We start from the raw sequence: 72,089 nt of genomic DNA, 5'->3' as shown, positions 1-72,089 counted from the left end.
GGGTGGGCGGAGGGGAGAGGGCGTCTGGAGAGGTATGTAGTCTGTTTTCTGCCCACTCTCTACATATACTCTATCAATACTCCACAACTGAAAAGGTAATAAGAAGTGGTGGGCTTTATTCCCAACCCTATTAAGGCCTGCTTTATAAACCAGTAGTATGAAATTGCTGGGACTTACTCATTAGACTTGGACATTATGAATTATGTTTAGAGATAACGAATATGCATACAGTGAGCATTTTGTTTGCTTTTGCTGTTTTGAGACAGGGACTCGGTTTCTAGCCCAGGCTGGTCTGAAATAATAATATTTTTAAATTAATCATTTGCCTGGAGGCCACCCGTGTATTGGCGTTTGGTAGCAGCTCAGTAGAGGCAGAGCGAAGGTGATATAAACCTTTTACACGGTGGTTGCTACAGAGTGCCAGGACACCGAGAACTTCGCATTCTCCTCGCCCGGCCCTTCCTGTTGCTGCGTGGGTTTGTGGGTTCGTGTAGGAAGCACATCTCTGGTGCTCTGTGTAGGTACTGGAGCAGGAGGAGGCGAACTGCAAGCTTTGTTTCCCTCCCGCTGCCTGTCATACAATTCTCCGTTTTTCTCTGACTTTCCTGAGTGATGAGGTCATCCCAGCGCGAGAAAATCAAACTCTTCTGTTATTCAGATTCAATGAAGGCCAGCATTGTTTAGTCTGCATAAACAGAGGCTAGACCGGTGGAGCCAGGAAGACAAGCAGCCCGCCCTCTAGCGGTCGCACTGGGTAGTGCCCGTCACTCCCCGGAGCACGGACAGGAAGGCGGGAGCGTGAGGGCTAAAATGTAAGTTAAAATTAGATCAATAGTCAGCTTGGCTGTCTCAATCAATGCTTCGCAGAGAGAGCATGCAACCATCTATTTATAAGCTAAACCCGGCATTATCTTCCTCTTTTAGGACGCAGAGATCCATTACTGTGCGCGGCGGGGGAGAGGATTCTGCACGGAGCTGGATCCTGGCACTTCACAGCTCGTTGGCTCGCCCGACCTCACCAGCCTGGGATGGGACGCGGCCGAGCAGGGGGAGTACCCGCCCAGCCCGAGGCTCTCCTCTCCGTGCAGGACTGTGCCCCTGCCGTGCCCCCTAACTAATCACTCCCGCCAATCCGGTACCGCGATCGACTGCATCCTAGTCTTTAAATTGACAGGGCCAAAAAGGGAACCCGGCTGGGGAAGAGGCGCAAATACATTAAAAAATAACAGAACTCGAGGGCCCTCCTACTGAGACAGGGCGCACATCAGCTGGATTCTAACCACAGGCTTGACTCCCCTTTGACAAAGCTTTCCAAACTAGCTTCCCCACTGTCCTGAATTATTCAGTCCTTGCTCAGGCAATTATTGCTGTCAATAGCTGTGGTTTTCCCTCCTCCTCCACCTCTTCCATCATCGTCATCAAAACACAAATAGGAATCGATTGTGTAGTTCTTAAGGTCTGGCTGAGGTGAATCTGTGCTCTATTAGCTCTGGCTGGCCCCTGGGAAGGCACCTCTGAAATACGGAACAGATCTACAGGCAGCTATTGTGTTAGTGTGCTTAAATCGCAGTCTTTGAAATATGCTATAGAAAGAGAGATAAAATTTGATCTGGCACCCCCACAATGCAAGATCAAAATCGTATTTTTTAAGAAAAAAAATTTTTCTTAGAGATGTATATATAGCACAGTCTACAGAATTACTTCTTTATTTTTGTTTTTCTGTCTCTGATACTTTTCTTTCATAAGCATGTACTGTTTTTATGATAGAAAAACTTTAAGGGCCCACAGAATTTTAATATTAGCGTAAGTGCACGTTAGGTATATTTTTAGAATCGATCTATTAGCTGCTTTATCATTTGACATAAAAGGGGTTTGAACTAAAGATAGGAACTGTCACATTCTTTATTTGGAAATAGTCTCTTTCCTCCTCTTCCACGTCTTGCTGGCTTACCTCCAAAACATTCTGCATCTGTCCCTTTCTCTCTGTCCACACCGCTCCTCTCTTAGGGGCAGTCACCGTTCATTATCTTTCACCTGCCTGCCCAAAATATCCTGCCTGCAATTTCTGCTTCCATCTTTCCGCGGTGAGGGTCCTTAGTCCTCGCCACGGTAGCAACCAGGTTGCTCTTTTAAAATGTGAATCAGATACTTCCACTTCTCCTTTTTAAAGCTTGTCTTGGCTTCTTTGGTGAGACCCAGTTCTTTCCCATAGCCAGAATGTAGCCTTGCCTGCCCTGATGGCTCGTCTTCACGGTCAACTTGCCCGGGTTTGGAATGACCTGGAAGGTGTATGAGCCCTGGATGTGTCTGTTTCCGGAGGTTTACCTGAGGCTCTGATGGATCATAATCAGGTGGCATCACTCCGTGGGTTGGGGTCTCTGACTGAATAAAAAGGGGGAAACAGGGAGGCGGGAGAAATGACTCAGCAGTTCAGAGGGCTTCCTGTTCTTGCAGAGGATCCAGGTCAGTTCCCAAACCCATGTTGGGAGTGACTCACAACCTCCTGTGACTCCAGCTCCATGAGGATTTGATGCGCTGGCCCTTGAATTTAATACACCGCCCTCCCCCCGACACACACACACAGACACACTCATACACATAAATAATGAAACCTTTTAAAAACTGACTAATGATGGTTGTAAATAAAAGCCTAAAGTTGGGGTGTACGGGGGAGTGGGGAGGCAGGGAAAAAGGAGCTGAGCACAGTGTTCTCTCTCTGCTTCCTGACTGAGGAGACAATGTGAATACCCACCGCACACCCCCTACGTCATATGTTCCCAGCCATGTGGGTTATACGCTTCCAACGGTGATAAGTTGGGGTGAATACTTCCTTAAGTTGCCTTGGTATCTGGTCACAGACACAAGAAAAGTAACGCATGCCCGCGTCGTTCAGCTCCTGCCTGCCCTGCCGCCTCTCCGAGAATGTTGCCCTCAGGTACCGTCATAGCATATTTTCATTATTTCTTTGTGGGGCACAAACCTACCAGCTTTTTCTTCCGCCACTTCCAGCCCTCAGTTTCACGCTCTGTAAATGATCTTGGTAATCTCAGGTGTGCCTCCTATCATTCTAATCTCAGCTCGTATATCAGAGCCCTTCTGGCCCCTAGGACTTGTTAACAGTGTGACCTTGTTTTATTTTACAATACTTGATTTTGTATTTATTTATTTAAGGTGTGTGTGTGTGTGTGTGTGTGTGTGTGTGTGTGTGTGTGTATACCATAGGTCCAAGGAGAACTTGTGGGAGTTTATTTTCTCATTTTCTCTATGGATCTTAAGGGTCAAATTCAGGTCTCCACAGACAGGTGCCTTTACGGGGTGAGCCATTTTTTCAGCCAGCTTTATTTTATTCCAATACAGCAATGATCTACGAATGGATTTCCAGTTTGCTCTCATACATTAGAGTATAAGCCCCAATGTATTCCCTGTTCACTACTCTCTATCCGGGTTCTAGGATAACGCCTGGCTCATACTTGGTGTTTAACAGGTGTTTGTTAAATGAATTATTGAATATGATTTCCTAGTAACTGGCTTATAATATTCTGAGTATTCTGTCTTGAATTTAATTTTATTTTTTTGTGCCCATATGCTTCCTCCTCTCAAGTGTGAACTCCATGAGGCGGGATCATATTTAGTTCATTTCATTTTCTACAGCCTTATGGAGTCTGGCACATTACAGGTGTTTAGTGTATTTGTTGGATTAAAAATTGCAGGAAGTGAGTGGATAATAAGTTGACTCAGTGTGACCTTAGCCCAGGTCTAACCTTTCACCAGGGAAAATGAAATGAATATCGATGCCCAAAGGGACAGATCGTTACTGTGGTCTCTCTCTCTCCCCTTCTCATTCCTGCCCTCCACCTCCACACACACTTGTACACTTGTTCGCAGTATTTCCAAAGGACAGTATCATGCTTGTTATTTCATTTGATCTTCATACTGGCTGGTACGTAGGAACAGAAGCTGGGGGCGTTGACTGACCTGCTCAAGCTTACACAGCTAAAATGAAGCCGACAAGGCTGCAGCTTGCTAATTTCAAATACTTGCACACCAGCATTTGCCAATCCCCCCCCCCCCAACCACACTTCTGGTCCAAATAGAATTATAAATTCAGAGTATCTTCAGCGGGGTCTGACACATGCCAGACTCCCAATAAGTGGCCCTTCTTTCCTCTTAGTCACACAACGGCTCTACCATCACCCCATTCCCACGAAGAATGCTTGTGTATTCCCTTCATTCTGATCCTTGCTAGACTAATCTCTCAGATCCTCCTTATGGTATGATTTTAGTGTATCATATTAATTAGATATCTTCACAGACCTGAGCCATATTAAGTGGATTTTTATTCACTGACAATTGATTGCTCTTTTAATCTTTACTCCGAACACACACCCATGGGTATGTTCAACACACCCTGGTGAAAACCCACTGACTCATAGCTCAGAATGTTATCCAGTGCAGTGTCAGTGAGGAGATGGTACACACAGTGCCAGATCCTGTCCGTTTTAACAAAGCAGCAATCACAGAACAGCCAGAGAGGACAAGTGATGCACAAGATTAGTTTTGCTATAGACAAAACCAATTAGAAGCCTATTGGAATCATTCATTCACTTGCGCATTTACTTGTTAAGTGTGTTTTACATTCCAAGCGTTGTACTAAGTTTAGGAATACAGAGGCAAGCAGAAATAGACTGGATATCTACTGATTTGTCTCTAGTAGAAAAACATAGATTTGAAACAAAGGTTCACTCAATGGACTTCAGTTGAAGAGGGTTATTGACAGGGTGAAAGAAGAGATTGGCAGAGTTCAGCAACTTCACGGGTGAATTTCTTGAGGAAGAGATGACTGAGATATGATACATATTGAGTTCCAACACGTATCCACACTCCAATGATTAGTAAAAATGGAGAAGGGAAAGGGAATGATGAAAAACTGAATACCCATAGCGGCCAACTTTCAAATAAAGTTTTGAGTATTTAATATGCATTTGGGTAGTTGTCTAGATGATGAGGATTATAACAGTGTTCAAAAAAATATTATGAGCTTACATGGGAGTGGGAGAAGGTATACAGTAAAAGCACAAAAAATTAAAAAAGCAAGAATGTTAAGGAAGTGAGACAAGGGATGAATTTGGGCGGGTAGTGAGACACTAGAGGGGACTGAATGTGCTCAGGAATAACAGAGCAGGCCCCACGTGGTAGAGGAGCAAGGGGGGTGGGAGCGGGTGATAACAGAGCCACAAGCTCTCTGAAAGGTGGCATCTTGACTCTGGGACTGCCATGCCCCCAACTGGTGGTGCGCTTGAGGAAGTGTGAAGCCTGTGTGCCTAGTGTAAGAGTATGCAGGACAGTCACAAGCAGTTGTGAGATCAAGGACGTAATGAATCTGGAGCATACTACACCTGACACGAAACAACTTGGGTTTTCCTTTAGGGAGAATGGGAAGTGTCACCAGAGGCCTTAGAATGAATGGCTAGCATCTTCTTACTTACATAGTCTCTGGAAATCTGTGGGAGTGTACTCGTCATCTTCCGGGCATCAACCTAAGTGTTTTCACCTGTGGCTTCCTTACACCTTCACGGTTCTGCGCTGTGCTCATCTTAAAGAGGGGAGAGGCAAGGCTACAGGGAATTTAAAGATCTTACTCAAAGTTGCAGATTCACCCTGACAGAACTGGAGTTAAAAGCCAATGTCACTCTACCACCTAAGTTGCTGCCACAGTGGTAGTGTGGCTTCTAAGAGGCTGGGGTGGAGAGTGACGCTAGAGAGTGTTAATAATAACCACCGTGTATTTTGGGCTCACCAGCCATTGCCCTATATTTTTCTTTCTGTCTATTTGTTCTCACACTACCTCTATCAGAGAAGTATAACTGCTTTTCTATTAGAGACGAGGAAACCAAGAGACGGGGAATATGCCACCATCCTAAATTCAAATGCTCAGAAATGAAAATTTCACATCCAAGGTGCTTCTTCACCAAAGGGCATGACTTACTGCTTTCTAGATAATTATATCAAATCTCAAAATAGATGCCTCATACATAATCGAGAAATGACTAAAAATGGATCGTGTTAAATCTATTCTCTTCTTCGTTGTCCTCCTCTTCCTCCTCCTTCTTCTCCACAACTCCCCCCTCTCTCTCTCAATGATGTCTTGTGTAGCTCAGGTTGACCTCACTATTTAGCTCAGGATATCTCTGAAGTCTTGATCCTCTTGCCTCTTTCTCTTAAGCACTGACATTGAAAGATTGTGCATTAGAGACCAGCTTGAGCCTTACATAGTGACATCCTGTCTCAAAACACGATGAAACCTGTTCTTGTCTTTTCTGAGTTAATGAGTTCTTGATGTTAGAATTTGTGCATTTCAAGCCCATTTTTGATTTTTACATCCTTGCATTCTTGTTTGAAGTTCTTAATCTTTGAACCCATATTTAGTTCTTCTTTTTCTTTAAAATGATAATCTTAATTATTTTAAAGTAGTTTTCTTCTAATTCATGCATTTGAAGTATAAATATGTCTGTTTCTATTGTTAAGTGGTATGTGTGTGCGTGCACACAAGCGTGTATGTGGTTTATTAGTGATCTTCCTCTATCATTCTCCACCTTACTTGTTGTCTCCTGTTGAACCAAATGCTCGCCATTTTGTCTAGGCTGGCTTGCCAGTGAGCACCTGGGCTCCACCTGCCTCTCGTGCACAACACTGAGGTTATAGGAATGCAGCCATGACTGTTGGGGGCTGCATGACTGTTGGCTTAACCTCTACTGTTTGATTTTTGTTTATTACTTTAAAAACGTATGTAGTTAGTATTAATGTGTATGAGTGTTTTGCCTGCATATATGTCTGTGAACCAAGTGAGTGCCTGGTGCCCATCAGAAGAGGCCATTGGACCCCCTGGAACTGGAGTCGCCTCCATATGGGTGCTGCGAATTGAGCTGGGATCCTCCTGGAAAACCAGCGAGTGCTCTATTGTCTACTTTTAAACCCTTGACTATGGATCACATCTTCAGTTCTCACTTCATGTTAATCAATCTGAGTTGGGTTACAGGTATGGGTATGAAAACCAAACCAAATGGATCAATCAACCAAAGAACCCCCAGAGTGTTCCAATGAAATCTCATGTTAGTAACATGGCTCTTTCTTCTTCTCTGGAGTCCAGACAGGCAGAGGTCACGCTAGGTCTGGGATTGGTGTAAAGTTTAGGGTCAGTCTGAGTGCATCCCTGGGCTAACTGTTTTTCCCAAAACCATGTTGGGGCCTTCAATGGGAATTCTAGCAGGACCCTGTCTCTTTGGCTTTCACAGTTCCACTCTTTGGGTGGTTCAAGCTTCTGTACCACGAGGCTCTGCTCTACTGTGGCCCACAGACTGGTACATGGTTCTGGAAGAATTGTCTTGCACTTATATTTCAAACTCATTTTTCTGTTGGGACTTCATTTCTAAGCGCTACAGATTACAGGAGAATCCATTCCGTCGCTCCGGCTCAGCCTAGTTAAGCCTTCTCCACACCAAATGCAGGGGAGAGAACTGTGTGTTCTACACTCTCCCATTTTCTAGTCCATCATGCCACTCCTGTGCTTTGATCAAATCCTTTTCTGATCTTGTGTCCCTTCATTTGAGTGCTTCTGCTTGGCCTGAATCTAATCTTTCGTCTCTACCCCAAACAAGCAACTGCTCTCTAGAAAGCAACTAGTTGATGCTTCTGGCCTTCTGATTTGAGCTCAGGTCTTTTGTGTCTCTCGTGATGTTTGCTATTTACCCCGTTTTCCTTCTCTTTATGTTAGGAGGCTGTGTCCACCTACACTCCAGCCAGAATTGAAAGTCCTTTTCGGCTGTGTTACAAGGATCAGACATTTTTACAGCTCAAATACATGTTAGTGTTTCCAGAAAGCATGTCTATTTCTTGGGCAGACAGACAAACTTTGAAATAGTGAAATAGTCAAAGCTCAAAATGAATAAGCCTAGAAACTGAGATCAACCATGAGGTAGGTCTCCTGATCCAAGTCCCCCTTTTTGAGAGGAGAAAAAGGAGTGAGGGTCGGAAAAAGAGAGAATGCAGGACAGGAAGAACAAGTCTATGCAGGAGGCAGGGAGAAATTCTGGGTCCTTGCTGTAGCAATCCAAGTGGCCTGCCTTCTGAGATTCCTCTGGAAAAAGAAGACTGAGATCTGTCTGAGTCAGCCATGAAATGGAACACAAGCCTGCCCCCACCTTGTTTGAAACCAGGATTTAAAATTCCTTGCCAATGGTAAGACCCAATGTGGAGACAGCTGTGGATGAGGTGCACAGGGTAGTGATGTGGGGGTTGGAAGGCTGTAGATGTAGAAGACTGTGACCCCGGGCAGGGAATGTTTGCAGCTGATGGAGTTTCAGGACTAGGAGAACTGGAGGCTTATGAATTACAGAGTAACCGACACCAGAGCTGGGCCCTTGTTCTTTAAAACTCAGAAGTGCATGTTTTTATTCCTTTCTATATGGAGTTTATCACTGTCAAGTCTTCCTGCCGGTGAGTATTAACTAGTCCAGAGGGCAAAAGAGAGGGAGGAGAAAGGATGAGATTCTGGATGAACAGAGAGGAAAGTCCCATTCCTTCCCATGAAGCCTCTGGCCTTCCTGTTACTTGGGAAGTAGGGGAAAAACTGGAATTTGTAGAAAAGGAAAAACACGAGAAGAAACTTTACACAGAAAGTGTTTTTTATATTTAATCTTCAACGTGATAGATTTCTTTAAAAATTGTGTTCTTGATTGAAATTTTACGTCTCTTTTCAAGCCCAGAGCAGGGGTTGCTAAGGAATTAAACATCATGAACATGTGAGATCAGTGTTTAGAACCAATGGGAAGCAGTCTGTCCTTATACACTTAGGAGAACAAACCTTATTTAAGGATATTATTGCACTATTGTATACATGTAAAAGTACTGCTATTTGTAAATAAATCATGTCTCTCTCCCCCTCTTTCTTACATAATTCTTTACTGACTCTTTGGAAATTTCACACCATGTACCCCAATCCCACTGACTTCTCAATCCCCCCATATCTGCCACACACCCCTGCAGCAAAGTTAATTAAAAACAAAACAACAAAAACTCACCTTGCTTCTCCATCTTTCCAATACCTCTTCATTCATCATAATGGCATTGGTGGCTGCAGTGTATCACTCAGTTTACCTGCTTTGTCTTGTCAGCCCCGCCCACAAAGTGTTCTTTGCAATGAGTTGTGGTCTGGTTCAATACCTCTGACATGCTATCATCACTGGGACCTCACTGAATCCCCTTGGATATCCTGCCCTGAGTCACAGAGATCACACTGCTATGGTTCTGCAGGCCCAGTCCCTTCAGCACACTCCAGCAGGTCATAAATGGGCCACAGATGTTAGGGTGGGCCAACCCAAGGTCTAGGATATGGATTTGGGTGGAAGCTGAGCCAGGCGGTCCAGGCCACTAGGGCTGCCCCCTCAGGCTAGAGGCAGGGCCAGTTCTCCTAGGCCCAGGCCACCAAAGCCAGATTTCCCAGGCCTGTGGTATGGGATGAAGCCATCTCTTCTGAGTGTGGGGAGAGGGTGTCAGCTCTCCTGTGGGGGGATGGGTCCAGCTTTCCTGCTGCAGTGTCTAGCAAGGGGCAGGACCAGCTATCCTAGGGTCAATGAGGGGCAGGGCTAGCTCAGCATGGCCCTGGGATTTCAACACGCATGGTTCCTATGGCCCCCTGTGGTAACAGGAGCCATGGAAATCAGCCAGACCCTGACTTTTATTGGGCCATGGACCCAGACATGGGTCACAGCAAAAGCTCAGACCCAGAAGACACCATGGCCCCATGCAGCTGAGCAGGTCCTCAGACACACCAGTATGGCCATAGGTTTTGTCCTAGACCCTGGGTAGTTGCTTTTGGTAGTACCATTGACCACCATGCCCCATGGACATCAACACAGCCCCTGGCTGTGGTAGAACCATGGACCCAGACATGGTCCCCATCAGCAGCTCAGGCTTAGACATCACCTTGGCCCCAGGTGGCCGCATAAGCCACTTAGATCAGCATGGACCCCAGAGCAACAAGGCCCGTGGACACCAACCTGACCCCAGGTGATGGCCCAGAACCCTGGCATTGGTGGCATTGGCTCCAATGGTATCAGGCACCACCACTGTGAACACAGACCCTGGCTGCAGTAGGACCATCGACCCAGACATGACCCTCAGCAGCAATCATGGCCCAGATGACATCATGGCCTTAGGTGGCAGCAGGGGCCTCAGATGCCAACCTGGCCACCTTGGGTGTAAGCCCTGGTCCAGATGACACCATGGTCCCAATGGCAGCATGCCTCTTGAACACGAACATGGCCACAGCATACAGATACCCAGGCCTTTGGTAGGAATTGTCCCTTTTTTGAGAAAGGCTGTCTACTGGCCATCTTCACAGCAATTCTGGTGATTAAAAAAGTCCCCATTTCCTTACAATTATCCACTATTGGTGATAGGTCACATAGTACAACGAGCCAGACACACTCCTAAGCAATGGGCACTTTACATAAGCTATTGCATTTAATCTTTATAACAAATGGTATTTGCTCTTTCAGCAAGTGAGGAAATGGACACGCACCAAGTTTGAGTAACTTGTCAAGGACCTGCAAGGATAGGGACCAGTTTGATCTGATCCATTTGACTCAAGCATGCTAGAATGACCGTTTGGTGGCTTCAAAGTGCTGCAAATGTTTCTGTTTCGGGGATGGTCAACCCAGTGGCTTTGTCTGGAACCAAGACTTCCCTTTTGTTCTTCCTCAGCTAGACACCTTGGCGATCAGTTTTTCTTTCAGTCAGCCTCGGTTAAATTGCATTTTGTGAAGTTTGGAAAATGGCAATGTGGGGAAGCAAGACTGACCTAGTATACTGCCAATGGCAGCTCCTTTCTTGGTTTTCAGTACATCGCCTTTCTAATTGCACAGCCAGACTCAATTAACTTTGGCAATTTTCATCTATAAAACTGGAATAATATTAGCAACCTTGCAATGTTGCTGGGGGCAACGAGAGATGCTGTATGAAAAGTGCCTCATTCAATGCCAACACCTGATAGTATTTGTCAAATATGAATTCCCTTCTGCTTCCTTTCCTATCAATGCATGGGATGCTGCATCTGCCTTCAAAGTTGACAATGTGTCTAAGAGAATTCTGTGTGCCGCTGTTTGACATTCAGACTTCATATAACCTCGGAAGGATTGTGAGTTGACCAACATTAGCACACTAACAGTCTTCCTCTGTGATGTAAGGATGTTCAGATCTCGATATTATCTCCCACTCCTAACAAAGAAATGTCACGATGACACACCACAGAAATAAGAGACTCAAGAGTTCGGGTTCTGTCCCTTCATTTGGAGTCATCTGGAATTAAAGTGCTGTGCTGGAATGAATTTGTCTTCTCTGGCAAACTCAAGCCACTGGCCTCCAGGTGGAGCTGCGTGAGAGAAAGAGAGAATGGAGAGTGAGGGGGGAATCAGCTTGGTGTCCCCAGAGAAACAGCCAGGGGAAGACACAATGGAACACAAACATGGTGCATGATCCTGGAGGATTTGCCTGTAAGTGGCAGAACTCATTCAGCCAGTCTGATTCCACAGGAATCTGAAGAGATTACCAACGTGCTTGGCCAGCCCAGGCCAGGACGCTGAAGAAATGAGACATGTTCCCTGAGGAGCTGACAGTCTGGGAGTGGAGGAACAGAGAAGACTCGTGTCACTCAGAGATGAAACTGAGATGCAGGCGAAGACATGGTTTCAAAGGTCAGAGAGAAGCTATTAGCTTTGTGTGTGCTGCTACATCCCAGGCACTGAATTAGACAAGTCAAAGAAATGATCTCATTCAATTTAAGCCTAAAAACAGACCTTTGGCACGAGCCTATTTTGATGGCAAGGAAATTGAAGCACACAGATTAAATACTCTGCCAGTGATCCCACAGCTAGTGAGTTGAAGGTGACCAATTGCAACTCCAAACTCGCTGAAGGCACAAAGCCTCTTGCTAGCTGCATGACTCAGCCCTTCTAACCCTATCTCAGTCTCCCTATGTGCAAATGGATGTTATAACAGTATACATGGGTGTGCCACATTGTAGGGGATTGACCCTTTGCTTGTATCTTCCATCAAGCAATCTGTCCCTCACTTTAGTCCTGGTACCTAATCACATCACTCTATATTTAAATGGAGGATGCTCAGAGCAGGGTGAGCATGTGACCCAAAAGAGGGAGGAGTGGTTGCAGAGAGTGAGAGATCCTATTGCAATATCAGTTTCGTCTGCCCCGGGCATAACTCCAGTGAGCCTGTATTATAACCTTATAGTAACCCCTCACCCCGTTCTGCCTTGTTTTCTTGGGCTAAATTGAGTTTCTGTTACCTGCGACCAACAAATCCCTAAATAGAACAAATGTGTTTCCTACTTTGAGGAATCCATGAGATAAGGTAAATTACAAAGGGCAAGGTTGATGAGACCACAGCTATTTTATCTCAGTGAGTAAAATAGTAATTTGGTTTTTATAATTGGGTTCCCAGGTTTTCAGTTCATGGAATGTCTCATTACATCCAAAGGAGGACATGCATAAATTTCCCTTCTCTATGTCCTGCCAGGAATAATCAACATGGTTGATAGTCGTGTCAAAATCAAGTCCTAGAGCCAACAGGTTCTCTCTGCATTTGGGACAGGTCGGGTGGCTCCAAGTCTGGTCATCTGGTAACTACTTTCAATTGGGTTTTCACTGAGCCAGATAGTACCTTTCAAAATCTTCTCTAGGGACTCTGATAGTCTGGCTGAGTGACAGACACTCTGGCAGAGTGAGCGGCTGGCTGGCCATAATGCTATCTCTACCTGTGTGATAACAGTTCTGAGCGAGGTCTGACTGAGGATACTTCCTATTTGATTTGGTTCAGTTGTGTCGCTGCTCTGTGTCACTCAAGACCACCAAAGCAACGGCCCAAGCATCCAAACATGGCGGGAGTGACATCGCTGCTTCTTCAGAATGGAAATGCAAGCAGACCTGACGCTGGGTTATTTGGTATCATGGATGCTCTTTAAAATGCTCTTTGGAAGTTATATTTATGTGCTTCGGGGTTGGGCTGTGGCACTGTATGTGTGTAGAGGTCAGACAACAACTTGCTCTTATATGTCCTAGGGATTGAACTCAGGACCTCAGCAATGATTTTACCCACTGAGCCATCTCACTAGCCCTTTTCATGGATACTTTGCCTCTGGGTTGATGATTCCATCCTGAGTTTATGGAGAAAGGCTGAGAACAACACATTTTCTGCTGTTTTTGTTTTGTTTTGTTTTGTTTTTTAATCTGTCACCCAACAGGGTGCATATTGTTTTATTTATCATGGACTTCAGGGTGCCAACTCTCTCTTTGTCTCTTAATCACTTCAGTATCTCCAGGGTAAAGACAGAGGCGTTTTCACCTGGCTCTGTTCCTGGACCGTGCCCACATTTTCCTGGGATGGCATGGCACCTTGCATTCTCTGCTTTACTGAGGCAGTAGCTGCAGAGTATTTCTGTAAGTGAGGGTTTCTTTGCCTGTGGCTGCTTTATTACTTAATGTAGACCATGTAAATTACCCGTCAGATGGTTGCCTGTGGGAACCTCACTCTGAATCCTAACTGATGACGTAGATGGGTGGCCTGTCTCCTCATTCTCTCCTCTGCTTTTACTTTCTTTGACTTAACCTTTTAGGATCAGTTATGAGTATTTTTAAAAATGCTTTTGTTGGGGGGTGGTTATTCATAGAAATCTGTCTTCTAAGACACTGCACACCAGTGCTTAGCTCCGTAGGGAGAATTTCAGAAGGTCTGGGGACAAGGATCGCGTGCCATAGAGACAGCATGGTGGCCTTTAAGCCAAGAGATTTCTCAGATAAAAATGCTGACCCTGGCTTTGTGCTTTGTGTCCTGCAATTACTGGAGGCATCGGGAAAACGCTCTCATATCATCTCGTACTGTGGATTCTACTGGAGACATCAGATGAAAGTCTTTAGAAGAGCTTTCCTCATGGTGTGTGTGTGGGGGGGGGGGGGGGGGTAGAAACACTTTTCTGCTTGCCTGTTCTGTGTGCTAGATTAGGTTGTGGGACTCTGGTTAAGAGCACTGGCTGCTGTTGCAGAGGAACTGGGTTTAATTCCCAGTACCTACAGGGCAGCTCACAACCATCTGTAACTTCAGTTCCAGGGGACCCAACCAACAGCCTTTCATGTCCTTCCACAAGTACCAGGCCCACATTCGATGTAGAGATACACATGCAGAAAAACACCGGTATAATAAAACGTAATTAGAAAATTCATCAGGTTGGGTTTACCTGGTCAGTTACCGACATATGATACCTGGATGGGTTAACCTAGGACTAGATAAATAAATGTCCACCACAACAGTGAATAGAAAATACTTCAAGTATGAAACAATGCCGGGCATTAGGCCTACCTCTTACCACCCTATGAGGTCACAATAAAACTCAGATTTATCAGGCTCTCACTATATACAAATGCTATTTCCAGCTCCTCCAATCCTGTTATGGTTTGGTTGTGAAAAGCCCTTTCAAACGTTCATATGTGCAAACACTCGGCCTAGCTGGTGGCCCTGATGGAGGGGTCGTAGAGGCCTTAGGCTGTGGACTCACTGCAAGAACTAGGTTGCTGGGGACAGGGATGTGAAGGGGATATCTGCTGGTTCCAGCTGGGCTCTCTGCTTTCTGATTCTTTGAGATGCTAGCAAGCCACACCACAAGATGCATGGCCACAGAAGTGCAGAAGGTGCGGCCTCAGCCACCCTGGTCATAGTGGCCTGGAGCCTCCAAACTATGATTCAAAATAAAACCTCTAAGTTAGTTCTGCTGGGTTTTTAACCACAGAGATGAGAACACTATTAATACAGGCACGGACCTAGTGAACTCACCCGAGGGACAATGTGCCTGTAAGTTTTTGACAGATTTACACATAGGAAACAGAAGCCCTCAGAAAGATTAGGGAACTCTCCCAAGGTCACGCTGAAGGCAACTGGTGAAGGTGACATTCAAACTCACTGGTCTCATCTCCAATCCATGCAGTAAACCTCAACCTCAGCATGGACGGGTGTGGACCGCAAGGAACACACGATGGATGCGGGGGGGTGTGAGACCCGAGTCCCCTCTGTGATTAAAGAAATAATTGCAGCTTCCATGGGGCTGGAACTGCTCTGCATCAGATCTGTTGCCCCTCACTGTGGATGTCATACTGTTTTTGCCAGGGGCAGCCTACCCCCAAACGATGGATGCTTGTGCACCCTGCTTGCTATGTGGGGATTATTCTGTACCACAGTTCATGAAATTTCTCATGTTTCTCTTTAAATCCAGCTATTTTCCATTGATTTCTATGGTGACTGGCTCCCCCAACACATTCTGCAAAATACCTGCTTCTAATTGCCAAGAAATGCCTCTCTCTGGGTTTGTTTACATGACACTTGGACTCTGTCTGCTTAGAACTCTGCCCTGTGTGCCCTGCATGCATTTCTCTCCTCTATTAGTATTCTCAGCTACGTTAGGGCTGTGAAAAGAGCCATATTTCCCTGCCTTTGCTAGAAAGAAACATTTTAATATTGGGATCTCAGCTGGAATGTGAAAGTCCTGTGGGTACCTCTATGATATAATTAAATCTCCCCTGTAATGGTAGCTCTGGAGTGTTCTGATTTGTTCTAAGACCCCTATACCCAATATGAAGTGTGTAACCCAGGAAATAAGAATCTGACCTCTCACATGGAGAAAGAGAGGAATGAACATGGATCAAACAGATCTCAATGTACATCCCAATTCCAACATGTGCTGTGTGGCATTATGTGTGTGTGTGAAAAGGACATATATATGACATATATATTGGGCACACACACATATATGCATTATAAAATCTTTCTGAGCTTTTCTTATCCATAAAACATATATAAACATAAAACATAATAATATAATACCTCATAGAATTCTTTGTGTGTGGTATATGCTTACTTGTTCTTGCGGATGTGTGGATGCATACATACAAGTGTGCACGCATATGTGAGCATGTGGAGGTCAGGGGCCAATCAGGTGTGTATCAGGTTTTTTCTTTTGGGCTACCAACCAGCTCCCAAATCATGACACAGAGATTTAATATTAGCGACGAATGCTTGGATTTATCCTCGTTTTAATTGTTTTGCTAGCTCTTTAAACTTCACCTGTTTATCTTTATCTTTCTTTTGCCTCAGGGCTCTTTTACCTTTCTTCCTCTGTGTATCTTATTTTCACTGCTTCTCATGTCTGTCTGGCAGTTACCTGGCTGGCCCTGGGTCTGTCCCTCTCTTCCTCCTTGTTCTCGTCTCTCTTTTGTTCTTTTTCCTTCTTTAGATTCCTCCTTCTATTTATTCTCTCTGCCTGCCAGCCCTGCCTATCCCTCTCCTGCCTAGCTATTGGCCCTTCAGACTTTTTTAGACCAATCAGGTGCCTTAGGCAGGCAAGGTGAAACAAATGCAACACATCTTTACATAGTTAAACAAATGCAGCATAAGCAAAAGTAACACACCTTTACACAGGTAAAGTAATATTTTACAGCATAAACAAATGTACATAGCTAAATATTCCAAATCATTTCCCTTTTTGTCTAAATGAAACTTAGTATGTTTAACTTTAACATAGTAGCACTAATACAATAAGAACTGTTAACAAGTAAGGGTTGCATTCACAATGACCAGTCCATTTGTATTTGGCAAATTAAGGGAAAATACTCCATTTTAATCCTATCTTGGTGAGTCTAAAGTTTTGTACCTAATTTACTTTCCATCACAACTAAGGGAAACTATAACTATAATTATTTAGTCTTCAACTTCATCAAAGACCCCAGGATATAATATTACCTGAATAAACAGATACTGTAATGCAAGCCACTTTCAAAACTGTCAAAATGACAAAGACATCTGGCTACCTGGACAACTCTGCAATCTTAGCCTATAGGCCTAGAAGATCTGGTAGACTTTTCTGTGAAGGAGGAATTTTGAAGGACTGTCCTATCTTGTCTTGGCCACGTTCGATAGTTCTTTTTCCTTTGTGTCCTGCCTGTCCAGTTTGTACAGCATTCTGTCAGCAGTCAAGACTTTCTTGCCCTAATTTCTAGTTTTGCCACAATGCAAGAAAACTCCATATGGAGGTTCTTTGATGCCCATCATCTTCTCTAAAGTAAATTGGTACTGCCAGGTACATGACAGTGCCTCACTGTCATGAAAAGTCCCACGTTAACAAAACATGTTAAATGTCATATTCTGTAGGTCTTTGAAGCATTTGAAGAACATCTATCTATCTAATGTTTAACCTTGAAAACACACCCAATATGACTACAAGTTTGATTATTATAGGTGACTAACTACTAACTCACATTTCTTAGTTATACATTACATTTTTAAATGAGCTGCATAAGCACAATACCCCAACCAAGAGTAGAAACATACATTCAATATAATAAAATAACTTTAAACTTGTATCAATATACCAAAATCCATACCAATATAAAATATTTGAGGTTAATAGTTGTTTTTTATCCTATATTCCCCCCTAAATAATGACAAACATCCATAACCCACCAAATGACAAAACCACCCACCCCACCTCTTGAGAATGTAGGCGTTGTGTTCTCTAGACTGCTCCTTGTTGTCTGTGAGTGCAGGCATCTCTAGGGAACCTGAGAAAATGGAGATAATGGTCAAGTTCTGGGAAAACTAGCTATCCTGTTGGAAATGTGCTATATCATTAGGTCAGTTTTACTCCTTTTCTTGGGATATCTTTCTCTGGATGATTCATCCTTCTTCAGATGTCTCATTTGTCCAGTGGTCTTCAGAGTCCTTAGTTAAATGCTTTTATTCTCCTGGGAAGACAAAAACAAAACTCTCCCCAAACTTTAACTTTGGGGAGTTCATTTTTTTTTTTAAATAACATTTGCTGTCTAGTCTCTGTGTAATGGGAAAGTGCAAGGCTTATCTGAAGTCCTGGCTGGAATAGTCTGTGAGGTTGGGCCATCTCAGACAGCAGCCTTGAAACTGTCCTGGATGCAGAACTCTGAGGAAACTACAACAGAGGCACTCTGAGGGGCTGGATCACCTGGACCACCAGTTTTCATTCACTCATTAATTAATGCTCTGAAAACACACAAACGTAAAATACATTTCTGCATTAACACAAGTATGGACTATGCATTGTACACAAGCCAACCAAAGATGATTTTTTGTTTTTATGTTCGAGCAGGTAAAATATGTGTTACCTGTCTTGTCATTTTTCTAGATTTGTTTCTTTATGTCTGCAGCCAAGATTTTCAAGGGGTCTTCCCTGATCAAACCTGTTATCTACCAACCTTGAATCAATCCGTAGCCTTTAGTTTACTGTGGAAACAAACGTATAATTTTTCTTTTGTTTATATAAAACAAAAGTTTTTGTTTATAAAAATAAAAGCAATACATTTTCTGGCTTCCATTTTAAAGTTAAGGCATTCCTACAGTATCTAGGCTGGTTTAACTCAGCAGCCCTTCTTACAATCCTGTGTCTCTCAGCAGCTGCTGTTTGCTCATCAGCAATCAAAGAATTCAAAATCAATACAACATACAGAATCAGACTCCCTGTGTACTTCTCATCTCTATGTGGCTTATTCTTTTTGTTTTTTTATTATGTATAAACTATTTACTTTTTTCTATGACCATCTATACCCATTTTCTTTTCTTTCCTGAGCCTACACACATTTAAACACACTAACACACTATAACTTGTTAGGAAGGTATTTTTTTTTTTTCTTTCCCCAATCTGGACCTGTCATTACTGCATATCTCTAGCCTTTTCTGTCTGCATGAGCAAAATCTTAAACTGCTAAGCTACTGTTGGCTTTGGTGGCTGGCTCCACCCCCTTCTTGGATGTTTGAGAGCCGAGCCATAAGCTCGTCCGGCCTGGTCTGGAGGTGAGTTTGACCCACATTCAACCACACCAGCTCTGAGATGCTGGTGCCTGTACTGTGGCAACGCTTGTTGCCTAGCTTGCTGTTTCTACATATTGTACAGGCCTTTCCACCCCACTGCCCACCCCGCTTAGCTATCGCAGGCCCTATGTGGAAATTTGGGCTCTATTTGAGCCCAAATGTACCAGGTTTTTCTTTTGGGCCATCAACCATCTCCCAAATCACGACACAGAGACTTAATATTAGTTATGAATGCTTGGCCTTACCTTAGCTTTTATTTCTTGCTAGCTCTTTTAACTTAAATTAACCTGTTTCTCTTTATCTACCTTTTACCTCGGGGCTTTTTACCTTTCTTCCTTCTGTGTATCTTACCTTCACTGCTTCTTGTGTCTGTCTGTCTGTCCATCTGGCAGCTGCCTGGCTGGCTCTGGGTCTGTCTCTCTCTTTCTCCTCATTCTCTCTTCTCTCTCTTTTGTTACTTTCTCTTCTTCCGACTCCTCCTTCTATTTATTCTCTCTGCCTGCCAGCTCTGCCTATCCCTCTCCTGACCAGCTCTTGGCCCTTCAGCTTTTTATTAGACCAATCAGGTGAAACAAATGCAACACATATTTACATAATTCAATAAATGCGGCACAAACAAATGTAACACATTTTATGTTGTTAAACAATGCAGCATAAACAAATGCAACACACCTTTATACAGTTAAAGTAATATTCCATAGCATAACCAAATGTAACACATTTTTACATAGTTAAATATTCCACAACACAGGTGTGTTCCTCAGTTAATTTTCAATTTGATTTTTAAAACAAAGTATCTGACTAGAGTTCACTGTTTGGCCAGACAGGCCAGGGAGCTCCTTGGATACAGTTGCTTCTACTTCCCCTCCCAGCTCTGGGTCACGGACAACATGCTGCCACACCTGACTTTTTATTTGGGTTCTAAGAACCAGGTCTCTCTCTCTCTCTCTCTCTCTCTCTCTCTTTTTTTTTTTCTTTTTGGTTTTTCGAGACAGGGTTTCTCTGTGTAGCTTTGTACTTTTCCTGGATCTCGCTCTGTAGACCAGGCTGGCCTCGAACTCACAAACATCCGCCTGGCTCTGCCTCCCGAGTGCTGGGATTAAAGGTGTGCACAACCACCGCCCAGCTAGAACCAGGTCTCTTTATTCTTTTGTAACAGGCACTTTACCAACTGAGTCATCTTCCCAGCACCCATAGAACTTAAAAGAAACATAATTATTAATTTATTTGGGCAAGGGAGCATGTGCTACAGTGTGTGTGTGTGTGTGTGTGTGTGTGTGTGTGTGTGTGTGTGCAAGTGCGCGCGCAGGTCAGAAAACCGCTTGCAGAAGTTGCTCTCTCCTTCTACTATGTGGGGAGTGGGGGTCAAACTTAGGTGTTGAGTCCTCACCTCAGATACTCCCGTCACAGTCATCTTGCCGGCCCTAGAACCTTCTGAGGGTAAGAAACAATGGCGGGCGTGATGCGCTCCATATGGACTCGGCACAGCCGTGCTTGTCTTTTCTTTCACCGAACTCCCTATCCTGCTGAGATTCAGCTTTTATACTTAATCCCTCAAGTGCTTACTTTCCTAATTTTAAAAGTGAGAGATGTGAGTCAGGAGGATAGCTGTTAGTTCAAGGCCAGCCTGGGCTGTACAGCAAGACCTGGTTTCAAAAATAAATGAAAGAAGAGGAGGAGGAAGAGGAATAAGAGGAGGAGGACAATGTGACAGCCAGGTCTTCCAACTGTGCTTACTTATGCATGTGGTAAGTGCTTTCCTTGTGCGGTCTCGAGCTGTTCTCTTAACCATCCTTTGAGTTACTCACAGTTTACAGATGATAAAGCTGAGGCTTGGGAGCAATGAGGAAGTGGCTCAAGGTTATTTAACTGGCAGGAGGCTGGAAAGAGAAGATTTAAGCTCAGAGACTGTACACCCTATCAGTGTTCTGAACCGCGGGATTGAGAGCCCTGGATAACCGATCCTCGGAAAAGCTCAACAATTCCCACCAATGCTCTTGAATACCCACACCACATACCAATTGGCAGCAAGGTGGTGAATGTGTCCTTGCCTGGTAGATTTCATAACAGGACACAGATCCATTACAGTTATTTAAACAGAATGCAGATGGATGACAAATTTTGATTTTCTTACTAATGGATTAGATGGCTCACCATGGGCAGGCATTATCCATATCTGTATCCTTCTTGTGGGTATCAGGGCATCTGTTTACCCCATCCCATTATCCTAGTCCCTTAACTCTAACAATCTCTAGGTCTCGAGACCCGCTCACCAAGGCTGTCGGGACTGTGCCTTCAAGAGTAAGCATGCTTTGAGGAAGTACTTCCAGGATCTCTCAGAGAGGCTTTAAGCCTTGAAATTATGACACTTTGGTGTCATCAGAAGGAAGGAAAAGCCCTTCAAAATACTTTGACGTCTACAGTGATACCCTGCCCAGCTGGGTACCCGGATCTGACTGAGGGCAGTGAGGGCCTGAGGAAGTGCTGGAGTCAGGAGGGCTGTGTGCATTCTGACAGCATGGCACCAACTGCTGCAGGAACCCAGCACACCTCAGCGTGTTTATCGTGAACAGCACAGGGAGAGGAATTAGCGAGTCTGGGTGGGAGGTGTCTTGGGCAGTTTCCAGCCGTACACATCCAGGAAGAGGAAGCTGCAGGTGCTAGCTTTTGCACACAGTTGTCAAACCTTTGAATCACCTATGCTTGGACCTGAGGAAGGCATTGCCCTTCTGAGTCTGACCTGAAGAAGGTTTTGCTAGTTCCCTGTAGGCCGGAGGCATTGATTTTTGATATTCACTCAGGACGCCATCCACTCCTTTTAGGTTTCCTCAGGGCTTCCTCAGCTCCCACAGCCTATCAAATGTTTATACTAATTTGCATACGTGAGTATATGGGTGTTAACATGTGCTACACCCACATTTGACTCCACTTAGATGTTCTGTTCCTTAGAGCTGTTGATCTCCAATGCAATTTCCCGTAGCAGCTGTACTCAGCTTTCCCACATACATTACCTGAAACACAGGGTACTGATTCTATGGGATTTTATTGGAGTATCTCCCCAGAATCCACAATTGCCTTCATAATTATTTGTTGGTGGGATCTGATATCCACTTCTCTGGGATTTATAGTCTTTTTTTTCTCCTTCTTCAGGTATTTTGGATGATTGTTTAACAATATTACAGATATACTTGAGTACTTTAGTGATGGTAATGTGCTATTTTCTTTAACACATTAAGTGAAAATTTAGCAATCAACTGTGCTTCAGATCAATTGAATTTTAATCTCACTTTTTAACCTCAACAAACACTAGGAAAGCTGAAAGATTCTGAGCGGCAGCCAACACCTTTCACCAGAGAAACTCAAACTTCTTCCTAAACATTAACCAACCCCCACTGCATTGTAGCCCAGTTGTAAGCTGAATTTTTCTTTGAAAGAAAGAGAAAAAAAATCCAACAATATAAGCAAGATGTACAAGGCAGAGGAAAATGAAAACGTAAAGACACAGACTTGGGTTCGTAAGTACCAAGGGCATCAACTCCTTTTCAATGAAATGGTTTTCTCAGCTCCTGACCCCACTCCTTTCTTGTTCTCCCACATAGAGCTGTTGATCAAATCTCCTTTTCTACAAGCTTGACTCCTTGGCACCAACAGAGACATTTGCTTCTTACTTTTATCATTAGTCATGAGGAGGCTATGGTCTACAGGAAAGCCTTCCAAGACCACAGAGTAGTTGGGAGTGTTTCTAGGGTGCTGCCTCTACATCTGGTCCCTGGGAACGAAAAGTCGGCAAACCAGGTGGAGTCTCTTTGAAGTCGTAGGATCTAGGGGATGAGTGTGTGAATGAAAGTCCCCAGATGGGCGCTTCCCCTTCAAATTGAGACTTCTAGAAGGCTCCGTAACTGGTGAGAACTTCAGTGATGATCCATAATTTAGAATGTTGCAAATCCAGAGCCAAGTTATCTCGGGCTGTCTTTTGCTCTCTTGATAGTCATGTGTCTACTCTGTCCTTTGTACCTGACCTGACCGTTTTGTGACCCTTAGGTACATCATTTGGAATGTTCAGAGGATTAGTTTTCCAGCCAACCAAAAAGCTAAGAATACTATCCAATAGCATCTGAGACCTGCAGTAAAGATTTTTCCAGTTTGTTGCAACCTGCCTATATAACGTTCCTGCCAACATAGATACAAAGTGTCTTGGTTTATGAATAATTTGCTTTGTTACTATAAACATGTCCTTACACTGCTTCTGTGTTGGAGCCTGGGATTTGGAATGATTTTTGTTCCCAGGCCAAGGTTATTCTCATTTGGCCTCAGAATAAACTGTCTCTTAGTCCCCTTATGATGAGAGTTTCTTTTCACATTACAAGTATTACAGAGATCAGGCATGGTTTTCAAAAAGCTTGGAGCTCTGCCTTACAGTCACGTGAGGAACCAAAGGAAGTTTGATGCAGATAGGGCTGGGATGCAGGAACACGTGTTCTGTCCCTGTCCCTGTCATTATTCCTTGGCTTTCTGAGTCATTTCCCCTCAAAAAAGAGCTCAATTGCTGTATGTGGCTTATGCTTAGTTATCTCCATGTCAGCACAGTGAAGGTGGACATACAAGCTGGGGCTTGTTTGCCAGCCATGGAATCTACTTGGCAAGCTCTAGGCCGATGAGAGACACTGTCTCAGAAAATAAGGTAGGTCCTAAGGAAGAGCACCTGAGTTTGTCCTCCGGCCTCCATGCACGTGAGCAGCTCTGTGCATTCACTCATGCATGCACACATACACATGGACACACAGATATGTAGTTAGAGTTTTCCTGTCTGGTCCAGTCAGGACAAATCTCTCTTACCTGCCAGTCCCACAGTCGCTCAGACCCAACCAAGTAAACACATAGAAACTTATATTGCTTATAAACTGTATGGCTATGGCAGGCTTCTTGTTATCTACTTTGTCTATCTTAAATTAACCCATTTCGGTTAGTCTATACTTTGCCACATGGCTTGTGGCTTACCAGTGTCTTTACATGTTGCTTCTCATGGCTGCGGCTGGCAGTGTCTGTCCTTCCCAGCCTTCTACCTCCCACAATTCTCTTCTCTGCTTGTCCTGCCTATATTTCCTGCCTGGCTACTGGCCAATCAGCATTTTATTTATACAGAGTGATATCCACAGCACAGATACACACACACAGACACAGACACACAGATACACACACATAGACACACAGACATACAGAGATACACACAGACACAGACACACACAGACACACACAGACACACACACACACACAGTGGGGAGTGAAGACAAAAAGAGAGACTCAATTGCTAAGCTTAAAACTTGCAACACCCAATCTCCTGAAGCCCTCTGACTCACCCAGACAACAGAGCCCCAGAAAACAGATGTCACTTGGCAGTTCCTGGAAATTTGGAGTGATCTCAGGCTGGTTTATTGCTGCAACCCCCTAGACTGATCAAACTCGGCTTCCTGCTGTATGTCATGAGTTCCACAACTCCTGGAGTCAATATTTGGAGTATGATTTCTTCATGAGTAGTGTATTTTGCATCTAGTTTTAAGACTGTCACCACAGGCGTCTTAGCTGTTGGTATTGCTATCAGTGTCCTTGAAACAAGAGCAACGAGGCTCAGAAGTAGACTTAGCCTGCACAAGGGTAATAAAAACACCTTTCATTTAAAGATATTTTCATAACCATCATCTCAAGTTTGGATTCCCTCCTTTATTTGCTCATTTATTCACTCACTCAGCCAAGAGACTTCTAAGGTCTCTTTGGGGATAGAATGATAATTAAAATGAGATGCCTGATTTCCAGGCGCTGACAGTGTGGCAGCAGCGGCTGGGCAAAGGAGACAGGCAAACAGATGTGGAGAACATGAGTGCCGGGCTTGGCTGCTCCCTCACATCTCACATTTACCTGTGAGAAAAGTGGGCAGCCAGGAAGACTTTCTCAAGGTCACACAGAATAGAAGGGAAATTTCCAGACCTCTGGTTATTAAGCCACCGAGGTTTTAGCCATTCTGCTTCTTCTATTCTTTAATTGCGAAGTTCTCCAAAGGGCAGCCCCAAACCAGGCAACATTGGCATCGTTTCTGAACTTGTTAGACATGCAAATTTTCAGGCTCCACCTCAGTAATGCAGAACTGAAAATTTAAGGGTGGAACCTAGGGTTGGTTTTTTTTTTGTTTTTCCAAAAGGCTTCCAACAGTGAAATTTGGATGCTCACTAAAGTTTGAAACTATTGTTATCGGGGCTTTCAAAACTTCCATGTGCAGAGGAGAAGCACTTGGGACCTTATTAAAATGCAGATTTAGAGTCAGTAGTTCCGAGGAAAGTTTTCTGATTTGCATTTCTAACAAGCTCCCTGGCTATGCCTGTGCTTCTGGTCTCTGAGACCTTACTTAAAGGGTAAAAATATACAGGGAGTTGATGTTAGTGGAGAGTACTGTTGAAGCTCAGCTGATGAGTAATGCCGGGATGTCAAGTGAACTCAGTAAAATTGCTGCCTGTCATCTGAGAGCTTAAAAACCAGTGCAGATAACACTCAGGTAGATAAAAGTTTAAAGCTGTGAAAGCCATCAACTACTGAATGAGTGTGTGTGTGTGTGTGTGTGTGTGTGTGTGTGTGTGTGTGTGTGTGTGTGTGAAGGCATGCACACATACACATGCACAGAGTAGACAACATGACAGAGTTGCAGCTTTCTTATTCAGATACCTAATATGCAGGGATTGCATATTTAAGACCCCAGTGAAGGTCAATAATATTTCTCTATGGTCTCTCATATATATATGAATCTGTGTCTATCATTTTCACTGATAGATTCATAGATTACTCCATCAAATCACTACTTACAGTTATTTGGGTTTATCTTAGACAAAGTTCTAGCACAAGTGCTTTAAAGACAGACCAGAACAACTACATAGATAGACGAGGGTCAGATGCCATAGGCAAGCACTCAGGCAGAAAGCAGTCCAGGATGGTTAGAGGGACCCTAGAAGCACATCAGGGGGAAACTCCTGATGGTCAAGAGAATCGAATCTCTGGCCTGGGTCAATCACCAAACTTGTCTATCACCTAGCATGTCAACTACCTAGCCAGTGGGTCATCCATGGGAAGGCAGGTTCACCTTCAGCCATTCTAAAGAGATAGGAAGAATAATTAGTACATTTCCTTTGCAGAATTCCCACCCCCTAGTTCAATGTCTTCCAGAGCACGGGTATAAAACTCCATCAACACTTAAGGAAAAATGTGACTTTTTCTTTTCTTCTGTTACATTTCTAAGCATGCTTTCAATAACGCTTTGGATTTCCCTGACGCTGTGTCCATCAAACATGGACATAAGAGAAGTTATAGGTGGTGCTAAAGGTTAATTTTATGTCAACTTGGGCCATGTTGAGACTGACATTTGATCAAATATTTTTCTGGGTATACACGGTAATCAGTTTAATATCACTGTGACAAAATAACCAGGAGAAACCACCTAGGGAAGGGAGTTCATTTTGGCTGATGTTTCAGAAGTTTCGGTCCATGGTTGCTTGTCCCCACTGCTGTTGAGAAGAATATCATGACAGAGAGAGAAGCTGCTTAGCCCATGGTGGAGAGAGCAGAGGACAAGCAAGGCAAGGGCCAGGAACGACATCTACCCTTGAAAACCTCACCTTCAGTGACTTGCTTCATCCAGTTAGGCCCCACTGTTTGAAGTTCCACCACCTCCTAACAGCCCATTAAAATACAAACCCATCACTGGATTATTTCTGGTGCATAGAAGACCAAACCTTCAACCTGACTCTTTGGGAGACATTTCAGATTCACACCAAAACCACATGTCTGTGAGGATTTTTGTTTGTTTGTTTGTTTGATAATCTTAACATTTCAACTACTAGACTCTGTCCTTTGTGTATTGGTGGGGTGGGGTTGCCATCCAATCCTTTGAGGACCCAAATAGTACAAAAAAGCTAAGAGAGAATTCCCTCTGCCCGATTGCTTGATCTGAGACACCAGTCTTTAATTGTTTTCAGACTACAGCATGCACCATCCGCTCTCCAGATTCTCATACCTTCTGACTTGGACTGGAATACACCGTTGGCAATGTTTGATTGCAGATTGTGGGACTTCTCAGCCTTTATAATTGAATAAAACGATCCATTTAAAAATTGCCTGTGTGACTTGGAGGAATGGAGCTAGAACCGACCTGGATGTCTCCTCCCCGAGTGTAGCTTTCCCTGTATCTGAAGATGCTATGCAAGCTGCCAAGGGAGAGAAGCACTAAACAGTCCTCACCAGCTGAAAAGCCTGTGAGCCACAACAGTAGTATGGCAAGATAGTTCCAACGGTGCAATAGTGGCACTTACATCTTGAGAGTAACCAACAGCTGTCTATGACTTATGGAATGCACAATGGTAGGGAACTCATGCCTGGTATTATAACCCTAGCCAGCTACTCATTGTTGGTGAGTTCATGGACCCTAGAGGAAACCTACTGCTGTTACTTTCCTAAAGTATTATTTTAACTCAATAAATACTTATCTTTATGCTCATAGGAAAACATAGCTCTTACCCTTCATCAAAGAAATTCCTTTTAATGGCAGACAGACACCATTACAGAAAGCCATAGCTGGTCAAACTCCAGAAAACAATTAACCACGAGGTGCCCAACCCCAAATGATAAATCTATAATGCAACCTCTACATCTAAGGCTCAAGGAACATCATAGAAGAGGAGGAGCCAGAGGAAGAGCCCATCTGCTGTGAGATGGCATCTCCTATATATGACAGGGAATCTGCATCCAGGAAATCTCAAAATATGGCCTCCTTAAAAAAAAAAAAAAAGACCTGCATAATGACAACACAAATTGACATGCCAATATGAACTGGGAAAATCTCATCACCCCCTGACCTTGGATTAAGAGCTATAGGCAATTATGGGCTTCTAAGAGAAAAGTCTTCTCCAGGGATAAGCTCCTGATAAGTTATTGAGTCCCAAGTCTCAGCCTTAAATACATGCACACATGAGCAAAACCAAGTAGACACAGGAGATTATTTTCTTTATAAATGTGTGTATACACAGATGTGCATAACAATTAAAGAATTAATGAGTTTGAGAGGGAGTCAGGGAGGAACAGGAAAAGAATTGGCTGGACAGAGGAGAGGAAGGGATGGAAATCATATAAATACAGTAATTTATATATGAAATTATCAGAAAAAAATTAAAGTGTGTGTGCAGTTCTTGTTCTGTCTCTCTGGGATGGCCCTGGCTAGGTAGGTGGGAGGTGAAATAGTTGTCAGAGCAGTGCATTTGGACGGGAAATATTCCAGACAAGTCTACTGTCTCCGAGTCTCTGCATTGGTTAAAAGGATGTACGGTTCATAATCTAGTTATAGCTGTGAGCAATACAACACAACAAGCCATGCCTCAAGTAATGGAATGAGTCCACTAGTCTTACACCACAGAGGACCAAAGTTAGGTAGGCCCTTCATTGAGTAAGCCAGCCATGTTGCTGAGGCCCAGTGCCTTTTCATCTCACTCACTCATCATCCCGCACTTAAGAGTTCCTTAACACTGTGGAAGTTCTGCAATACTTCCAAATGCTGAGTCCAAGATGAGACAAAACAGAAAGGTAAAGAACAAGGTTAAGAAGTTAAAGCATTTGGTAGACAAGTTCCCTCTAAAATAAGAAAAATTTCCCAGACATTATATTCTATAATTCTATTTTTAAACATGGTTTATATAGCCATTCTTGGTTGTATGGAAAACCATTTTTTAAAAATATTTTTGTTTTACGGTATGTTTTGAAATGGGGTTTCATGTATCCCACACTGACCTTGAGCTTAATACATGGCAGAGGATGACCTTGACCTCATGATTCTCCTGCCTCCACCACATAACTGCTAGGATCACAGGTGTGTACCACTATGCCTGGCATATGTTTCTGGGGATCAACTCCAGGGCTCCATGCATGCTCGGCAGGTATTCTATCAGCTTAGCTACATCCCTAACTCTGAATGTGATGGTATTGTGTTCCCCAAAATATTGTGTACCCTAATAAACTTATCTGGGATAAAAGAACAGAACAGCCATTTGATACAGAGGCTAGAAAATGGTGGCACACTGGTTGGATTTACTGAAGAAGGCAGAGGCAGGAGGATCCCGAGCTTGAGGTCAACCTAGGAATAGGTTCAGCCGGGGCTGAGCCACAAACAGTGGTGGGACCATGGAGGCAGTGTGGCTGCTGCTCCAAGTTGCTGGCTTCTTCTCATTGTGTTGGTGACTGCGGTGATGCTGCTACCTGGGACAAAGGGTTCACTGCTGCTTGTTCAGAGAATTGCCGGGACCATCATGTTATAAGAAAGCATTGGCAAAGGTCAGTTTGGAAAAGTTTGGCAAGAGAAATGCTGGGGAGAAATTGCTGGGAAGATTTTCTCTTCTAGGGAAGAATGTTCATGGTTCCGAGAGACAGACATTCATCAGACTGTGATTGCTCCAAACCACAGAGGAGGCACACACACACACACACACACACACACACAATCCTCAGGGAACCATGACCACCCCTAACAGCAACTCTGAAATCTTCAAAAGGATGATGGGACCCCACAAAGACCATTCCCCATGGACTATGATAAAACCATTAAGCTGATTAACACCATAGAAAGATCAACTTTGGACTACAAACTGGTCAGGACAATTTTGAGATGGCTAGCTGAGATGATCCAGCCTGAGAAACTACTCCAGCAAAGACTTGTGACAAGCCCTGCACTTTCCCAATATGCAGAACTTAACAAATGATACAGGACTTGACAATTAACCCAACAATTTTCTTTTCAAGAATCCCCTAAAGATATATTCACCCCCAAAAAGCTGGAAGCAATTTTAAGAAAATGATGCCCACATTCCCAAGAGGTGGGGTGGGTGGTCTTTGGTCGTTTGAGTTTTGGATATTGCCATTGTTTACAATGGTTGGTTACAAGTTGTTAGTTGTTAATGGTCAGGAAAAAAACTGAACATGGAGATTAGATTCAGAGGTTTTGTTTAAAAAAAAAAACGGAGAAAGAAAAAAGAGAATATAGATATGAGGTAGATAGTTGACTCTACTCTGAGAAAAAAGATCAAGAAATAATAGAATAAATGGGTGGATCACTGAATCTACTCTAAAAAGAAAAAAGGGGAAGATATAAAAATGACAAAAGGTAGATTACTGAATCTATTATGAAAAGAAAAACTACTTTAAAAAAGGAACTACTTGTTTTAAATAGGATAAGTAATAAAATTTTTTGTCTGAGTTTATCAAATATTACTGGACTGGACATTGTTAATATATATATATATATATATATATATATATATATATATATATATATATAATGGAGTTTTTATCTGAATCTGTCAAATGTTAATGGACTAGACATCGTTAATGTAATTCTTGACTGTATATATTGTATATACTTATCGGATGTTTTTTCTTGTATTAGTTATAAGCTTTTTTAAATTTTAGACAAAAAAGGGGAAATGTGATGGTATTATGTTCCCCAAAATATTGTGCACCCTAATAAACTTATCTGAGGACAAAGAACAGAACAGCCACCATATATAGAGGCTAGAAAATGGTGGCACTCACACCTTTAATCCTAGCATTCCAGAGGCAGAAATCCCTCTGGATCTCTGTGAGTTCAAGGCCACATTGGAAACAGCCAAACATGGTGACACATGCCTTTAATTCCAAGAAGTGATGGCAGGAAGCAGAAAGATATATAAGGTGTGAAGACCAGAAACTAGAAGCTTTTGGTGGGTTAAGCTTTTAGGCTTTTGAGTAGCAGTTCAGCTGAGATCCATTTGGATGAGGACTCAGAGGCTTCCAGTCGAAGGAAACAGGATCAGCTGAGGAATTGGCAAGGTGAGGTAGCTGTGGCTTGTTCTGCTTCTCTGATCTTCCAGCATTCACCCAAATACCTGGCTTCAGGTTTGTTCTTATTAATAAGACTCTGTAAGATTCATGCTACACCTGAAAGCTCTTTTAAATTGGACAGCTGGACCTTGAATAAATTGGTAAGAAAGAATGGGGGAGAATGGGAAAATATTGGGTTGACAAACTATTGAATGGGCAATTCACAATGTGCATCATTTTTCCTGTGTTTTCCATGTTTTTAATTTAAAAATTGCTTATATTTAAGGTTATAATTTAATTACAATGTTTCTCCCTTTCCTTTCTTCCCTCCAAACCCTCTTCAAGTTCGTGACCTCTTTTTTCATCAATTGTTATTGCATGCATATATGTATTTGCATATACATATATATTCCTAAAAATAACCATATAATTGTTACTCATATGTGTTTTGGGGGGGTTGTTTGGCACTGTGCTCTTCTCCAGGAAGGACAAGTTCCCCTGCTCACAGTTTTATTAAGTTGTCTGTGGTTCTTTGTGTAGCTTTGAGATCTCATGATCCATTTGGGCATGTTATCGGTAGCATCCTTGTTCAACTCATGTCTAGGTGGTCATGTTGGTAAGACTTTATGAGTGGGAATAGCTCCTGATGTCATTAGGGGACACAATCTCATAGAAAAAAATAGCTTTATAGATAACAGAAGATGCCATGGGAGCTTCCAAAGGAGGGAGGCAACCAACAGTCCTACCCAGCTATGACACCTATGAACCACACCAATGACCAGCATGGCACAACAAACCTATGTTTTCAGTAGTGGCACACATACCTTGATGGTTAAAAACAAAAACAAAAACAAAACAACAACAACAACAAAAACACCAGCTCTCTACTTGGACTTAAAATTTACTCAACCAGGGGGATACCATGTCTGGTACTGAAAACCTAGCTAACTACTCAGTGAAGTTGTAGTTATTGAAGGGAATCTACAACTAATTATAACAACTAATTATAAACACAATATGTACCTTCAAGGTAGTCATTGAGGGGATGCCTTTGAATGGTGTGATGAAGAGAGAGGCTGAGGATGAGATCATTGAGGAACTCCTAAGAAGTTTGGAAGCAGAAGTAGAGTTTTTTGTTTTTTGTTTTTGTTTTTTATTAGATTAGATGGTAACCATTATATGTCTTTAAAGAAGGGTAGAATAGCCTGATTCAGATTAATGCTCTATCTTTGAGTTCTGAAACATGCCACTCTGCCTGACCCTCAGTACCCCCAGACTCTTGGAAGGAACAAGAGCAGTGCTGAGTGACAAATGTTACAAATTTATTTGACCTTTCCTTATTAGTAGACCAAGTTGCCTCTCAATTCAGTTTAATTTGAGAGAGATGGTCGGCAAGGTCTCTGGGCAATTGAAAAATCTATTATGGAGGTGACCCTTTTGATACAGCATTACTTTAACCACCCTTCAAGGGAAATGGGAGCATCTTCCCGGTTTTTGCAGCAGCCTCGGCTTGTAGCAGTGAAATCTATAATACTCCATAAAACGAATGGCCGTGTTAGCTCAGAAGCTAGTGTGACTCTAAGAAAAGCTTCATAAAAAATCATTTGCACCAGCCAGAAGGGTAAGATTTCAGCAGATGCAGACACTGAACTACTTCAAGACCCTGTACCATTAGAGGATGCTTAAATTATCTTGAAAAGACATATCTTATAATGTCATAAAGACTGGCTTCCTTGTGTTGTAGAGGAAAATGCTCCAGAAAATGGAGGTAAAGCAAGTTTTTTTGTATACCCTGTTGGTGTTGTGCTTTATTCTGATCCAATATCTAGAAGTCCTTTGGAGTCATGGACCTTTTATCCGAATCCTAAGACACCTCTCCTGTCGCTGTGTGTTTTGTGAACACTGCTTTCTTTACCCGTCGGTATTATGAACAGCCCAATTTTGTTCTATCCTTGCCGGGTATAAAGGGGGGCAGGCCTCTTTCACCGCCATCTAGGCAACAGTGCCAGGATTTGTTCCTCTCCGACTTGATATTTGTATGTTTGGAGCCAGAGGGAAAAAATGACGAACAAAACCTGGAAAGGAGGTGGAAAACATGTTGCTGGAACGTGGACCTGGGAGCTGTCGAATCAAGCCGCCAGCTTTGAGAAGTTTCTAATTAGGAAATCAGAACAGGGTCGTTTCTGGCTGCGTGACTCTGGTTCTAAATAGCATTTGCAAAGAGATTGTGATTGAGCTTGGAAACCCAAACACGTCAGCTTTGCAGAATAAAGGCCGAACTACATTTTGGTTAGAGAATTAAAATGACTTTATGGGAGGTGCTCTGGGAGAGTTGGAGGGCTATTTGAATAACAGCATATGCATGAAACAAGTTGGCTGGGCTGAGCAGGGGCTGAGAAATTCAAGACTAAGTTTTTTCATGGGGTCCCTAAAAGGACACAGGATTAAGGCATGGGGCTGGGGGGGGCACATATCTGAAATTCCCTGTCTAGATACTGGAAGAAGGCATTGGGGGGATGCTTCAGTGGATAAAGTACTTTCTAGAAAGCATGGGAACTGAAATGGAGTTGAGACCCCCAGCTCCCATATAAAAAGCGTAGTGGTTGACTACCCAGCACTTGGGAGACAGAGAAAAAGGGATCCCTGGGTTAAGCATGGTACCTACACTAGCCAGAAATGACCAGCTCTGGGGTCAACAAGAGCCCCTGCCTCATAAATAAAGCAGAAAGTGATTGCAGCAGCCACTTATGGTCTCCACACATACACACACATACACACATGCATGTATATGTACATGTACATATATGCATGCACAACACATATATGCCAAAGAAAGGTACTAGCAAGAGGGGTGCCATTACAATAAAGGTTATGCCATTTTGCAAGAAAATGGATGGAGCTTGAAACAATGCTATTGAGCAAATTAAGCCAGTCTTAGGGAGACAAATATTGTCATTTATGGAACCCTAGATTTTTTTGTTTGTTTTTTGAGACCGGGTTTCTCTATGTAGCTTTATGCCTTTCCTAGAACTCACTTGGTAGCCCAGGCTAGCTTCGAACTCACAGTGATCCACCTGGCTCTGCCTCCCGAGTGCTGGGATTAAAGGTGTGTGCCACCACCACCTGGCTGGAACCCTAGATTTTAGATACAATCTTAAAATTATGTATGTATATATGACACGAGAGTAGAAGTAATATTGTCTAGGGGACGACTGACTAAGGAGAGGGAAGGGGGAAAAAGAGGAGTGAGGTGGTATGGGGAGAGACATACACTATATACTTGTATAAAGTGAAGAAAATTAAATTAAAAAAGCAATAGATCCATAAATATCAGAAGCTTAAAACATAGTTATGTCACTAATGTCCCTCGAATATGTCTTTTGTCTGTAGACAGCCGGGGACAGAAGTTCTTCAAGCTCTTCCAGTTCATTCTCGCTGATAAATATTCATGTCGCGTTCTCCCTGCCTCCCCCGTGGACTCCTTACAGATTCCTCAACCTCAGAGGAGAGTACCAGTCGAGCTGCGGAATTTCTCACAAGGTTCAGGTTCAGCCTCAGACATCCCAAAGCCATTTGAAAACACCAAAGACTTTTCAGTCAAGATAAAAGGTTGTAAGTGTCTGTGTGTTCAAGATTATATTTCACGTGAGAAGATTAGCTTTCACCCTGCCAGCTCTCCGGGCTGCTACAAGCTGTCTTTGTTTTGTGTGTTTTGTGCTGCACACAGTGAGGAAATGGATCTGTTGGTTCCACAGATGTTTCCCCGCCCCTTTTCTAAGCCTAGCAGTTACTGGCTAAGGCATGATCCTTTATTCAGTCCAAGTCAGCAACGTCCCTCTGGCCATAGTCAGCTTGTATGCTTTAAAATATATATTATGAGACCTGGTCAGCACCACAGTGGACATTGGCTTGCAGTTTGGGAATTTAGAGCCAAGTCACAAACAGTGCCTTTTGCTGTCTCAAGACATTCACATGACAGACACATGATTTAACCATCCATCCTTTGTGCTGAGGTCTCATACCCTGAATATTTATTCATAAAAATCTAGAGTCATATATAGTCATTTTTCTTCCTTTTTTATTTGGATGTGAGCATGATGGCTCATTTTCCATGTCTATTTGATTGGGCTATTGGGTGCACAGATACCTCATAAAACACTACTTTTGGATGTGTCTGAGAGTAACCTTTGAATCAGTAGGCTGAGTAAAGAGGCTACTGCATCCTGCAACCTATGGGGGGCCAGAAGGGATCTAAATAGTAGAGGGAGCACCAACTGCAACTTTTCTAGAGCTGGGTGGTTAGTCTTCTGTTTGGAGGATGGCAGAGATTCAGCATCCACACCCCCTTCCCACCTTCAGGCTCAACTCTCTGATTCTCCTTTGCACATGGCGCATTATGGGGCTTTCCATCCCTCATAACCACACATGGGAGTTTTCAGGAATGAAATAATCTTTAAAAGGTAACCTCTCCTGCTGAGTGCCTCTCTCTCCTACCTCCTCTCTCTCTCTCTCTCTCTCTCTCTCTCTCTCTCTCTCTCTCTCTCTCTCTCTCTCGTATTGGTTAATGCAGTAGAATTCCTCACTAAATCTCTCCCAGGAAATACTTTTGGGGACCAAGTCAATGAAAAAATGGGCTTAATCTTTACCTGTGGCTATGGCCTCACTTTAAAAAAAAGTCTTTAAAATTATGTAGGTAAATTAAATACTTAGCTAAAAACATCTTGTATTTTTTTCTGACATTTTTATTTCAGAGATACTATTTTGCATTTATGATCCAGCTTTAATGGGGTATTTAGCACTAACATTTCAGTCCCCTGCTGACACTTGTGCTGCCAAATATATAGAAATTTCCTTAAAAAATTACCAGGTGAACTCCTTATTTAAAATGAACACTTAACTGAACTCATTGTGAAAATAAAATTTCTTCTCTCTTTAACTCTCCCACTCAATAGAAACAGTTTATTTCCTTTATGGTGCTTTCTTAAGTAGGAAAACATTTCAAAGTGGACATTCTGCAAACTCGACCATAGCCATCGCTCCATTACAAAAGGGAGCATCTGGATCATACATGGCAGGATTGTGTCAGGAACATTGGGAGGCAAGCATCCAGACTTTACCTTCTCTATTAGACAAGGTTCTCTAGAAAGAGTCAATTGCTAGGATGTCTGCAGCCATCTCTAGCCATCTCTCTATTAATCTACCTGTATTCCAGCCTATCGCCTATCAAGAGATTTATGTTAATGAATTGGAATTGGCTTGAATGATTATGGAGAACAGCAACTCCAAAGTCTGCGCTGTGGACTGGAGACCTGGGCCAACCTGCAGTTTAATTTCAAAGCTGTTGCTGGCAGAATTCCTTTTACCCAGGAGACGTTGCTATTTCTTTCTAGTCAAATCTTCATTAATTGGCTGAAAATCACCCACATTATGGAGACTAATCTCCTTTACTCAAAGTTGACTGATTTAAACGTTCATCTTTTGGGGCTGAAGAGATGGCTCAGCAGTTCAGAGCCTGTATTGCTCTTGCAAGAGGATCTGAGTTCAGTTCTCAGCACCCAGTTGAGCATCTCACATCTACCTGTAATGGAAGCTGCAGGGGAGCTGTCACCTTCTTCTGTACTCATCAGGAACTTGCATTCACATACACACACATGGACACACACAGACACACATATACAGTTGTAATTTAATGACAATGAAAATAAATCTTTAAAAATAAAATGATAAAAGTTCATGTTTTCTGTTAAGAAGAAAACCCCTTTCAAGAGCTATCTAGGAAAACATATGACCAAATATCTGGACTCTGTTGTCTAATTTCTAGTGGCAAGTTGACACATTCAGCTAGCCATCAAACCAAGCATGAGAATCTCTTGAACACCTTGTTCAACATACTTGTGACATTCATTCTCATAGATTCAGATTCTAATTTCTGATTATAGTGAATTCCAGGGCTGGATAAGGAGGCAGCTCCCCAGAGATCATTCCTGTACCTGTACAGTGGTGCCCTGGGTCTGTCACTGTAAGATTGGGGCCCCATGTACTCTACAGATGGTAAAGCTAAAGCCTACAGTCATGAGTTGGCTTGTCTAAGGGAGCTCACATGGATATTTTAACCTAGATCTTCAAATCTCATCCCAGAATTCTTCCTGCACAACATATTCCCCAACATCTGGTGCAAATAAAACTTTCTAAGGTTGAAATCCAGCCTCGAGATCAAACCTAAAGTCTAAAATGAACTAACAGGATTTTCTCCCAAATGTCACAACCTGATCCTAAAAGGAAAGATAAGGAAATTCTGAAGAGCACCAACAAGGGAAGACTCCCATTAGTACATCTACAGCTGTAGTATAAAGCCACAGTGAGTGATGGATGCAATATGGTGGTGACAAGCCACTGGAATAAGAGTTGGCAGCTACCCAAAGTCATGAGAGAGATACATGCATTGCAAGGGAAAGCTAAGATTCCAATAAACACTGCTAAAAATGGCTTTGTAAGAAAAGAATAGTTTTTCTACACATAGCACACTTAGAAATAAATCCCATATGGACCCATATAGGAACAACATTTTGAGACTTTTAATTGTCATATCTGTAGAGGCATTTGAAAAACTGTTGTAATGAAAAGGCAGTATGGTGTGGACAAGCATTCCACTGGAAGCCACCGAATCCATAGCAGAGGTACAATTGTGAGGAGAGCACAAGCTATCAATGAATGTTACTAAAAATGACTATCCATGTGAGAAAAAAAAGGCTTCCTACACATACCACACTTAGAAATAATTCTAGTTGAATCCATACTGAAATGAAAATTTGAAACTTGTAATAGAAAATTTAAGAGAATATTTTTATAACAGAGAAAAGGAATATTTCTTTCATACAACATGAAAAATATAAGCTGTAAAGTAGCATCATCATAAGACTATGGAGCCAATATTTGTTGTGCTATCCTATATATTTTATGATATTCTGAGTACATAATATATTTAACTCATATGATTCTGTTGAAAACAGTATGAGGCAGTAATCATTACAGTTTCCATAAAAGATGGAGGCCTGGTGAGGCCATTAGTACATGCATTCGAGCTCTAAAGCCACAGTTGCCTGTCTACACTTCTCAAGAAAAGAAAACCTACCACATTCAAGCTAAAGGAATCCATAATACATGAACTAATCAAACCTACAGTGTAAATACTAGGGGAAATATTTTCTCTGCATATAACTATCATGGTAACACATATATAATATTTATTACTTACAAATCATCTTGTACCAGTTTAGGAACAACCAGCATATCAGAAAGGTAACTATTATCATATGAAAATGTGCATGCTGATAGTCAAATAATTCATTGTGTAGCTGAAGTTAACCTATTCCTGCCTGGCTGCTGCAGCCCTCAGACCCAAGCAAACACACAGAGACTTATATGATTTATAAACTGTATGGCCTAATGGCTCAGGCTTCTTGATAGCTGTTCTTATATCTTAAATTTACCCATATTTATAAATCTAAACCTTGCCACGTGACTCATGGCTTACCGGTACTTTACATCCTGCTCCCCATGGTGGTGGCTGGCAATGTCTCCCTGTCTCAGCCTTCCACCTTGCAGAATTCTCCTCCTCCTTGTCTTGCCTACACTATCCTTCCTGCCCGATTACTGGACAATCAGTGTTTTATTTATCAATCAATCATAGCAACATAAATTCATAGCATACAGGACATCTCACAGCATCATTTTAGTCATTTTGGAAGTTATTTGGCAGTATCTACTAAACTAGAAAATGTGCTTTCCTATAATCTAGGAAATCCTTGATACCCATAGGGGTAAAGAATAAATTGAATAAACTGTATGCCAATTACATTTTGGAATGCAAAATTTTGGTTGAAGCAGATAAGTTAAGTAGTCTGTATATTTACACTTGGGTAAAGCCTAAAACCTTACCAAATCACCATATACTGTCATGGGTGTCTATACTGTCAAAAGGCTTGTGATCAACTTCATAATCATAGTTGCCCTGCATGTGTGTGGGGAAGGGCTTAAGGATGGGAGGGAATAGAGGATAGGTATAGAAATTTAATTTTTTTTTTGAGCTGAGGATTGAACCCAGGGCCTTGCGTTTGCTAGGCAAGCGCTCTACTACTGAGCTAAATCCCCAACCCCTAGAAATTTAATTTTATCTTCTTTTTCTTATAAAAAAGCATACACATAAGAAAATACAACAAAATGTTCAAACATTTAAAAATCTAGGTGGGTAGGTATTTGTGAGGGTGAAACATGATTGTCAACTTCACTGGACTGAGAAGCACCTAGGAGACAAGTGAAGCTGTATTGGTTGCATTGGTGAAGACATTTCTAGTGGGGATTAGCAGTGAGAGAAACCTGCCCTGAACATGAGTTGCAGCGATAGGCTGGGAACAGATGGGAAAAGCCCAAACAGCATGGGTTCCTCTCTGCTTCCTGGTCACCATGATGTAAGCTCCTCTACTGTGCCACGCTTTTCCTGATGTCATAGGCAGAAGCCTCTGCAGCTATTGGCTCCCAAAATGTATCCTTCTACATTTGTTTGTATCTTATATTCTATCACAGCATTGAAAGTCTGATAACTCAGTTTCAAAGTTTGCTGGGGTCTTTAAATTATTATTATGTATTTGATGTCGTACATAGCTATATAAAAGCTCATTGTAGTCATTAACTTTGAGTGCCAATTATAATTTTTTCCTGAGAACTATCTTGCATGGATTTCAGTTTTCTACATATTAATAATTCCTAGTATCTTTTTCTACTTATTATCAAAGTTTAGAATAGAAGCAAGACCTAGAGGGCATTTATTCAAATCTTCTGAGCTCAAGTTAGCATTTTGGGCAATACCCTTCCTCAAATTTTCCTTTACGCTTAATAACCTGGAAAATACGGCTTTTGTTAGCTGGATATTTTGTTTTAAGCAAGCCAAGGTTCACCGATAATGGATTTTTGGAGAAGTAGAGCAGAGTTGGTTACACATGACATTAATTCTGTACGGAACATGTGGATCTCTCTGCAATGACACAGCTGTGGGGAACCTCTGGGCTATTAGCATAACCATCAATTATCGTTATTTTGGTAACACGTAGAAGCAAAGGCTGAAAGAGATCTGACTGGTAAAATGTCAGATACTGTAGAGTAAGTGGTAGGGAGTGAATGGTGTGGTTGTTCTGAGGTGTTTGAAGGAATGCTGTGGCTGCATAGGCGCATTTGGATCTTGTAGCAACTGATAGGATAGACATTGGCATGCCCTCTTCTCAGATGATGGTAACAAGATTCAGTGAGATGAAATGATGCCCCCCAAATCCTAAGAAAAATTATAGCAACCCTAAAAATAAGGCAAGTGCTCTCCCCATACCTACCATTCTTAGCTGGAGTCATGTACTTTAACATTGAACATCTGTACTAAGTTAGGAAGAAGGTCCTCCAAAGCAGGGAAAGGGGGAAAAAAGTCTCACCATTAGAAAAGGACTCCTGATTTCTTTCTTTCTTTTTTGTAAAACTTCTTTGTTGAATCTTTGGTGGTTTCACATCAATTCTGTTCATCTCCCGGTCCCCTTATAATCCCTCCCATCCCAGTTGCATCCCTCCAATGAAAGAGAGCATAATAAAGTAAGCAAGTAAGCAAACAAAAACAAAAACCAACCTGTACTTAGAGTTTTCCTGCCTGGCCCACAGTCAGGACAAATCTCTCTCACCCGCCAGGCCCATAGAACCAACCAAGTAAACACACAGCAACTTATATTGCTTACAAGCTGTATGGCCATGGCAGGCTTCTTGTTATTACTTCTTCTATCTTAAATTAACCCATTTCTATTAATCTATACTTTGCCTTGTGGCTTGTAGCTTACTGGTGTCTTTACATGTTGTATGTCATGGCGGCCGCTGGTGGTGTCTCCTCCCCCAGCCTTCCACCTCCCAGAATTCTCTTCTCTGTTGTCCCACCTATATTTCCTGCCTGGCCACTTGCCAAACAGCATTTTATTTATACAGAGCAATATCTCAGCACCAACCAAACAAAAAAACCAATAAACCACAACAGAACAAAAACCACACCAGAAACAGAAAAATCTCTGCTTCTTCTTCTCTTCATCCATCCTGATGGCATCGGAGGCTTTGGTGTGTCATATAGTCTACCCTTTTGTCCCATCAGCTTGACTGGCAACTGTTCATTGTAATGAGTCATCGGTACACCATCCTCACTGGATCCTCACCAGAGCTCTTCTGTGGTATCCTGTGTCTTGGAAATCTTGTGGGTGTAGTTCTACAGGACCAGTCCCTTCACAAGCTCCAATGGGACCTAGATGGGGTAGATGCTAGGGTGGACCAACCCAAGGCCCAATTGTGGGCCTGGGTGTTAGGCAGATCAGATCAAGATGCTGGCGCCACCTGTCTCTGGTACAGTGGTGGACTCAGCTCCCCTACATGCATGCCCTCAGGGTAGGTTCATCCTTGCCTGTGATGAAGGGTGGAGACCCTCTCTCCCAAGTGCAGGGGCCAGTTCTCTTGCTGTAGCAGCCCACAAAAGCCTAGGCAAGCTTTCCCAGGGCAGTGATGGGCGGGACTGGCTCAGTACAGCTCTCTGATTTTATCTCACATGATTCCTAAGGCTTTCTGAGGTGACACTGGCCAGAGATACCAACACAGACCCTAGCTGCGGCTGGACCCAGGACCCAGACATGGCCCTTGGCAGCAGCTGGGTCTGGACATCACCATTGACCCCAGTGGTGGCATGGCCCTGAGACTTGGCCTTTGATCTTGGGCATCTGCACGGCCTTTGATGTCGACAGGAGCATCAGACATCAGAACAGACCTGGGCTGCAGTGGGGGCCACAGACGCTGACATGGCCCTCAGCTGCAGCTCAGGACCAGACTTTGCCATGTCCTTGAGTAGCAGCAGAGGCCACTCAGACATGGATCATCCTGGTCCTTGGAGACCAACTCAGACTCAAATGGCTGGTTTGACCCCCAGCCTTCTTCATGGTTGTATGTCAATCTTGATCCTGGCGGCTAGAGGGTCACAGACCCAGACATGGTCCTCAGTGGCAGCCTGGGCCCAAATGACTCCCTGGCCTGGGTGATAGCACAGGCCACCCATAGCTGTATAGCCCCTGCTGTCGCATGGCCCCCTGGACTCCACCCAAGCTGCAAGCTCTGGTCCAGATCCCAGTACTCTATTATATAGGTCCTAGTGGCCACCTGTGCCACAGAATTCAGTGCAGACACCAGCTGCAGTTGGGCCACAGATCCAGTCATGGCTACATGCTGCAGCTTAGCCTGGTCAACATCTTCGTTCTGGTCGGTAGCTCCCGGCAGTCAGATCAGGATGGCTTTGACGGCAGCATGGCCCCTAGACAACAAGAAGGCCATAGGATGCGGCCTAAACGCCAGGCTTCATGTGGCCTTTGGTGGCCCTGGGGGACATGGGCATCAACCTAGGCCTCAGTTGCGGTAGGACCTAGAGCACAGACATGGCCCCTGGCAGCATCTTAGGCCTGGCTGTCACCATGGTCCCAGGTGACGGCAAAGGGGCCACCCAGAACAGTACAACTCCAGTGGCAACATAGCTCATGGACTAGAACTTGGACTCAGGAGGCAGCCCAGCTCACTGGAGTCAGCATGTCACTTGAGTAGCAACAGGAGCATGGATATCAACAGAGACCTTGTTGACTGTAGGACCCGAGACCCACACATGGTCCTTGGTAGCAGCCTGATCTGTACATTGCAATGTTTCCAGGAGGGTAGGGTGTAAGCAGACCTCCCTCCTCAGTCCACTCCTACTGGTGTCATCATAGAATCAGGTGGCAAGCTGGCCTCCAACATGTGCCCAATCCTTTTCATCTACCTTCTTCCTGTATGTGCCTTTCCATGGCGTGTGAACCATTCTGATTCTCTAGCTCTCCCAAGTCTTGGCTCCTCATTTTCTTTCTTCTCACCTGCTGGGAAGGTCCCAGCAGGCTCGACCCAACCTGTCTGAGTAAACCTGCATCAGGTAGATGTGGCTGTCCTTGAGTCCTGGTTTCTAATTTATATAATAATAAAAACAAAAAAAAAAACCCAAAAACAAAACAAACAAAACAAACAAACAAACAAACAAAAACAGGGGAGGTGGGAATGCCAGCTCTAGATCTTTATTTTCTAATACATAGGGAATGCTACAGTTGAGTCAGAAATGTCCCCCACAGGCATGTGTTTTGAGCACTTGTTTCTAGCCAGTGGTACTATTTTGAAGGGTGTAGGGACTTTTAAGAGGTGGGCCTTTGAAAGTATACCTTGGTTCAGGCCTACTTTCTGCCCCCTGATCTGTCAAGATGTGAGTAGTCCTGCTACATGCTCCTGTTGCCCCAGGCAGTAGAGCTTGCCACCATGCAACCCTAAAAAATGGCCCAAAATCTCTTTCAAACTATAAGCTGAAACCCTTCCTTCCTTAAATGGTTTCTTGCAGATACACTGTCACCCTGGCACAAAAGTAACACAAATGGAGGCCTTATCCCTTCAACCCATACAGTTGCTACCTCATCTAAATCTCTTTCCTTTACCCAATAAAGAGAGGAATGTAAAGGATTATCCACTATTTTGTAGTATATATACCCTGTTATGAACTGGGCTGCATTGAATGTACTACTGTAGATGCCTAAAATTGAAGTTACTGGCCACTGTTTCTGCTACCATCTCTACCTAATCCATTTCTAGCTTTGTGCCAAATCCCCATAAACAAATGTACTTTATAAAGATATAATCTATAAACTCTAGGCACATATATATTCACAGACATATTACATGAAACCAAAACCATTCAGGGAGTTGAGCAGAAGAAAACATGAACTATGGGGTAGTGGTTTGAATAGGTACATTCCCCATAGACTCATGTGTTTGAATGCTTGGCCCATAGGCAGGTGTGGCCTTGTTGGAGTAGGTGTGGCCTTGTTAGAGGAGGAAGTGTGTCACTAAGGGAGTGGGCTTTGAGATTTCATATATGTTCAACTATTCCCATTATATAGTGTTCACTTCCTGTTGCTTGTAGATCAAGATGAATAACTCTCAGCTCCTTCTCCATCACTATGTCTGGCTGCATGCCACCATGTTTCTCAACATGCCCATAACGGACTAAACCTCTGAACCATAAGTCAACTCCAATTAAATGTGTTCCTTTATAAGAATTTCAGTGGTCATGGTGTTTCTTCACAGCAATAGAAACCCTAGCTCAGACATATAGGTTGGTTTTAAAAGACCTGAAGTAATATTGTTTTTAAAAACGTTTATGGCAATATTTTCAGTTATGAAATCATACCCAGTATTTGTCCTTGGCTTCTTAATTAATGGGGAGATAAAAATGGTGTGTAATCAGCTCATGAACGGGAGGAAGACATGGGCATCTTAAATGATTGCAAAGATTGTTCTCTCAAGCAGGTCAATCAATTCCTAGTTTCTTTATGACCCTTTCCAGATTCTTAATTAATACAGAGTATCTTTCTTCATTGGAAAAAAAAAATCCATGGAAGTGTTTGAAGTACAGGCCTGGGTATATAAACTAAGGATGACCCATTGAGTCTACACTTTTTCCCTATACATTTTATCAGCTGAAGGAACTAATTGGCTCAGTCCACATTGCTGGCAGCACCATCTTGAATCAAAATGTTGGACAAGGTCTCCTGGCAAACGGTGGCCACTGCCCTTTTGCCCAGAAAAGGGGGCTACTGTTGTACCAGCCGGAACCTTGTGCTGGCGGGCAGCAGTCTGAAGCACTGCCTGCTCATGCTAATGATCTCAGACCAGTGCTGCTCTTATTGGGAAGTGGGCGGAGAGAAGTCCAGGCCAAATTCTTGCACAAGGTCAAATGTTCCTGGAGAAAGAGAGCCAGGGTTAAATTAGCAGTCAGGCTGGGGTAGGGGTAACAGGGTGAAGGAATACAACAAGGCAGTTCAACCAGGAGCGGGGATTCTGGAAAGAGACACAGCAATGAAATGTAATTACCAACGCCTTTCTCAACTTGGAAAGCCAGCCACATCTCACACCAAGGCCAGACTCAGAGCCCTTCTGTTCCAAGGATGGTGGAGCAGGCTCAGGGACAGGAAGGGGTTGTGCAAGCCAGCCGCCTCTCCACCTCTCCCTGGCTTTGGAACCATTCACTCTCAGAAGCAAATGCCTCTTGAAAGAGAAAGGGAGGGACACATCTTTCTAAATCCCTCCTTTAAGACAAAAATATTCTGTGTCTACAATGTACCCATGTTTTTAGGAGTGCTCTCTAGTTTACAAATAAAAATATATCGGTATCAAAGCAAAGGAAGGGGAACCCTTTTAGGAAAATATAAGCCATGGCAAACTTAAAATACCTCTTTTCGCCTCTGCTCACCAACATCCCTGCCGTAGAGAAGCTGTTTGTGGAAGGGACATATCCAAAGAGAGGTGGGAGAAAAATAGTGGGTGGAGGAGGTGCTGCTCTCTGGTGTCAGGGAGAAATTCGTGACAAGATTGACTCTTTTGGATTGACTATTTTGACAGCTGATTTTTATCCCCACCCCCAACTCCAGAATCATGACAGACAATTGCTGAACATCAAATTGATGAGTGAACATTTCATCAGCTCTGGTTGCCTTAACAACTAAAATAGCCAAAATGTTAAGACAGCCAAACAGGATTGATTATTTTTGATACAATCTGTGGGTGGTTGACCCAGGAATTCTCAGCCTAATCATACATAGAGACAGAGGCACTATCAACCCATGCAAAAGCAGCTAGAGGACAAGAAAGGAGGCATCAATCACCCGGATCCCTTAGCTCTCCAATGCCACTGGAAAGATGCGAAGCACCAGCCGCAGCAGCCTCTGGATTTCTCTAGGTGATGGGTGGTACAGGAGGCAGCCATCTGTGAAAGCTGGGATTCTGATCCCTGCAGCTTCTAGCGAGATGAGAGCCTGGCTTGGGTGGAAAAACAGATTGCCCCAAATCGTCGTCTAGAGGTGCTGAATCATGCATGAATGTCAGGACATGATGCCAGCTATGGCATCTTTTCCTGAGGGTTTTATCTGGTACAAACCCAGAAAGTTCTGTGTTAGGATTTTTTTTTTAAATACACACAGATAATTGTTGTGTCATGCGCCCAAAGGGAAATTTAATCTCTTTCATAATTGGATTTGGTGTTTGCTGGCTTATTAAAGACGAGGGAAAGTTCATGTCAGATTCCTTAAAATCTTGCATTAAAACATTTGCATCAAAGCCTGGTATAATAGCACATGCCTGCAAATCCCAGAAGTCAGGTGGCTGAGGCCGGAGGATTGCAATTTTGAGGCTAGTCTGCCTTATGGTGAGCTCTAGGTCATCTCCAAAGTGGGACTCTCTTTCAAAGATAAAAGAATCTTAAAAATCCAAATTCCATCGACATACCAGATGTGCCAGCCTCTATGTGCCAGAGAGGCAGACACCTTAGCCTACTGGTATGGGATTGGGTACAAAAGGCTCCTGAAACTGCATTCTTGTTTGTTTGTTTGTTTGATTATTTGGGTCTTTTTCTTTTCATTCTGAGTTATGAAATAAATTAGTTAATAACTTGGCTGCAGTGCAGTATGTGTTGGAAAAATAGAAATTAATGAAGGATGTGATGTTGTGAGGACTGAAAATGAGTAAAGGAAAAAAGCCTACAGAGCACTTACAGTGCAATTTTCAAATGTAGATTGTAGTAGATACCACACACAGAAACAGATACATTCTCAAACCTTTATTATTGAACAAAGAATAATTCCTGAGTTTTCCCATTTGTAAAAAGAACGCATTAAAAAAAAAAACAACCCACAATACAATGCTAACATAGGAAACAGCACCGCCTTCCTTTAAATGCCTAATTGCTTGAAAGCTGATTTAGGCTCCACTTTTGGCGGTCCTGAGACAGCAGGCTTGTGGCTGAGTAGTAATGGAAGTGGAAAGAAGTGTTATGGAAACACAGTATCTACCTTGAGGTAGTAGTCTGCTAGCATAATTACCAAAGATGTTGATATATTGATTTGGAGGAATATGACTTTCTACATACATTTGAATGTGCATTTGAATGGGATATTCCATTTTCTTCCTAGAACATTCTGTCTTCTACAGTACTTTCCATTTTCTGAGTTTAGTTGATCCTCCAGGAAAGGTTGACATTTACACTGACCTACATAGGTGAATGCCCAACCTTCCTGGCCTGCCTTTTTGTTGGGGCTGGAGTTGCTGGGGCCTGAGTTTCTTGTTGTTTGGCTGTTTCACAAGAGTGACTGCTAAATGATAATAAAAGTAATTTAAAAAGAGGGATGCGACTTACACACAGACAATCTTGTTCAAATAAAGCAAGCCATCCCTTTCCTGGGAATTTCAACCATCAAATTCCTAGTGAATAAGGCAAAGCCAGGGCGGATGTTGAAATGTTTTCACATAGGTAGATACTGAGTCAAGGGAAGGCCAGGATGCTGAGTCAAGTTGTGAGAAAGAAGAAAAGTGGAGCCAGTGGATGTGGACACAGATAACGGAGAGTGGGGATGGAGCAGGGAGGATATGAAAGGCAGAGAAGAGGTTAGCCTGATAGATGCAGGAACAGTGGAGAGACTCCATGACGGGCAGACACCAGCCCCACCTTCAGCTCACGAACAGCTGTTCTTCCTGCCTGTGGCTTGGTTTTCCTGGCATCCTTTGCTAACATGAATGAGTTTCTATTCTTTGCATCTAAGAGTTTGTCTAAAAAGTCTTGTCTAAGTTTAAAAATCATCCTAGTGGAGAACAAGGAAATTTATGTTTATTTGGGGCTCATTAGGATTACAATCTTGAAAAATACAGATCTCGAAGTCTTGAAATATTTTATTTTAGACGAAGCTACAAAAGAAGACATGGCTACCACCCAGCCTTCTGGGGACATGATTGCTTTTGGCATGTAGACACCAGGTTGGGAGGAAGTCCAACTTGCAGAGTATATGGAAAGGTTCTGAAACTAGAGACAGAAAAGATGATGGTAACAGTGAGGAGAAGGATGAATCTGCCCAGCTCTAACTACTGCCCTGCTTCTTCCTCCAGCTCTCCATGACCTTAGTCCAGCCACTGGCTATAAATACATAAGATGCTCAAACTAGACTTCCCCAAATGAGGTCAGCAGTCAACATCACCCGTTTCCTTAATCACTCTCCACCTTTCTGTTTATTTGTTTATTTATTTTGAGATGAGGTCTCACAGGGATGTAACATACACATTTGGTTATCGGAAAAGCTGGATAGCAAACCCCCAAGGCTCTTCCTGTCTCCACTTCCCCAGCACTGGGATTATAGTCATGTGCAGACTTCCCTGACTTCTTTATATAGGGCATGGTGATGATGCTCAGTGAGCATTTTAACTAAGAGATCTTCCTAGGTCTTTAAGGTGTATTTTGAGTATAGCAATAAAGCTCTTCAGAGCCCCATTACCAAGTATATAGTATGCTACATGTAGAAGCTACAGAGGCCTACCTGGTACCATGCTTCTTGGTGGGAGAAGCAATGTACAATTCTTTGTCTTTTACCATAAACACAATGCCCAGTCATGTCCAAATGACTACTGTCTGTCACCAAATTTCCTATACTATTTAAAATACAACATCAGGTTGTGGGGGAGATGACTCAGTGATTAAGAACACTTGTTGCTCTTGTAAGGACCTGAGTTCAGTTCCCAGCATCCACATCAGGTGGCTCACAATGGCCTGTACCTTCAGTTCCAGGACATCTAATGCCCTCAGCTGATCTCCATGGGCAGGCACACACACACACACACACACACACACACACACACACACACACGACATATACTCACACAGAAACACACATCAGTAAGTATTAAAGACACATGAGATCGCACCTTTGTAAAATACTATATGTTTCACAGTACTTTTATTTTCTTATTTTAATTGATCTATATCATAGTCCGTGAGAGGAGGCTGACATGTATAATACTGTCATATGCTGATGATCACACAGCTTATCCTGTTATCCCCACCTTTTCTTTCCAGTTGAATTTAGGGGAGCCACGCCTTGTTTTTTACAAGAATGTTTGTGTGGATAAAGTATCTGGAAAGGGTCTCTTCAAAGCATCTGAAATACTTGCTTTTTCTTGTCTAGATGTGACAAACACATCACTGTCAGGAATGTCAAATGTGGTCACCATTTTTTGAGAAACACAAGTTAACACAGCTCTTGGACAGATCATATATACATACTACATTGATCTCAACACACGTAAATGACTGCATGTATAGGAAAACACCAACTCAATGCGGCTTTCCTAGACTTTGACTCAGTAACCAACAGAGAAGCCATGGCTTGATGGCCCAGTCCCAAAGGCTGCAGAAGCTAATTGCAAATCCAAGGTTTATAGCTTCTGGCACAGATCTTAAGTGGGGAATTCCTACAGTCTTCTCTTTGGGTTTAGAGCAGCTCCACCAACTTGGGGAACTCTGATTTTTATCAGTTTATTCGGAAGGATACAGGTAAATAGCTAGGTGCAGATGGAAGAAATAAGAGACGCCTGAGACGGTGTAGAGTCCTAATTTGCCCTCAGTGCCCCACGCTCCAAAAACTTAGATGTGATCAGATATCCAGATGTCTGTGGATCTCTGTCCTTCAGGTTCAGATAAGAGGCCTTATCACATAAGCATGACAGAGTCCGTCATCCATTTATTGCTAACTAACCTTCAACCTCTCTCCGTTCTGGATCAGGGTGTGGTGTCATATATTGGTTTTATCAACACTGTGGTCAATATATGAGAAAAACAATTGAAAGGGAGGGACTTGTTTATTTGGGTTCATGTTTTTTTGAGGTCTTAGTCAATTACGGTAGGGTGGAGGCATGGTGGAGCAGAGCAGTTTATATCACAGAAGCCAGACAGCTGAGCCAGAGAGAGCTAAGCCCCCAGACACACTGCCAGTGGCTTTCTGAAAGAGCCTTCTCCTCCAAACTCACCAACAGAGTCTTGCATAAGATCAAATACATTGTCTAAATCCAAGTGGTCTGTGAAGTGAGGGCCAGGACACCAAGGCCACAGGAGTTGGTCTTAGATACCATTTGGGTCCTGGTCATGGAGAACAGCAAGGCACACTGGGAAATTCACTTTGCTTGGAACCAGAAGATAAAGAAATGTAGAGTCAGTCTTGTCTTTACCACTCATTAGCTAAATTATGCTGAGGAGATCACTTAGCATCTCCGATTCTCAATTTTCTCAACTGGAAAGTGACTATCAGATGATGATATTATGCAATATGTATTTTACAGGTGGCTATAACCAGTAGAGAAGCAATGTTTATGAACTATAAATACCATCCTAGTGTTGGTTAAAAGGAGAATTTCTTTAAGGATTATAACAAGGGCTCTGAATTGATTTTATCTTAAAACCTCATTAGCTTTGAGTCCCCAATGAACAAATATTTCTGAATTATACTTACTATTTGGTTACAGTGGGTTTCTCTTTTTTTACAGAATGTTAACTGCAAACACAAAGGAAAACATGCCTGGTGTGCCTCATTGACAGCATAGAATGTTTGATTTGGAAACTGCCTCTTGTGGTAGAGAAAGGAGTTATTTCAAACAAATCATTTAGTAGTAGACGATACCCCACTATTTCCACAATAGAAACCAGAAGAAAAACCACAAGAAGACATCATGGAGTCTCCTGGGACAGCCACACTTTGAAAGAGGAACTGTGGCAACAGGGACAGAGGAGAGGGAGGGAGAGATGGGCATGGCAGGAATTCTTTATGTTTATAGAGATGCCTTCCTCCATTGATCTCCACTGACAAATCCTAATTGGCTAATCTCCACATATCCCTTTGAGGTTAAGTGGGCAGCAAGCATTATCCCCACTTTTCGAAAGTACAAAGAGCTTAAGTGTCTTGCCTGAGGTCACAAGAATTGGCTAGTGACAAAGCTAAGAAGCGACCTGCTACAGGATCCCTGCCTTCCGACCCCTTCCAGACTTGAAGACCTCACTCAGCAGAGTCATCTGTGGTATTTTGTTATCTTTCTGAAGCAAAGTCCTTGGTCATTCGTTTTACCAGTGACAGACAATATGACATCTTTAGTCCTACACGGCACTCACTTTGTATCAAAGTACATGTTTTCAGGCATGAGGAACTTTTCCACAGTTAAGCAGTGCTCAGAGGGAGGCAGAAGTAGGCATTTGGTTGTGTGTGTGTGTGTGTGAGTGTGTGTGTATGTGTGTATGTGTGTGTGTGTGTACTTGTGTGTTTAATTTTCAAAAAAGACATTGATGTTCTTTTCTGGGGCTGAATACTCTTTGAATCCAACAGCAAGGCAAAGCCTGTGAACAAAACCATTCCTATTCACTTCAAACTGCAGTCTCTTTACTAAACACTCTTCAGAGAATTCCCAGCTTTGTTTAACCGATTTCCAAGGCTTCTCTTCAAACTACCCAGCTGACCCCTGCTCATCTTGTTGCCTCCGAGTTGCCAGGAGAAACAGACCATCCTCACTGGATTAGAGCATTAAAGCTCGCCAGGATATAAGACAATTTTGCATCTAAAAAATAAAAAATAAAATAAAAAGTATCCCACTGAGAATTACAAAAAGCCTTTAGGTATATATGCAGGCAGAAAATCTTTGGTCACCAAGAATGGAATTATTTCACCTTAACCCAGAACACTGAGCTCTTCAAATGATCGGCAATATGTGGAGAAAATGAAATCTCCAGCCACTTTTTCTTAGGTGCTGGGTTGTATTAGGGCATCTCAACCCTGGCCAATGGCTTTAGACCCTTCAGCTAAAGCCCACAGCCAGCTTGATGTTCAGTCTGTCCCAAGAAAGGAACAAAACCTTGATTCTTCGCATGCAATATGCAGAGGAAAAAAGAGTAAAAGGATATACTTTTTTTTTATTTTTTGAGGAAAGAAGAAAAAAAAAAAAAGGAAACTGAAAAATGACAGGCTGTCCCATAACAAGTAGATGTTAATTCCCAAGCCTTGCATTTGAGTCTGTCCATACTCAAGCTGAGAATGGGGAGCAGCCTGTCTGAATCCCACTGGACTTGGCCCCAGAGGCCCTGGGTTCAAGAAGAGCTCTGATCCTCACCAAGCTGGATGGTCTTGGGCAAGGATTTGGACATTTATGGACTTCACGTTCCTAATTGACCCAACAAGGGAACAAGGCGTGTTTTGAATTCCTTTCTCGAACTCTGGAGCCGATGACCACTTGCCATTCCTGCCCAAGTATCTTCCCTCGTGGTCAGTCCATGTCCCCCCGAGCCGGGTCACTGAGCCGTTGCACTTTTCATTATAGTACATGGTCTTCCTTCCTCAGGCGGCTGCCCGGAAGTCATCTTCTAAAAGAGAATGGGAAGGAGCGTGAGAAGAGGGTGGGCCCAGGGAAAGGAAGGAAGATGTCTTTGGAAAGCCAGCCTAACTCATGAATGCCGCCCACCCACCGTAAGCTCTTCAACCCCGAGACGAAACTCTGTTGAGCTTATTTTACAGATGAGAAGAGTGACTATCCAAAGAGATAGACTCATTGGCCGGACGCAGTTCAAAGAATAAAATTAGGAATGGTACATAAGTTGTGGGGCCGAGTAAAACAGAAAAAAATCCGGAGCCTTTCTCCAAATGTTATTAAGAATTCTGGTACTGGAGACTCAGAGATTAGGAGAGCACTTGTTGCTCTTGCACGGGACCTTGGCTTACTTCCCAGCACCGACATGGCAGCTCACAACCACCTGCAACTTTAGTCCCAAGTGATCTGATGCCCTTTTCTAACCTCTGTGGGCATTAAGTATACACATGATACACATACATACACACAGGCACAACACCCATACACATATAACAACAAAATTAATAGATCTAAAAGAAAGAAAGGAAGGAAGGAAGGACGGAAGGAAGGAAGGAAGGAAGGAAGGAAGGAAGGAAGAAAGGAAGAAAGAAAGAAAGAAAGAAAGAAAGAAAGAAAAAAAATATTCAAAGGCAGAGCAGGGGACATAACTCAGTGATGGAGCATCTACCTAGCGTTCAAAACCCTTGAGTTCAATTCCCAACAACCTCCGCTGTGTGCGTGTGCACACACACACATGCACGCAGGCACACACGGGCTCCAAGGTGCTGAGTTCAGAACACTAAACCATACACAGCTCCTGTGCCTCTGAAGCCACCCTGAATGGAGTCAGCCTTCCTCCTTCTGCGTTCTTTCTCTGTATTGTCACCATCCACTGCTTCTGATCCACTCTGAACATTTCTCCATCAAGCTCTGTGCCTGAGAATGACCATTTGGATTCTCCCTCTAGTTCCTGGTTGAGTTAAGAAGGCTTCTTGCAGGAGGTTAGAAGGAGTTGTGGGGGGAGTGAGGGTCCTCCCTACAGTCTGTGGTTTGATAGTGTCTGTGTTCTTCCCTCCCTCTCTTCTGGCAAGGAATTTGATGGGCAAAGTTCCTGTAGATTTAGTTCTGGGGGTTCTCCCAATCTCCCTCAGGTCAATTTGTTCACTCTATTTCTCTATTGCCCATACACCTTTAAAGTGATCCACATGGATTTTTCTTTTTAAAAAAATTGTATGGTTGTTTTCTCTTTTTATTTTGTGTACGTGTGGGGAGGTATGAATGTGTGTTGACATGTGTGTGCAGGTGTGCTGGTCCTATGCACTCATGCATGGAGGCCAGAGGTTGATGTCTGTCTTTATTACTCTCCATCTTGTTTTCTAAGACAGGATCTTGCAGTGAACCTGGGGTTTGCCAGTGGGTCCTAAGGATCCACATCATCTCTACACTCCCAGGGTCCTCTCAGGACTGGGGTTACAGACACCACCACTCTCAGTGTTTTATGTGAGTGCTGGAGATCCCAACTCGAGTCCTCATCCTTGCATAGTGAGTGCTTTTACCCTCTGAGCTGTCTCTGCAGCCCTGACATGTTTCCTGGAGGGTACTTATTGGGCTTGCCCAACCACCATTCCCTCTCTGTAACTACAACCTACTTTTTTCTTAGGGAAGAAAATGTACAGCCCCAGGTATCACAGAAGTCAAACCTGTTGGAGTTCTCTTATCTTTTGCCATTTAATTGCCTTAAGGATATTCATGTCTCCCTGGGACCTTTCAGCTGGAACTAGTGGAGGATGTGAGGGACTCTTATCTTTCAGGAGTCAGCCAACAGTTCCCATAAAGGGCCATGGAATAAATATTTCGGACTTTTCAGGCTACGAACAGCCCTGTCACTCAGCCTTCTTCCTTCTTTGCTCCCTTGTTTGCTACCTTGTAAAAATTTAAAATAAGTTATAATCCAACATGGCAGGGAAATACAAAAACAAGCAACCAGCCCAGGAGCTAGCTTAGCAGTTAGAGGAAAAACAGAGACAAAGAGACACTGGCAGATGTCCTCTCCAGTGGAACTAAATGTTCATCCTGATCCAGTGCACACAAACATGCAGGTGTGGAGGTATGTATGTGGGGTCAATACACACACACACACACACACACACACACACACACAAGCACTCACCATGGAGAGAGATTTCTGGAAGCACAAAGGCCCCCATGAAAGTCCCCAGAGCCCCAGTTCTATGACTTTGTCTCCTACAGGATAGATAACTGGCATGCTTCTCAGATGCTCAACCCGAGCCTATTGGAATGGCTTTTCCGGCGCTTCTAAATGACCAAACCCGAGCTACTCCCTCCAAAACCCACAGCATGCATTTCCCCTGATTCTACTGCTCTTCAGAGAGAGATTCCCATGAAGCCCAGGAAGTAAACAGCTCTCCATCAGGGACACTTGCTGGTGTTCTCCCTTGCTGAGAGATTCACACAGGTGTCACACGTGTAGTCTGAAAGAGAACATCAGAAGAACAGAAAAGCATCACAAATGAATGTGACCCGGAATATTCTCTGTGCAAACATCCAGAAGTCACAAGTCAGAGCTCAGGAGGTATTGATATTTGCAAATAGGGTCTCCACGGAATCACTTGTGGTAGTCGAAATTTTAACGACAGCCACTGTCTCTGCATCTAATCACATTGGTTTGGAAGGAGTTGATACTTTCTAACAAGCGTGCAGTATAAGTCATATTTACTAATTGCTGTTACAGATGACCTGGTGTCCAGCACATGCAGCTCAGAGAGGTGGGTACTGTGAAGGCAGGTACTGCAACAGCCCCTGAAGGTTGAGGCTGGGTTGTTGCATGGCCTGGCTCCATCAGCACAGTGATTAATCTCCAAGAGCAGAGGGAGAAGGGGGAAGATCTCTAAGGACTGTCTGTGAGGGAATCTTTTGTCTTTAAAAAGAAATATTTGGGCCAGGTGGTGGTGGCGCATGCCTGTAATCCCAGCACTTGGGAGGCAGAGGCAGGTGGATCTCTGTGAGTTCGAGACCACCCTGGTCTACAGAGCTAGTCCAGGACAGGCTCCAAAGCTACAGAGAAACCCTGTTTTGAAAATCCAAGAGAGAGAGAGAGAGAGAGAGAGAGAGAGAGAGAGAGAGAGAGAGAGACATTTGGGAGGTTGGAAAGATGGCACTGTGGTCTTGAGTACCAGGTTCAGTTCCCAGCATTACATGGTGGCTCACAATTGTCTGTAATTCCAGGTCCAGGGGATCTGAAGCTCTTCTGGCCTTCACAGGCTCTTGCACACATAGCTACATAGCCTCTGTGACTAACATAAAATTGGACAGGGCTGTGGCCCATTTGAAAATAATTCTCCACCCTTCTTAGAGAAAGCAAAAATGGTTATTAAATGGGAGTTAAATATAGCAACAATAACACTCAATGTTCAGGATTCTGTCTCATGATTCCCACAAGCGAATTCACATTTGGTTTGACCACATGCCTAGATCTGAGTTGTAGGAAAATGTTCATCACATGGAGAACAGTAGGAGATGCTGCCCTTTAGAACACAGCATAGAGGGTGGGTGGGCCCTTTTAGGGAGCCAGGGACCATGCCAGACTAAGACAGCAGTGCCTTGATATTGGTGCATGTAGGAGCATTCTGGGCTTTCTCGCTAACAAGACCATCCTGATCCAGTAGTAGATCTTGTCAGTGGCCTGCATACTACATTTCTAACAAGCTCCTGAATGATGTGGGAGCTGCTGATCTGTGGTTCTCCATGAGCCACAAGGGACCAGGACAATAACAGCATCTCCAAATTGGTGACCTTTGGTCAGTAATAAATGTTAATGATAATAGCTTACATGCAAAATACAACCGACAAGAAACGAAGCTCACAGAGCTATAGGGAAGGTTGCTAGAGACTGTATGGAAATGCTGTCCTGTCAGCCATTCTACAAGGGCTCAGTGTAGGCAGAGAAATAGGTGGGAAAGTGTCTGCCTTCAAGGTCCAATGAAAGGCACAGCCCACTCCCAGCCCGAGGAGTTGGTGGATGCTCTGACCCACTTCATGGGCAAAACTGTCTAGGGTGGAGGCTCATCCAGATTCAGCAAAATGTGTTCTAGGCTTAAAAATGCACATGACATTGGTAGACAGAGATGAAGAGGATGGTTCTTCTAACCCTGAAGGAAAGGATGATTGGATGAATGGAAGCAGAAAATCTGAAAAATGGTAGGTTATACACAAAATACAGTGCAATGATGTGTTTGTAAGGCAAGGGGGGTGATGACTGCTCCGTGTCCCTACAGGCAAGAGCTGAGGAATTCAGAGCTGACATCCGCCTTCATTTCTTCAGCTGACAGTAAAACATCGGGTTATAGCGAGTAAATTATCCAGAAGGGAATTTTATGATTCCAAGCAATTTTATCACTTAAAGGAAACCTGGGTTCTAGACCTTTGGTCATGTGGGGTTATCACCTCAGCTTTTGTGCTGATTAGGCTGTGGGCCGCACATTTGAGAAGAGCCACAATCAGCACTGTCTAGCCCTTGAAAGGCTTACAAATAGATTCTTTTCTCTCTGGCCTCTTCTCAAGAAGTTTTCACTGTAGCACTCCAAGCAGCTTTAAGCAATCTAGGACACAAGGGAAATTTCTCTTTGATGTTTCTCCACTGCTTCCCACTGGACCTTTTGCTCCCACGCTCCACTCTGCTTCCAATTCTGCACCCATTCATAAGCACAAGGAAAGGCATGATGCTTTCAGGGAGGGAGTGGGAACAGCCACTTGGATATTGTAGCCATTTGTATTTAGTTTATATCTTCATGAAAAATTACCCAGTTTCTCTTGTCACAAAGCAAATAGAATCATGACTTATGTTTTATAATTTATATAACCAATTTCATATACTTGTCAACTTCTTATCAGAGTTCTGACAGTTATAAATCATTTCCCCTTCTGGAAAGATGAAAATATGCCCTCCTGCCCACCTGTAGCCATCTCCAAGATTATGTTTTCACGTTGTTGCTCACTGTGGAGTAATCATGCACATGAAATATTTACTGATGAGACCTCGGCCTGTACAGGCAAAAGACTACAGTGTCTGCACAGCACACTGTAGTCCTAGAGATGAGGTTTTGAGGGAGAATCAAGAGTAGTGACAAGATGCCCCTATGTTGTTAGTTATTATTACGAGGTGCTGTGTTATTCATTAAGCAGCACTGTTTACCATGAGAGAAAAGCCACAAGGCATAACAAAACCCACTATGAGAGTTTATTAAGGAAAGACGTGCTTAGGCCTATGGAGATGGTGGTGCAAGGAAAGAGATAAGAAGAAGATGAAGAAGAGGAGGAGGAGGAGGAGGAGGAGGAGGAGGAGGAGGTGGAGGAGGAGAAGAAGGAGAGGAGTCTGTGACCCACTTTTTATGAATTCCCCTGCACATGAGCATACATAGCTATGCCACGCATGCGCATAGGTTGCATGATTACGCTGCGTGCACATTACACGACCACGCAGCGCATAGATTACGTAGGATATAAGGCCCCGGGATGAGTAAGCCTCTTGCTTGGTTACTGGACAGCGTATGTATGGGCATGTAGCTGGGGGAGTGGCCAGGAATTCCAACACATGTCATTGTCATCTCTGTTCCATGAGTTGTCAATGTAGGAAATGCCTAAGAAGTCTAAAGACTCTAAGCTGTAGGGGTTGGAGGGTAGACTGGGCTATCCTATTTGTGGCAAGACAAGATTTTGTGCTAAATTCAACAAAAATTTTGATTGCAATGGTGAACAGCAGGGATTGTCCATGATGAGGCAAAGGCTGTCCCCAGTTATAAGGTTATTAAATAAAATCATGAAGACACCATACAGTAAAGCTATAGAAGGAGGAGTTAGAGCTCCATATGATAATAGGCAACTGTCCCAAAGCACATTGTTAGCGAAAAATGTAAAATATAATTTCCTTTCAAAATCTATAAATCTATTATTGGAGTATGTGTATAACATTTCCTGAGTAATACCATAGCAAGAAATATTAATAATGATTATACTAGTTAAGAGGAACTAATGCCTTTAATATATACCTTTCTCCATTAACAATATTATTAATTAATGAATAATAGTAATGAACAACTTTGTGGTCTCTTATGAGCACTTGATGCGTCTCATCACACTTAACCACCCAAAGCCTCATATGGCAGATATTAATTTACCATTGCATAAACTTCAGTTTTTCTTTGCTTGCTCTGTGTAAGCTGAGCCACAGAGATGTTAAACAGTCTGGCCCAAGAGCACATAGCTAGTAGGTGGCAGACCTGAGACTGGAGCTCCCCATGGTGAGCACAGCAGGCAGCATCATCTCTTTTGCCACCTCTTTCATACAGCTCTAGAACTGAAGGCACACCCCGCCATTTAGAAGTGGATTCTTGATTCCAAATCCAGTATGCTATCTGGTATCTCTTATTACTCTATTTGACCTTTTCACAAAGGAGACATATTCATTTAAAGATTTAAAAAAAAACCTGGTTGGGCACGGTAACACATTGAGAGGTTGAGGTAGGTAGATCACAGTTTAAAGAGGCCAGTCTGGCTGACATAGTGAAACCATGGTTTGCTTTCTTTTTCAGAAGAAATCTTGAGCAAAAATGGAAGATTTTTCCATGGCTTTCAAAACACCTTGAGAACCTGCTATGGGCTGTCTTGCCCCTCAGGGCTCACCATGCTACAGGGGATTCTTGCAAATGAAAGAGTTAAAAAAACTTGCAGGAAGTATAGGATGTCTTTGAAGCTTGGTCTACAGACACAAGCTACAGAGAGAACAAGCAGGGGACCCCTGAGAGTAATGTTTGAGCTGAATCTGCAAGGATGGATAGGGAGACATCAGCAAATTAGGAACCTAGAGTGTGGGGCTGGTCATAGAAGGGAGGGAGGGAAGGGCAGAGGCACAAGTACCCCCAGGAACCACGAAGATAAAGATGGATCAAAAACCAAGTGAAATAGATTCAATACCTAGAAATTAGTTTGAACCAGTGGTCGGGGGCCAACTAGTGCTTTCTAATTCCATGTCTGCTGGTTTTCTGGACCACCTGATTGTTCTCAGATAGAACTACATCTTCCAGTTCAGAATGTCAGCATCTCTGGCTCACACACCTGGATGTAAGCCACCTCCTAGGCACTTGTAAGCTCAACCTTAAAGGTGCATGACAGCTAAATGCCCCCTGCTCTGAGAACCATGGGGCAACTTTTGTGGGTCATCTGGGTGAGGGATTTATTCTAGAGACAACAGAAAGCAGGAAGAACAGTATAATCATGTTTGTGTTTCAGTGATAATTGTCATGTCGACTGAGTCTGTAAGTTTTGGAGAAGGGAGACAATTAGAGGGAGGGAAATTATGTGGAGGTCATTGTTTAAGAACAGGGAAGAAATTAAAAGAGGTTAGAAGGGCAAAAGGGAGCAGGAAACAGATCAGACAGTTATAGAAATTCTATTTAATGTGTCTACCCCTTGGAGGTTGGATATCAAGAAGAAAGCAACCAAGAATGATCTCTTGGGGATATGGGAAGAAGTGGAAATTTACCCTAAAAACTATGGGAGGAAAAGATCCGTGAAAGAAAAGGTGAGTTCATCGAAGACATCAGATTGTGGTATTTGTTACATCTATGGATGTCTAGTCAGCCGGGCCTTGAAAGAGGCTGGGGTTGAAGATCCATGCTTGGGAATTATCTGTATGTACAATAGACATCACAGGCTAAGTGGAAGCACCTGAACTTGAACAATGGGAATGTGCCCCCTATCACTTCCTTGGTGGGAAGAACCATTAGGTGACCCCATGAAATAACCACCATTTACTTGTTCTTTGACCTACACTAAACTACATCCAAGTAAGGGCAGCCTCATCTGTTCACAGTATCGCTTCCCTCTCGCCTCCTAAAGTAGAGGATGAGGCCACACACCTCCTGCTTAGATGAGGTGAGGGGACTGTGGCAGAAACTAACAACAGGAAGGCCTTGACATGGTCAGCCAAGAGAAGCAGGCTCTGAGAAACTACTCTGCCTCAGGACTACGGAGGGCTTTACTGTGGAGGTGAGATCTCATACACTACAGAGAAGCAAGCCCCTCTGCCTCCCTTTGAGGAACATCTGTTATGAATTATTGTGCAGGGAGGATCCCGAGGGTAGCCCTCGTGTGCAGGGAAACATGCAAAGAAATATGCTGGGCAGATGCAGTGCTGGGCTGGGCAGATGCACATGATGCAGGCATGGCTGCGGCCAGTAATTCACAACCCAGACACTGCATCTATGTGGAGAGTTTATTATAATAGAGAGATGAAGAGAAAGGTAGGAAAGAAAGAAGCAGAGAGAAAAAGAGGAGAGAGAAGGTCGAGGGTGCACACCTCGTGGGAGGAAAAGCAGAAGTAAGGGAGAGAGAGGAAGGGGAAGAGGTTTTCCTTAGAGCGAGGCTTTTAAAACAGGACATAGGGTAGTGCCAAGGGGGTGGGACTTTAAGGGGTGTGTCAGAATATTAACAACATCCAGGGAGATAGCTGTTAGCAAAGGACCACTGTACAAATAGTTCAAAAAGATTTAGGTCCAGGGAAGGTGGTGAACGAAAGTCAAGACCTTCGGGGTTGAGTTCCATCCTGTTTCGTTTTGTTTGAAACAGGCTCTTGCCTTGTAACCTAGGCTGGCATGGAACCTAGGGAGGCCTGAAACTCGGGGTAATCCTCCTGTCTCAGCTTCCAGAGTACTAATGTAGAGGGCCCAAAACAGCTTGACCACACAGCTGCTGTGACAGGCTTAGGGGCCCAGACACAGCTGCTGTGACAGGCTTACTGGCAGGCAACACCCAGATCCAGGAAAAGTCATAAGCTGACACCATCCAGGGATCCACCTAGGGATGTACCAACATCTAAAGGGAAGTACCTGACATCCCAAACATTACAGCCATTAAGATTAGATAAGATTGCCAGATGTCCCTAAGCCTAGTACAGACAGACCTATAACCCCTTTTTATCTAGATACTCCTAGACAAGTCAGCCAGTCAGGGTCCTGAACCCTGGAAATCCCCTCATTTCAACCTTTGCTGTGATAAAAACCCTACCCCGCCATTGCTCTCACTGCGGTATCAAACAGAGAGAGCAAGCTTGGGCTTGAAATAAAGGCTCTTTGCTTTTACATATGGGATTCTGTCTTCATGATGGTCTTTTGGGGGTCCCTGCAATCTGGGCATAATATTAGGATTACAGCTGTGAGCTGCCATCCCTAGTGGGATAGTCTGAATGAAAATGACCCCCATAGACTCATAGGGAGTGGCGTTATTGGAGGAGGTGTGGCCTTGTTGGAGGAAGTGTGTCATTGGGGGTGGGCTTTGAGATTTCAGCTGCTTAAGCCTGGCCTAGTGCCTCACGCCTTTCCTGCTGTCTGTTGATCCAGATGTCGAACTCTCAGCTACCTCTCCAGCACATGTCTGCCAGTGTGTCACCATGCTTCCCACAGTTATGACAACAGACCAAACTTCTCAACTGTAAGCAAGCAAACCCCTGTTTTCCTTTAGAAGAGTTGCCATGGTTATGGTGTCCCTTCACAGCAATAGAAACTCTAAGTTACCTAGCTTTGGGGCTTGATCTTTTGGGAATGGTCTTGCCTCCCTCTCTAGGTCAAGAAGAACTAAACCAACCAATTACACTTTAGAGTGAACCAGCACATCCTTGTGTTACAACATAAGACTCCTCAGAGTCATGAATCCTGTGGTTGTGGACATGTTTGAGAGTTTCCTCAGACCTTTGAGAAATCCACTGAGTGGATGTTTTCCCCCTAATGTTTGCCTTATTAGAACACAGGGGCATCCCTCAGCCCACCATTCATGTTCCTGGTCACCGTGACCCTAGACACTGGAGCTCCAGTGTCCCTTAATAGAGTACCACTTCCCATATGCCATCAACAGTAGAGGGATAAATATGAAAGCTAACCTTGTCTCCAAAATGCTTCAATATGGGGCGTTATAGTGTTATAAAATATTCCTGAGGGCTTGTGTACATCTAAAGGGGTCTATATTGGGAGAGAGAGATTTTTATTTTATGTACAGGTATTTTGAGGGAGTCCATTCCCCATGAATAGCTTACATTGCTTCACAGTCAAGATCTTCTAAGCAAAAACATTTACAGTTGAATTCAATCTGTTTGCATAAGGAGATGTTCAGGATAGTAAAGCTTAGAGACATCTCTATCCCTGGAGATGCTTCAAAGTAGTAAAGATAAAAACCTCCTTTTCCTCTACCCAAAGATTAGATGAAATTTCAGAGTAAAGATAATGTTTTACTCTGTGGGGAGGAAGTGCAGGTCTCTCGCAGGCCTATATAAGATCAGAGTTTCCTAATTAACTGGGTTCTCTGGTAGTGCTCTCAACTGCATGCTTGGTGCCCTTGCCTTTCACTGCAGAGCTTGTAGAGGATGCTACTCTGTCTTTAGTTCCTGCTGAAAAGTCATAAATGGGCTTTGTCTCTGACACAAAGGTCTCACGGATTCTGTGTGAAGGCATGTGTATACATACACAGAACTATACTATCTGTATACATATCTGTGTATACATATGCATATATATTCATATATGAGTGAAACATGCATCTATGCATATATACACATATGTAAATGTGCGACTAGCTGACTTACTTTTAAGTAAATGAAAAAAAAAATCTTAGATATTTTACAAATTCCAACTTAGCAGTTTAATATGTAGATCACTTCTAAGTAAAGCCACCACCTTATGTAAGGATCATCCAAGCCCAGGATCCACAGCCTGTTTTTCTCAGAAAACAGTGTATGGCTTTTAGGGTAAATTAGGATGGATGGATCATAACATTTCAAGACCAAGACTATTTATACCATACCCTGCAGGGAGAGTTACAGATGGTCTCCTCATATTCAAGGTCATTCAACAGATAACTCTTGACTACAAGGTATGCTCTCACATGTTAATAAGGCCCAAATCTATCATTAAATTTCAGAGATTGGAAGTCCTGAACTTCAGGATTGGATACCTCTCTCATGGCCACACAGACCCCACCTGACCATGGCCGCCTGTAGGACTTGTATACATTACACAGACCTGAAGAGAAGTCTTTGTTCCTCATCCACTTTCAGGCAGTATGTGTTTCAGGGTCTGCAGATTGCTCTGACATGGCTTCACTGAAGAGGAATTGTTACTGTGTGGCCACCTCTAAACTGTTAGAAGACCTGGCAACTGTGTGGTTTCTCCTGACACACAGGATACTATGTGCCTGTACACAAATACTTTCTGCCTACAGGCTGTATTCTCCTCTCCTCACCTAGAGCATTCCCTACATTCCAGCAACTCTTAGTGTTCACAGAGATCCAATTTAATCTAGGGATTTAGGCTTTATGGACCATAGAAAAGCGATACCAGTTTATCTATGTTCCCTTTCCTGAATTCACTGGAGCCCCCTCTTGATTTTCAATATTTCAAATAAAACAAAGCTAAAAATCAGTTGCCCTGCAGGACGCTGTCCAGGCACCATTTTCTACACACCTTCATTATTGCCCTCTGACCCTCCATCCCCACACTCGACCCTCGCCCACCTCCACACATTCACAGTTGCTCACATCCTTGTAGCACCTGGGCATGCACAGGATCATGGTCGGTATGGAAGCTTCAGCTTTGTCAGGAGGGAGACAGCAAACCTATTCCAGCCAACACACCCATAGCCTTCTCAGGAAGGAAATTCACAGTGACCTCCCCGTTGTCTGTGCTGCATTTGATAATAGGGAAGATTTTGAGTTAATCCTCTCCTTCTGTCCAGGAAGGAGGGAAGAGCTCATCCAGGCCCTGTTGTGTGGCACCACCTGCCCATTTGTCCAGAACCATGCAGCCACTCCGATCTGGGAGGATGAGTGGGAATTGGGATGATTTTATGAGGTACAGAAAGTTGGCTCCGGTGTCTGGCAGGAAGTTTAGTCAGAACAAATCATTCCACCGTATTCCATCTATCTGCTCTTTAGAATAATGTAAGACATTATCCTCTCTTGAGATTGTGGGGTAAGTAAGGAGAAGCATTTTCTGGGCTGCTGAGATTGCTTTGTGGGTGAAGGCACTTGCTGCCCAGTTTAATGATGAGTCCTGTACCCCAAATCCAATGGAAGAAGCAGAGAATCAGTTTTCACAGGTTGTTCTCTGACATCCACATAACATTGTGACATGTCCATGTATGTGCATTGACACACAGAATGCAAAGTAGATAGTTTGTTTGTTTTGAAGGAAGACATTTTCTCCAAACACTGGGTCAAGCACCTAGCTTCTCTTGGGACTTTCTTTATTTTCTGTCTAATCTGCCACAGCCAAGGGCTTTCTGCATGAACTGAATGATAGCAGGAGGGTATGGGGAGGAATTCCGGACTTGACAGAGGGTCTCTTGGCAGGTGCTGTGACCTGTGAAGGCTCCCATACTGCTGTTAGCCACTTTTAGGATGGAAGAAACAGCAGCCATCTCTAAGCCTTTCCTCCTGATGAAGCTCTAACTTCCAGGAGTCATGGCACTTACCTTAATAGCCTAACAGAAAGTGGCTTCAGAGGCATTTCTAAAGCAAAAGCTGGGACTAGGGAGGTAGCTTAGTTGGCAAACATCAATGATACAAGCCATGAGGACCTCAGTTTGGAACCCCAAACTACCATGAAAGGCTGAGCACAACTGCTCTTGCTTACCCACCAGAACTTGATGGTTAAGACCCTGTTGTGGAAGACTCTTCACATGTAGGTCACAAGATGTGGATTAATCAAACTGGTGTGGACCAGAAACTTTCCTCCCACCTGGCTGGCTTTCATATTACCAGAAGTTGCTATATGTAGGCAATGAGGGGGGAAAGCCATCAACAGTCACACCCAGCTATGAACTATAGTAATGACTGGCATGGCATGATATGTCCATAGGTTGAAGTAGTGGCATGAATGGCATGGGTCTAACCAACTGCTTTTCTGATTGGTTTAAAGGCCTGCTCTACAGAAGGAATCAATTGCCTGGTATTATAAAGCTGTCCAAGAAACAATGTTTGGAGAGCTCCCAGGCCCCAGAAATGACCCTGTTAATATGCTTTCACTAAAAATGAACATAGTAGTGGGCTGCACAGTGACTCATAAGTGATCAGAGTATAGAGCCCATCAGTAAGGTGCTCATCTACAAATGGAACACCTATTATCATCCCGTTCTTTGAGTCTCAGGAACCACATCTCAAGAGGGGGCAGAAAGATTTTAAGAGTCAGAGGTGGGGGAGGGCCAGACAAAAGTTATCTTCTGGCCATGGCAGGGCTGCTGCACCCATCAACTCATGGCATTTATGGTTGCTTGCACAAAACCAGCACACGATCAAGCTTGTTAACATTTTAGCATGGAGTGGGAACAAACTCATGAGCCCCCTACCCATGACTGAAGAGCTACGCACAGATGAACAATTTTGGAGGAGAATTGGTTTCCTTGAATGGTGTGGCCCCTGGTAGATCTACCATGCTTCAGTGGATAACCCCACACCCAGGATTGTGTGGGCAGCACAAACTGGGTCATTAAAAAAAAAGACATAAAAGTTGTGGGGGTGGATCTGGAAGGAACTGGGAGAAGAGTGATGGATGAATATGATTAAACCAAATTGCATAAAATTCTCAAAGAATTAATCGAATATGAAAGCTGGATCCAGTTATGCACATCTGTAACCCCAGCACTTGGATTATAGAGACAAGGCTTTTGGAGCTCAGTTTATTTGATGAGCTCAAGTTCAGTTCAAGGAAGACACTTGATGTTGATCTCTGGCTTCCCCATAAACACACACACACACACACACACACACACACACACACACACACACACACACACCATGAAAAGAAAAGGAATAGCCCTTGTTGAAATTAGGACTTTTAGTTTAATGGATGGTTGATTGATGATTGGTGAGCAAACAGCGCCTGAGCAAGTACATTAAGTTTCACTTTGTACAAGGTCTAGACTCAATCGAGCTGGGAAAACACCCATGTAGTGTGGACATTTAAAAGAGTATCCCACTGTAGTTAATGGCCAGAAATCTATTGGGGGTGATGGGAAGGGAAGGGAAGGATTGTGAAGAATTGATGTTACTAATGAAAAGAAGTAGTACCAACAGAGCCAAGGACATAGGGAATTGTTTCAGGGTAACTATGAGTGCGTCTCTTTCTTCACTTTTATGTTGCCTGAGAGAGATGAGGCATGGCTGTGTAGGAGAATGTGGAGGAAGATAGCTGACGTTTGGTATAGGGAAGCTCTACCTTTGAGTTGCTCTGTGATCCCAAGCTCCTTCATGGGTCTGATACTGTGGATGAGTTGAGTGTTACTAACTCAGATAAGCAGACCTGACCTCCAGGTGAGGCAGGACTGAATTTTAGACCCTTTGTGTCCCCTCTGTGTGCTGCCCTTATGTGCTGAACAACCTGTCCTGCTGGGGAGAAGTCCTTGTGGATGGAGAGGGACCCATGAAGTTGGATGTCCCTTCTAGGTAGGTTTTTCCTGGAAGCGCTTGCTCTCCAGCCTACAACACAGCTCCAGGATTTCAGGGCAACCCAATTACATGATGGCAAATGTCACAGCTTCGGAGTGTCATTTTTTTTTTTTTTTCATCAGTAAGACATCTTTTCCTCTCAGAGGCCACTGTAATTAACCTGAGAGAGAATAAGTCATCTTCAAAGTCAGAGAAGGAGCTTCCATTGTGGTTTGACATGTTCTGACTGAAAACCTGTTTCGGGGACTCACCCAGTCTATATATTCTTCCATGTGAAAACCCTTCAAGTCAATTTTTTTTAAGGTTTGAGATTATAATAATTCCTTATTCCTCCTCATAAGCCTTCCCATATTCCCTTCCTTACCCTTTGAAATTCATGGCCCCTTTCTAATAATAGTTGTTATAGGCATATACGTATAAACAGATGTATTTATAAATATAACCTGCTCAATCTGAATAACGTTACTTGTATGGATGTTTACAAGGCCGTCCTTGTAAATCAATTGGCGTGATGCTACACCCTTGAAGCTTCACCACCATGACTGCCTGAACACTAGCTGAACAAGGACATCACCAACAGACCTCTCAAGGTGGACGAGAGAAATCCCACAAGGCCTCAACCCTACGTAAAGAACTACAGGTAACAAAAGATGGCTGAGACTGGGAGAATCAGTCAATGTTATTTTTAAAAGGGAAAGAAAAGACACAAAATAATTCCTCCACCTCTATTCCCCTCCTGGTATCCACACCAGGTCTAGCTGCTCAACTGTTCATATGAAGGAGTCGCGCTCTGCTTGTTAAGGAAATTGGACAATGACAGCCACACAGTCCATGCCAGGGTGGGGGTGTGCGTATGTTCCTTTGTCCAAATGTCACAAATGTTACAGTTCTTCTCTGCATTCCAGAGCCACTCTCATCCCCTTTTAATTAGCCAGAAGACTCCGCTGTAACAATCAAAAGGAACAGCAATGTTCCAGGTCCCTGTCCGGTTCTCAATATAATTATTTGTCAGGATCATATTAACCTGATGTATGACAAACCCGTAAAATGGATACATTTAGGTCTCCAGGAGTCCTTCCTCATTAACTCTGATATTTACAGCCATGGCTTCAATGCTGCAGTCCCTCCTCCTGTGAACACAGAGCGGGGATGGCAGGCTTCTCTGATGCTATTAGGGGAGTCATTTGTTTTGCTGTGTTGCAAAGAGGGGCGAAGAAACCTTAGCCTTGGTTCCAGGCCCCTGTGAGTCCAGAATGGCTCCTCTGCCTGTTCTTCTCTTCTTAGGCTTGGGGAAGAAAACTCAGATTGGATATGTGTGTGCCAATCCTCCACAGTTAATAACTCACCAGGGTAATGAGGCAGAACTCATTAGACAGAGCTATTCGGGGGTTGGTTCTTAGATCAGTCTTTCTGGGATCAAAAACTGGCTTTGCCCCTGACTCGCTTGTGTAGGATGCTGGATTTCCTCTGGCTTTGGCTTCCTTTTTGTATAAAATGGGGACAATAATTTTCCCTAACCTCATAAGGCCAAAGTGGAAATGCAATGAATTTACACAGGACAAAGTGCTTAGACTTTGGCATGTAGTCAGTAGCACAGATATAACAAGCGAGTGTCACGGGAAACTCCTCTTGTGACGGTGGGGGCTGGGAATGCAGCCCAGCACACACGAGGCCCTGGGTTCTAGTTTATAGCCACAGCACGGCATTACCTAGGATGGTGGTTTGCACTTGTAATCCTAGCACTTGGGAAGTAGTGATAGTAGGACAAACAATCCAAATCCTTGGCTACGTGGCAAGGCCAAGGCCAGCCTGGGGTCCATGGAACTCTGTCTCCATAATAACAACAATTGCTAGTTCTTGGGATCCCGGTTTTACTAAGTGTTCCTTCTGCAGATGTGCAGTCTTGCCAATCTGTTTTTACACTGTTCTGAAGAGCCCGGAGCTTGGGTAGAGATGACAGCTTCCCAGAAATGGAGGTGTGTTAACTATGGAACAGGGAGACAAAAGCCTGCCTGTCTTTGTGGATCTGAGAGCTAAAACAAAACACACCGTGACTTTTACTAGTGGCTTAGCCCAGAACTCACTAAATGGATGGGATAATAACTATTCTAGACTTTGATGGGCTTATCAGTTCACTGTTAGATTTTATTAGGTTTTGTTTCTTTATTTTACAATCCCTTCAAACACATCTCATAAAACAAAGCTCTGTGGTACATTTAGCCCCTCCTCTAGTGTTTCCAGACCTGGATAAAGCGTCGTCCTTGTTCTCTGTTTTATTAATTCTTACAGCTGATGCCCTTTGGTGACTCTTCCCTCTAATACAGACACGTTTTAGGATACACAACACATTGCATTTATTTTCCATGGGTCTTCAGTTTCTGCTGCAATAAATAGTACTTCGCCTTGTCTTTATGTCTTCTTTTCCTTCCATACATACATGTGTATAACAATAATTAGGGGAAGAGAGAGTCCAAGAATTTGAAAGCAAGCAAGGAGGAGTGCATGGGAAAGTTTGGAGGGAGGGAAGGGAGAGAGAAATTATGGAACTATAATCTCAAAAAAATAGAAATGATTTTTGAAAACCTATATGATAGTTAGTTAGCAAAAGCCCTTCGATTTAGGGCATGTGAATAATGATTACTCATCATTAGGTTATAGATATGGATTTGTCTGGGAAAATCAGTTACCTATCATTTGCCCAAGGCTGTGATGCCCCAGTGAGCATCAGCTCATGTCCTACTGCTGTTGGTTAATCAAGGTGGTATGTACCAAGTTGTTCATTGCAAAGTTATTATTTCCCCCTTGTAATAAAAAAGAGTAAGAAAATTTGGAACCATTAAATTTTTTTTTGAGACAGGGCTTTTCTGTGCAACAGTCTTGGCTGTCCTGGAATTCCCTTTGTAGATCAGGCTGATCTCGAACTCAGAGATCCACCTGCCTCTACCTCTCAAGTGCTGGGATTAAAAGTGTGCACCACCATTGCCCGTCGAAACCACTAAATCTTGTGGTCCTTATTAAACTAAACTTTTACACCTTCTCTGCAAAAGTCTTTCAGAAGAAACTCTGTCATACTTGAGGCAGAGCCTCTACACTTTTGTCCACTTCACGAATTAGAATTCTAGATACATCTTCCTTTAAAGAATGGGTTCAGGACTCACTGCGCATTGGAAACTGCAGTTCAAGGCATCTGTGACATCCACAAATTCCCCTAGCCTGTCCAAGGGGTCCTATGAACATCCGTCCATGCTGATCATCCAGAACTCTTCATGAAACTGTGACCCCAGCAGGCCCAGTTGTAACCAGGAGTTGTCTTTTACTTTTTAATTTTGGAGCACCACATGGATACAATTTATATCCTAGCATGCCGGGGCTTCTTGGAGATTGTAAATGGCAATCTTGGAAGTGTCCATGATGGAGAAGACAGAATCTAATTTGGTTGCTAGGGTCAACAGAGATGGCTACTAATAACGATGGGGTCTGATTTCACTGAGATATTTCTCATAATGTGGTCTTCATATTTGAGCTTATTCTGCTAATCTGGAGACCATTGTGCTCTCAGATGACACAGCTGTCTCCTAGAGATCCAGCATAGGACATTTGTAGTCAGCTCACATCTTTGGGGAGGGTCCTGTTTGTCTCCCACAAAGTCCTTCAGTATTGATTTGTTAATTCTGAACAATAATGAGATTGCAAGGAAACACTTCCTCTTCATATCCAATTATCTAACTCCATAGAGAACTTGAGTTTCGCCCTCATCAGATGTCAGATAAAGTCTAAATTCTTCAGTCTGGCTTTTAGTTCACCTAACAAACTTTAACTTCCTTTCAAAACAAACTTTCTGACAGAGCAAAAAGATTTTATCACTAGCCTCTTTATCCGCCCCCCCCCTCGTGTGTGTGTGTGTGTGTGTGTGTGTGTGTGTGTGTGTGTGTGTGTGAGAGAGAGAGAGAGAGAGAGAGAGAGAGAGAGAGAGAGAGCGAGCACCATTCTGAGGAGCCTTGCATATACTAGGCAGTCCCTACTGAGTTATACCTCGTGCCCTTGTTTTTTTGTGGCAGGGTTTTCTTAGCCCAGACTGATCTTCAGTTGGCTATCCCCCTGCCTCTATCTCCCAAGTGCTGGATTTTCATGCATGTATCAACATTTCTAGCTTTGATTCCTTTTCTTCCTGAGGCTCACTTGACACACCAAATAGGATTCCCTCTTCTGGACTCTATAGCTGTGTGTCCTGCCTGCCAGGATCCTTGCAGTTTCTTAGTCTATGGTGACAGTGGCAGGAGGAAAGGATCAATGAATCGGAACCCATGGAGGTTGACTGCACATACAGAGACAGGAACTCAAAGAGGGGCACCTAGCTGGCCCCGGGAGACAGGGGGCCAATCACCAAACAACCAAAACGCTGATGAGGGAATCAGCATGCTCATTATGAGCTAGGCTATTACATGAACATAGTGTTGGGGTCCCTTTTCTCCTGCATCAAAATGTCAAGGAAGCTTAATTGGTCATTAGGAAGTTCAGCAGACATTTCAGCAGAGATGGCAAATAGCTTGTCAACTATAATATGGGTTACAGTGAGAACTGACTGCACATCCCATTCCCTAGCAACAATGGGGACCTAGTGACCAAATGCTCAGAACCTTGAACTCACTGTCTCTGTGTTGAATATCATCGTGTTGATAATGAAAATATTTGCCTAATTCCTCACTGTCTAAGTTCACAAGACTGACTTCTCCCCTTCCCAGACTCATTAGTTTTGTCCTTTCATTCAAGGAATATTTGTTGAGCATCATTTCTAGGTGCCAAATGTTGAGGAAATAAGGGTGAACAGCACCCATGGTATTTCCATCACCAGTGATTTTCTTACACTTGAGTTTTGTTGTAGGCCTAAAAGCCTACACATCTTTGTGTGTGTGTGTGTGTGTGTGTGTGTGTGTGTGTGTGTGTGTATGTGTGCATTTGCATGGATGTGTGTGTGTACACATGGTCATGCACATAAAGGCTCACATACCAATGTGTTGACATTACATAATAGAAGTTGACACTGGATGTCTTCCTTTACCACTCTCTTTGTTGTGTTTTGAGGCAGGGTCCCAAACCTGGGTGCTAGACTAGACTAGTTGGTCAGTAAACTCTAGAATCCATCTGTTTCTTGCAGCATGATTCTTAAAAGTTCTTATTAATGAAAAACAAACTCAGGGCCTGGTATTGGGGTGAACGCTGAAAGATCAGAGAAGCAGAACAAGTCACAGCCAACTCATCTTGCCAATTCCTCAGCTGATCCTGTTTCCTCAGACTAGAAGCCTTTGAGTCCTCATCCAAATGGATCTCAGCTGAACTATTACTCAAAAGCCTAAAAACTTAACCAGCCTAGTTCCTGGTTTTCATGCCTTATATACCTTTCTGCTTTCTGCCTTCTGCCATCACTTCCTGGGATTAA

This window comes from Onychomys torridus, chromosome 12, assembly GCF_903995425.1.
Source record: "Onychomys torridus chromosome 12, mOncTor1.1, whole genome shotgun sequence".
NCBI lineage: Eukaryota > Metazoa > Chordata > Mammalia > Rodentia > Cricetidae > Onychomys > Onychomys torridus.
This window is presented reverse-complemented; position numbering follows the sequence as displayed.